This window comes from Aristolochia californica, unplaced genomic scaffold (genome assembly GCF_029961685.1).
Source record: "Aristolochia californica isolate CCGP_79_NKW_82.1479 unplaced genomic scaffold, dmAriCali1.0.hap1 SCAF_14, whole genome shotgun sequence".
Lineage (NCBI taxonomy): Eukaryota > Viridiplantae > Streptophyta > Magnoliopsida > Piperales > Aristolochiaceae > Aristolochia > Aristolochia californica.
This window is the reverse complement of record NW_027181815.1, coordinates 23253012-23325100: the sequence shown is the minus strand read 5'-3', so window position 1 is coordinate 23325100 and position 72089 is coordinate 23253012. Positions and strand designations below refer to the sequence as shown.

General features: G+C 38.2%; 2 protein-coding genes across 2 annotated transcripts; one reads left to right on the top strand and one right to left on the bottom strand.

The window, feature by feature from the left end:
• The first annotated feature begins 34004 nt into the window (after window positions 1-34004).
• On the top strand, window positions 34005-36083 carry LOC137950815 (11-beta-hydroxysteroid dehydrogenase B). Its single transcript, XM_068797443.1, has 6 exons — window positions 34005-34195; window positions 34325-34517; window positions 34626-34711; window positions 35314-35445; window positions 35531-35695; window positions 35799-36083. Exons 1-6 carry the CDS (start codon window positions 34013-34015, stop codon window positions 35988-35990), a joined length of 951 nt encoding a protein of 316 aa, XP_068653544.1. The 5' UTR covers window positions 34005-34012; the 3' UTR covers window positions 35991-36083.
• Window positions 36084-41432: 5349 nt separating this feature from the next.
• Window positions 41433-67241, bottom strand: LOC137950549 (proline--tRNA ligase, cytoplasmic-like). Its single transcript, XM_068797081.1, has 13 exons — window positions 67178-67241; window positions 67006-67088; window positions 66840-66932; window positions 59485-59601; window positions 57758-57945; window positions 57357-57423; window positions 54897-55019; window positions 54645-54797; window positions 54249-54533; window positions 53994-54137; window positions 53857-53934; window positions 44378-44471; window positions 41433-41771 (listed from the first exon to the last, which is right to left on the bottom strand). Exons 1-13 carry the CDS (start codon window positions 67239-67241, stop codon window positions 41707-41709), a joined length of 1554 nt encoding a protein of 517 aa, XP_068653182.1. The 3' UTR covers window positions 41433-41706.
• Between the last annotated feature and the right edge of the window lie 4848 nt (window positions 67242-72089).

Sequence of the window (72089 nt, the reverse complement as noted above, 5' to 3'; positions counted from 1 at the left end):
CCCGTACTCCCCCTTTCTGGTTGTCCTTGGGTCAAACATAAGAGTTACAAATTGTTTGATCCCGTAATGAACAGTATTCAGCTCCCTCCAATCACCTATAATAGTATCCAAAACTGAAGCACCTATATGCTGTCCAGGTGCCCAGAATTTAAATTTGTTCCCTTCAACAGTCATAAAAGTCATTCTCCACAGTAGACTCTCCACCATTGCCAGAAAAACCAAACTACTAAGCCTAAAATCACCGAATTCAGCAGTGGTTGTTGGCTGTCTGGCAGCAAACTATTCTGCACTGCCCTTAAGCTCCTTTGGGTTCCCAATGCACTGCAAACTTCCATCCACAATGCTCCCCAACCTATCACAAAGAACCTTTGCCTCTTCCATTGCATGTGTGGTGAGAATAATAGCCCGGCCTTGTTTGGCATGCTTGACAACATTCCATAAGTCATATCTTGAAGTTGGATCCATTCTAGTCCTAGGTTCATCCATGTAGACAACTTTAGGATCCCCGATCAGGGAAATGGCAATGCTATGCCGCCTCATCATGCCACCACTGTAGTTCCCAGCCAATTTGTCACCAACGCCTCCAAAAACCAGATTTACACTCTTCAACGATTCATCCACTGCCATATTGAGCAAAGTTGTTGTTCCGGCACCATTTGGACCAAGCATACCAAAGCACTCCCCTTGAGTTAAAGCAAAAGATAGCCCCTGAACTGCATATTTATCAGGGTTGCCATCCTTTCCTGGATAGAACTTTTTTAGATTGTCACAGATTATGGCAAGATCCTTTCTGGAGTTCATCAGTAACTGTTGCACCACCTCTCTCTCATGAGTAACATCAGGCGTCTCCATATCTATATTCACTGTTGAATCCCGTATCTCCAAACCTGTCCTCTGGATGGATGGAGGCCCTTCTTCCCAAAAAATTTCAAGAAAATTATAGGACGTTTTCGAATTCTACTGCCTAATGAAGCAACCTGGTCCAAATAATATGCAAAAGGAAGCAAGACTATCCATTCCACAAACATAATAATTAAAACTTCTTTTATCCCATTATCGACGTCACTCAGATCTCTCCAACTCAATCCAGAATTTCCAACAGAATTTCCAGTAGACAATTGATTCAGGGACAACAATTGAAAAGGAGAGGTAAAAGCCGATTCCAATATTTGTTTTCTCACTTTCAGTGCATAATGACAACCTTTCGTGCAAACAAAACTAAAAGCATCATTATACAACCAACCAAGCCTCTTCACTACCCCAAAAAAAAATTATATCTCCATTTCGTACCACGATGCTCCCTTCTCATATGCTGAACTCCCATTGAAATGAAACCTATCCACTAACAGTGCCCTAGCAGCAAATAGGGAACCCAAAAAATTAAGCCCCACATATTCAATTTGACAACTCACATATGCACAGGTATTGTGCTCATCCACAGAAAAACAAATTACCCGAATAAATTTCTTTAACCTTCCTGGAATTCCCAAAAAACTTCCATCTCAGAATTCATACACACAAGCCCGACTTCCATCAATTGGGTATTGTTTCTCTGCTTCACGGAACAGAGAACCTCCGTCCCCAATTTTCAAGCAGCATTGCAACTGCTCAGCCCCTTCACCCTCATGGAAAAATCGTTTATACATATCAATTAAGGGCATGTCAGCAACTTACCCAAAGATATGTTGTTGTGAGTTCCCCGTTGGACTGCCGAGAGTGAGATTGTGACTGAGAGTGAGAATCTGGAAGCCAAAGCCCACCGGATTTGTTTCTGTCAGTGCTGCCTCCTTTTTCAATGGCGAATAGCAGCCCTTTGTGGCTTCACTGCTTGTATATTTTCCGAGATAGTGGAGGGATGACCGAACTGATTCGCCGAGACAGAGTCGGATTGGGATTTTTCCATCTACTATTCTAGAAGACATTCTGCTGGCCATGAGGTGTGAATTTTTGAGGTCGAACCCAAATCCCCCATGACCACCGAGGTTGTGGCATAATACCCTTCCGATTTCCCCAAAGCTTGGTCTCCGTTGTCTGATTTCAGAAGTTTGGGGAGCTTTTTTGAGACAGAGAGCTCTCGGATTTCCTGTGTCTTCTTTTGGGAAGACGTATGGCGTCCAGTGGAAAAGGGTTTGATGTCGAACCCCATTCCAGATTTTCTGATGAAGGGTGTGTTGAATACCCTTCCGATTTCGAAATTTTTGAATCGCCAAATTTTTATGTCGCCACCACTGGAGATATAAAGGGCTCTCTGATTTCTTGCATCTCCTGCCCGTCTGAGACAACATCATGATCGACTGCTTCTCATTCAGTGCTTATTTTGTGCTCGGAGATTTGAGGTCATATGACCTTTTCTGTGGCAGCCAGTTGCTTCCTTGCGTAAATTTTTTTAATGAAAGTTGCACGCCATTCACATATTATTTCCACTTCATTGCGAATACCCCGTGCACGTTCTTCTGCCAATTCTCTGCGTAAGGCCATCCATTCTTCTAGGAATAATTTTCTGCACATGGCAGTCCATTCTTCTAGGGATAATTTTCTGCACATGGCAGTCCATTCTTCTAGGGAATGACTCATTGTGTTCCTGCTCTGATACCAATTGTTATGGTCCTGGATCTGACACATGGATTCGTAGGGAGAAAGAAACCTAGGTTTGTTAAGGAGAACGCACACCCTTGAGCTCGTTGAGGAGGAATCAAAACCTTGTTTAACCTAAAATCAATGCTTGTCTTTCTCATTACTCTTACCCCTTAAATAGGTTCACCCTTACAGGGTTTAAGATAAAATATTAAAAAAATACCCCTATACATGAAATATTACAAAAATACCCTTGTGGCCTAAAATTGAATAAAATAAAGTAAATTAAAGATAAATAGTTAAAATAATAATGTTATTGTGTGCATAACAGTTGGCATATTATCTCTCTAACATATCTCCTCACAAGGGAAAGTTGCAGACATTCTCACCAAATGAATCACTCTTCCTCTTCTCCTCCTAAAACCTTCTATCCACGTCACTTCTTCTTCTTCTCACCCTTTAATCCTCTTCTACTGTGATTATACATCATAGAATCCTAAATTTCAACATGGTATTAGAGTGGGCAATGATCTGAGATGTAAAAGGAGAAGAAGAAGAAGAAGAAGAAGAAGAAGAAGAAGAAAAAGATGGAGAATAAAGGGAGGAAGAAAAAGAAGAAGAAGAAGAAAAAGAAAAAGAAAAAGAAAAAAAAAGGATTTTCTCATTTTTCCTTAGGTCTTATTTCTCAATTTCAATATTTCATTGGATGCTTCACTCTCTTGCTAATTTTGCATATAGAAAAATATATACCTTGGGAAAGATATTTGATTCTAGTTTCCAACTCAAAAAAATCTTTGAAATCAGATTTTTCTAGAAAGATAAATCGACATTTGAAGCAGCAAAGGTAAAACAGCAGAAAATTTTCAAGCAATAGAGAAAGCTTAAACTTTCAAGCCATTTTATGTCATCAAGAACGAGAATTTATATGAAGAATTACATATCAAAAGAAACATATGTAAGTATATATCCTTACTTATTCAACCAATTCTCATTCTGAATTTTTTAGATGGAGATATCAATATCGGAAGAGCCAATGGTCATACTGGCCAAAGAAGAAAGAGTACTCAGTTCGGTCAGATTACAAAGTCCGAAATGTAACAGATTATTTATCTCAAAAGAAATATATTTTATGAATAGAGGTTATACTTAGATGAAAATTATTTAAGTCTAGTTTTAGAAAGATATAATTTCATGTCAATATGATCTATATTTAAGGAAATATTCACATTGGAAGAATCAAAGGTCATGTTGCTATACTGTTGCATGCGAAGATCCGGATTTAAGCCAATTTTTTTACTTAACTTTTTGAGTTGGTGTTATTGATCAACCATATCAGGAAAGTATCTCATGATGTAACATTAGGAAGTTTCTTTTTATTAACTAACAATATCTGGAAAGAATTTTTAGAAGAACGTCTTATATTAAGAAATTTTCCTTAATTTATTTGTCAAAGGTTGTCTTGCCTAAAGGTTTCATGAAAAAAAAAGCAAGGAAACATTTATTCTTCGATTGTTAAGTTGGCACCATTTGAAGGAGGAAACTACCTTCTTTAGAAGATTTTTCTAGCCACGAATTTTGTGAGATTTTGTTGGTATTTTTAAAGTTACAAAGAATTTGATTTGGTACCCTTGCCTAAAAAGTTAAGGCAAAAAAAGATTGGAATATTTGGCCTGACTTGAGTATGAGCTAGTAAAATTGTTGATACTAGCCTTCTTTTACTTGATCATACAAGAGGTGGATTAACACTTGAGCTTGCAAAATATTTGTTGACTTCAAGCTAGTATCATTGACATTATCTCCCAACTTGAGGGGGAGAATAGAAGGAGAAGTATGAAGGATGAGCACATTGGAGATTGTTTGATTTATTGCTTATTATACAACACTTGGTTCAACTTATTATTGATAGTCTATTACTCGGCTTGACTCACTCACCCACTATCAAAGCTACTTTACTCTATATTCTATCTGCTATCTATTACCGGATTGACTCTGCATGATTATTACCCTTGATTATTACCTCCAATTATCCTCAACTTATTACTTGGTGCATAGCTTCCTTATTCAAGGATGGACTTGCAGTAGATCATCGTATGTGTCTTTATTGTTATTAAGGACTTTTACTACCTACTAGTTATCCACTGCTAAATAACTGCCTATTTGATACGTGTTATTTAGGCCCAGGCCCATTTTAACTGATGCTACTGTGTCTCTCTAATAGAGACATTATTATTAAAGGACTTCTCAGTTGCTGATTATTGTCAGCATTGGTTATTCTGATGAAGAAGAAAGCACATGGTGACCCCAAAATATTATCTTCTGTTGGAAGATGGGCCCAAACCCAAATGACCAAGGTAGTCCCAAATATCCAAGTGTGTTGGAAGATGGGCGCAATCCCATAAGATATGGACCCACCATGATCACACAAGTTGGTGGGACCCACCAAGATCATGTGAGGTGGTATTATGATCCTTACACAATAAGAAGTCTTACAAAGCCATAATTATTATGGAAGGAAGTCTCATAGAAGAGTTTCAGCTTAAAGGTGTTTTAGTCATGTTAGTCTTCTATTTATATTGGGTTATTTAATTATACTAGGACTTATCTTTAAGTGTTAGAGTTTGGATGTAATTGGGACAAAGGTAGTTTAATTGTAGTTGGACTCTACTACTTTCCTTTATAATAAATAGAGGTTCATGTACTCTGATTATAAAATTCAATGAAGTATTTATCTTTTCCATAAATTCAACATGGTATCAGAGCAGGTTCTGTGAGTTGTCTCGGTCAATCCAAAAAGATAATGCGATCCTTTTCTTATCGATTATCCCTAACAGTTTAGGTTCGTATTTATCTTTTTTTCAATCCTTATACTTATTATTTGCTTTATTTTTTCACCTCTATACTGAGCTTTTCATATTGAAAATTATATATTGATGGAAAGATATTTGATTCTAATTCATAAGGAAAAATGATTTTTTCCAATTGGAGTTATCTATAAAGAGGAATCAATATTTGAAACAGTGAAGGTTAGATCTTGGAAGAGTCAATGGTCATGATGGCAAAAGGAGAATGAGTACTTAGTTCGGCTAGATTACAGAGACTGAAATCTTTCAGATTATATATCTCAATAGAAGTATATTTTATGAAGAGAAGTTATACTTTGATGAAAGGTATTTAAGTATATTTTCAGAAGGAGAAAGTTTCATATCAATTTGATCTATATTTAAGGGTATATTCGCATTGGAAATATTAAAGGTCATGTTGGTATCCTATGACATTGAAAAATCCGAATTTAAGCCAAATTATTTCATGTGTCCTTATTACTCTTAAGGACTTTCATTATTTACCAGTTATCTACTGCTATACTACTACAAATTTTGTACTTGTTATTTGGGCATTGGCCCATTTTCGTTGCTGCCATTGTGTCTCTTTTATTGAGATATTATTATGAAAGAAGAACTCCTCAGTTGCTATATAATGTCAGCATTGGTTATCCAGATGAAGATTTAAATAAAGAACATTATGGCCCCATCATGTTATCTTCTTTTGACTCCCATTATCATGTTATTGTTATTGTTATTGTTATTACTACATTTATGTTATTTGGTTCAAGTTGGGATCATTGCCATTACCTCCCAGCTTGAGGGGGAGAAGAAAAGGAGGAGTACAAGAAAGAGGTATTTTATTTTTTGTGCTAATTTTAATGTGACAAAAATATTCAAGAAAAGGGGGAGCACAAAGATGAATCTTTTGAATCTAAGAAGAAATTTTTACAGAAAAGAAAATTGAAGACCAAGAATCCTGAGTCGCAATAATAATTGTTGTAATTATTGGTCATACCTGACTCGGCTCGACTTGATTCTATTTCTTAGGCTGGATTTTTATTTTGAGGTATTCGCAACATATTCCTTGGTCAACATATTATTTGGTGTAGATACTCGCATCGGATTATTTCATGAGTCCTTCTACAAGGATTTTTATTATTTTTGGTTCGTGTTATATGGGCTCAGACCCATTTTAGCTGCAACTATTGTGTCTCTTTGGATGAGACATAATTATTAAAGAAGTGGTGGCCTCGACATCCTACCTTCCTGTTTACCCATTACCTATTGGTTATTTGACAACCTTATGCTTACCATCATTTATTTGACTCTCACATACATTTTTGGGTCAACCTTTTGTGTGTTGCTTCGGTTGGGAGTTTAAGTCCATACATATATACATATGGGTATTTTAAGTCCATTGAGACTTTTTTACATATATACCCGTGGTTTTTTATCGTCGTCTTGTGAATGACATGCATTACCCACTTATCACATTTGTGAGTCGGTGACCAGTTTGGGAGACCATGATGGAGGAGCTTATTACTACATATATGTTACCTCCCTTAATTGGCATTTAATACTCCTACCACTTGAAAGTTGTTGTCTTGTGGAGGGACACGGTGATGGAGGAATTTTACTACACTTCTGAGTGCTGCGTATAGACCTACTACCCGCGAAAGGTAGGAGTGCCACTACCTACGAATGACAGGAGTGTGCCCTACATCCAGCATGATTTATGACTGGAGTATGGAGCGATGTCATACGACCTGGAGTGATTTTACTCTCACTTATCTTATGTCAGTTGGGCCTCATGGAAGAGAGCACCAGCGTGAGGGGGAGTGTTGGAAAATATGGAGGACTGCCATTTTATACGAGAAGATCATATACATCATTTGCAACAAGCTTGGAGTTCATGCTGTTCGCTCGCCCCCAGCTTGAGGGGGAGCATTGGAAGATGGGCCCAAGCCCACATATCCAAATGTGTTCGAAGATGAGCCCAAGCCCATAAGATAAAGACCCCCCATGATCACGTGAGGTGGCATTATGAGTCTTACACAAGAAGTCTTATAGAGCCACAATTATTATGGAAGGAGGTCTCACATAAGAGTTTCAGCTTAAAGGTGTTTTAGTCATGTTAGTCTTCTATTTATATTGGGTTATTTAATTATGCTAAGACTTATCTTTAAGTGTTAGAGTTTGGGTGTAATTGGGACAAATGTAGTTTAATTGTAGTTGGACTCTACTACTTTCCTCGATTATAAATAGAGGTTCATGTACACGAATTATAAAAGTCAATGAAATTTTTCTCTTTTCTATAAAGTGAACATCCCCATGTGATTACCCTTTACCCCCTTTATTTGGTATTTTTACTCCTTCAATTTGAGAGTCAGTGCCCTGTGTTGGGACACTGTGATGGAGGAGATAATTATTATACTTCTGAGTAATGCCTATAGACCCACTACCTATAGAGGATAAGAGTGTGTCCAACATCTAGCGTGAGTCAAGTCTATTATTCACCCAAGAGGTGTTTTTATAGCTACCCTAAAAAAGTGGGTAGACTCTGTGCCCCACAATCGGGGGAGTGTTGGAAGATATGGTGGACTGCCATTTTATATGGGAAGATCCTATACACCATTTGCAGCAAGATGGACATTTAGGATGTTCTCTCACCCCCATCTTGAGGGAGAGTGTTGGAATATAGGCCCAACCTCACATGACTAAGGAAGGCCCACATGTCCAAGTGTGTGGAAGATGGGCTCGAGGCCACAAACTAAGGAGAAGGTCTATAGGCCCACAAAAGATGGTCAATAAAGAGTCATCTCATAAAGATGGCACTAATGTAATTAGTTTATGATTTATGTCTCTTATTTCACTCTTACTAAGGTGAAAGGTATTCTTGTAATATTACTACTTTTGATATCTACTAATACAACTTAAGGGGGAGGTTTTGCACAAGTCCATTACCTTATTCTTCCTCCTCTTTTCTTCAAATTTGTCACTTTTACTCTTATCCTCTTAAAACCTTCTCTCGACAACTCTTCTTTTTTTTTCTCACCTCTTAATCCTCTTCTACAGTGATTATACATAATGGAATCCGAAGTTTCAATAGGGATGTGACATTTTTTGAAGACCAATCTTTTTACTCCTCCAAGGATGTTCCTCTGGGTACTTCAATTCTTGTAGCCCCGAAACCTATTTTTCCCCGATACCTACTTCATTTTTCTCCTCGTATTTTTTATCAACCTTTTGATACTATGCTTATTGCTCTTCGTAAGGAACCTTGGAGTTGTACTAGGCCATCCACCTCTCACCCTATCTTTAACTTTGTTTCTCACCATCATTTGTCTCCTTCTTGTTGCCCATTTCTTGCTTCAATTTCTTCAACATCTATTCCTTAGTGATATCAGAAGGCTCTGGGACATTTTGGATGGAAGGCAGCGATGGAGGAGGAAATGACTGCCTTATATGAGAATCAAACTTGGACTGTGGTTTCACTTCCTCCTGGTAAGAAACCTATGGGTTGTAAATGGGCCTTTGCTATTAAAATTAATCGAGATGGTTTCATGGCTCGTCTCAAAGCTAGTGAAGGGGTACACTAAATGTTATGGAGTTAACTATGAGGAAACATTCTCCATTGTGGACAAGTTAAATTTGGTATGTATTCTATTATCACTTGCTGCTAATTCTTCTTGGTCAGTATATCAACTTGATGTGAAGAATGATTTCCACAATGGTGATATTAAGGATGAGGTTTATATGCATTAACTACTTGGATTTGTGGTTGAGGAGTCGGAATGCAAATTGAAAAAATCAATGTATAGTTTAAAACAATCTCCTCGTGCTTGATTTGAAAAGTTTACCCAAACGATGCTTTGGTTTGGGTTTAATCGATGTTCAGTAGTGTTGAATTTTGGACCCCATAATTGAAACCTCGAGCAAGATGAGATAGGGAGAAGAAAAAGAGCAAAGAGAGAGAGAGAGAGAGAGAGAGAGAGAGCTTTGTTAGAGAGGAGAGAAGAGAAAAGAGAGAAAAAGACTTTAGGCTAGAGTGAGATTCTTCCATGAGTCGAGAAGTGGAAAGCTTGATTGAACCCTTCAAACAAGACCCCTATTTATACTATTTCCATTACACTTTTAGGGAAAGTTCAGAGATAATTTAGGATCCCTAATATCCCTAATCATATCAATCATGATTATCCAAATCTACATACATCAAGGGAAGATAGGTTAATTACATTAATCAAGGAAGATTGTCAAATCTTCCAACTTATGTGATAAGGATTCTAGCTCGTGTGATGACTCATCATGCCACCTCACGTGGTGAGTCATCATGCTTGTTTGTGTGGTTTTGGTGGGTCCCACCTTGTAACACTACCCCTCAAGTTGGGGGTGAGAAAATATTGTAAATGCTCAGCTAGCTGCATATGGTGGACAAGATCTTATGAGTGATTGGTTTGGTGAGAATGTCTGCAACTTGCCCTTGTGAGAAGATATGTTTGAGAGATAATATGCCGGCTTGGAATTTCTCTCGTATGAAATGGTAATCTACCTCAATGTGTTTGTTCTCTCATGGAAGACCGGCTTTGAGGTGATATGTATTGCCGCTTGATTATTGCAATGTAGATCCATAAGGGATTCTTTATAGAATCCCAGTTCAGTGAGAAAGAATTTGATCCCTAGAAGCTCACTAATTGTGTGTGCCACTGTATTCTGCTTCTGCACTGAACCTTGCAACTATATTCTGCTTCTTGCTTCTCCATGTTACCAACTTTCCACCAACCATTGTACAATATCCCAAAGTAGATTTTCTGTCATTCGGAGATCTAGCCCAGTCTGCATGTGTGAACCCTTCTTTGTTGAAGTGACCATGGTTCTTATAGAGAAGCCCTCTTCTTAGAGCTCCTTTCAAATATCGCAATATTCTCTCTAGTGCTTGCAAGTGAGTAAGTTGTGATTTGTGCATGTATTGACTCACAACACTTACTACATATGATATATCCAGCCTTTTTACACAGAGATAAATGAGTTTCCCTCAAGTCTTTGATATTTTTCGATATCCAAATCTTCTCCAGTGCCTGTAGATAATTTTGCATTGGAATCCATAGGAGTTTCTACTGGTCTACACCCCATCATTCTTGTCTCCTCCAGTAGATTAAGGACATTCTTCCTTCAAGATAGTATAATCCCATGTTTGGACTGTAGTACTTCAATACCTAGAAAGTATAGTCCAAGATATTTTGTCTTGAATTCTTCACATATTTTTCCTTGGTTTCCTGAATGCCCTCGAGAACACTGCCACTTAAGACAATATCATCAACATATACGGCCAAAATCACTTTCCCTTTAGGTGTGTCTTTAAGAAACATGGAGCGATTTGTAAAATCCGGTCTGAATGAGTGTTTGGAAAAATTTATCAAACCACGCACGCAGAGACTCTTTCAAACCATAAAGGGAGTTCTTCAATAGACATACCAACTCCCCCTCAACCACAAATGTAGGTGGTTGTTGCATATAAATTTCTTCCTTTATATCCCTATTGAGAAAATTATTTTTCACATCAAGCTGATAAACTGGCCAGAAAGAATTAGCAACAAAAGATAGTAAAATATGTACCAAGTTCATTTTGACCACCTGAGAGAATGTTTTCTCGTAATCAATCCCATAACACTGCATATAGCCTTTGGCAACGAGGCAGGCCTTAAGGGGAGAAACTAACCCTTCCAGATTGTGTTTTACTGTAAAGACCCACTTACAGCCGACATATTTTTTTCCTGATGGAAAAGGAACTAAGCCCATGTCTGATTCTCATTGAGTACCTGCATTTCTTCGTCCTTTACCGCCTTCCTCCTGGATGTTTCAGAGCCTCCTAATAGAACTCCGGGACTGAGATGGAGGAGATAGACACAAGAAATTGACAACCTGAAGAGGATAAACGATGGTGAGACACAAAATTGGATATGGGGGTGAGAAGTAGAGGGCCTAGTGCAAGTTCTAGGTTCTTTTCTTAAGGCAATGGGTCGAGTATTATATTGTGGTCCAATTGGAATAAGAGAAGATGGACTTACCTCGGTGGGATCCACAAACTCCGCAGGAGTAGTGTCAGCCAACGCTTCAGGGGGTTGAACAGTTTTTGTAGCATGGGGTACAACTGGTCGAGGAGAGGCTGGTACAGAAGAGAGACCTGGAGGAGCATTGTTAGAGTAGTATGAAGAGTCTTCAAAAAAAGTTACATCCTTGGACACAAGTAACCTTTGGAGAGTGGGATTGTAGCAAATATAACCTTTCTGCATGCAAGAGTATCCTAAGAAGATACACTTGACAGATTTTGGATCAAGTTTACTATGTTGTGGGGAGGTAATATAAACAAAGCATGTACAACCGAAGACTTTCAAGGGAAGTGAAAAATGATCACTATGTGGAAACAATATGGAATATGGGGATTTATGACCAAGAATGGAAGAGGGTAACCTATTTATAAGAAAACATGCAGTAAGGATGACATGCAACCAATAAAAGTATGGGACTTTCATGGTATACAATAAGTTGTGAGAACCCTCAAGAAGGTGACAGTTCTTCCATTCTGCTCCACCATTCTGTTGGGAGGGTGTAGGCACAAGATGTTTGATGGATAATACCATTCTCTTAACAAAAATAGTCAAGATCTCTAGAAGTATATTCTTTGACATTATCAGACCTAAGTACTTTGATTTCTGACCAAATTGAGTGACAACCATAGCATGAAAGGATTTAAATATGGACAATATTTCAAATCGCTCTTTAAAAAGAATTAGCCATATTATATGAGTAAAATCATCAATAAAGGTAATAAAGTACTTGACTCATGAAATGTTTGAGACGCTCAAGGGTCCCCATACATCTGTTTGGATCAATGAAAAAGGAGCAACACTTTTAAGTTCTAGACGATGTGAGTATGTGGTCCTCTGTCCTCTGGTGTTTGCTCAGTTGACACACTTCACAATTTAAATTTGACTTGTCCTTAAAGGTAGGAAAAAGAAGATGAAGAGATTTTGTGGATGGATGTCCCAACCGATTGTGCCATAGACTTGTCTTAGTTTCCTTGGTTGAGATGGCATTTATTTGACGCACGTCCAGGTAGTAGAGCCCCCCTTGCTCATGGTCTCCACCAATCACCTGCTTTGTTATAAGATCCTAAAACACACACGAAGTGGGTGAGAAGGTAATTGAGAAATTGAATTGTTGTGTTAGCTGACTAGAAGATAAAAGATTCAAGGGAAAGGTAGAAACAAAAAGAATATCTATGAGCGGAAGTGTTGGTGTAAAAAAGGAAGATCATTTTCCGAGAACTTTAGTTTGGGAGCCATCAGCTATGGTAACAAATTTATTTGAGAGACAAGGAGAAACTAAGTGGAGTAGATTTTTGTTACCTGTGAGATGCGCAAAGGCCACTAAGTCAATTGTCCAGGATGAAGTGGCTGAAAGCATACCTGAAGCGGTGTTGCCAGTAGTTGAGGAGGAACTTGGAGGAGAGACCATCAGATTTTTCATTTTCAGGAATAAGTCATACTCATCATCCATAATGGTTTTCTATCCTGTTGGTGGGGTAGACTGGTTCTCCTTTGTATCACTTACTGAGCTTGATTGGCCTTACCCCAATCCGGTATGCCATGGATTTTAAAACATTGATCTATAGTATGGCCATATTTCCCACAATGGGTGCATTCCCTGTCGTCTGTTCAGACAAAACCATTCCTTCCACCTCTTCCTCATCCTCCTCTATAATTTCTTTCAGGGCCTCGGTTGCTGTCGGTTGATGTTCCCTTATGCCCGTAGTATATTGCAAATGAAACTTCAGTAAGAGAAGGAGAAGAAGAGTCTAAAATGCAAAATAATGTGGCACATACATCATCAAAGGTGGGAATAGCAGAAGCGCTAAGGAATTGATTTTTAGAAACTTTGAGATATGGCTCAATGTTTCCTAGGCAAATGGCAGTGGCTAAGGCTTCCTTTTGCTTGTCTTGGACAGAGACATCAGTGGAGGTAGGCTGATCTAGCTTCCATTCTTGAAGAAATCCTCTAAAATTAGCCAAATATTCATGGATATTTTCTCTTTGTTTAGTGTTGAACATTCTTTGGAGAATATCATATGGCCTGTGTAAGTTGTCGGAGCTAGAATACAACTTAGCACATGTCTCTCAAATTTGTTTGGAGGTGTCGAGATGAATAACATTGTTAGAGACAGGTTCTTCCATGCTATTGATGAGCCAACTTTAACCACTTAGTGTAAGTAACATCTTCTTCATCAATGGGTGGCCCAAGTTTAGTGAGTTGACCAAGTAGGTTCCTTGCTAGAAGGAACCGTCAAAATGGTGTGGACCAGCTCTAGAAATTTCATATCCCTCGCAAGGGTATGTTAGTAATCTTGAGAATATCATTTTTGTTATCCATGTATTCTTCAGCCATAAGAGGCAACTCAAGGCTAATAATGTACTCAATTTTGAAGTAGCCTAAGTAAGCGGCTTGGAGATTCAAGTGTAGCCAAGGTTAGTTCTGGTAGATGGGAGGAGAACCCGAGCTTATCGAGTATTTAGGCATGGAGGGAACCCTCTTAGGCCAGTCAACTTGCTGGCCAAAAATTTCTATAATTAATTCTCTAGTCCTCCATGTAGAGATTAGGAAAAATCAATCAATAAGCATGAGATCAAGTATGGTAAGGTAGCAATTCCTAATTAGATCTTTCCAAGATCATTCCAAAAATATATTTGACTCCAGAATAGGATAAACCAGTCTAGATTTAGTTCCTCATGAATTAGGCAAGATATGATTGATCAAAAATCAAACAAAATCAGGTCTAATCAAGAAGATATTGTGAGATCTTCAAAAACAATAATCTTTCTTCAAATGGATTGGCATCAACTAAATTTTCAAAGGACCACTACCTTTCTTATTTGTGCTTGATTAATTTTATTTAAAACACAATATTCTATTCGTGATTTTTAAAGAACAATCAGCCAACTCATGGCTCTCAAAAAATTCTCCAAAAAATCACAAAACCAAGTACAGTTCTTTAAACAACTCGGTTAATGGAGAAGCTTAGCATAGAAGTTAAGTAATTAGATTTTTGAAATTCAATGAATAAAAAAACCACTCATAATAGGCTAAACAACATTTTTATTCATCTATAAAATCTTGTTCCCACAAAATTAGAACTTTTTATGCAGAAAATGTCAACATAAATCAATTTTCAGCCAAAAACTTGCAAACAGACAAAACGGCTTTGGTAAAATTCTTCTACTACGAGATGCATAAAACTCCATAATTTCATAAGAAGAACATAGCAATAAGATCATCTTTGTACCATCTTCTAATTATCCAAAAACCAAGAGCATGTATAATAACAAGAATGAAAAACTTATCTCACAAGATTCAATCTTGCTTCACAAATAGCCTTCTATGAGTAGCTTTGATCATAACTTATTAGAGCATTCTTTTGACATGGGAATCCTAAATTTTAAGCTCTGATACCATGTTTAATTTAGGACCCCATGATTGAAACCTCAAGTAAGATGAGAAAGGGAGAAGAAAAAACAAAGAGAGAAAGAGCTCAGTTAGAGAGGAGAGAAGAGAAAAGAGAGGAAAAGACTTTAGGCTAGAGAGAGATTCTTCTACAAGTTGAGAAGTGGAGAGCTTGATTGAACCCTCAACCAAGACCCCTATTTACACTATTTCCATTACATATTTAGGGAAAGTTCAGAGATAAGTTAGGATCCCTAATATCCCTAATTACATCAATCATGATTATCCAAATCTACATAAATCAATTACATTAATCAAGGAAGAATGCCAAATCTTCCAACTCATGTGATAAGGATTCTAGCTTGTGTGATGACACATCATGCCAACTCGTGTGGTCATTGTGGGTCCCATCTTGTAACAAGTAGATCATTCAATATTTGTAAAGAATATCACAAAGGGAATCTTATTACTGGTAGTATACGTGGACGACATTGTTTTAACTGGTAGTGATACAAACAGTATGAGGGAAGTCAAACAGAAGATATGCAGTGAATTCAAAATAAAAGATCTTTGACTTCTCAAATATTTTCTCAGTATTGAAGTTTTCTAGTCCAAGCATGGTATTGTTCTATCTCAGAGGAAATATGTTTTTGATCTACTTGAGGATACATGAATGATGGGATGTCGACCAGCCGATACACCTATGTATGCTAATACAAAATTATGTGCAAGCTTTAGTGAAGATGTTGATGTGAAAAATATCAGAGAATGTCAAGAAAACTTATTTATCTCACTGTGACCAAACCAAACATTTCATGTGCAATAAGTGTGGTTAGTCAGTATATGCATAAACCACAACTTACTCACTAGCAAACTTTGGAGAGGATTCTCACATACTTAAAAATAGTTGTAGGTAAGGAAATCTTATATAAATGTCTTGGTCATTTCAACATTGAAGGCTTTGTTGATACAAATTGGGCAATATCACTTAATGATAGGAAATCCACCTTTGGTTATTGCACTTTAGTTGTAGGAAACTTTGTCACATGGAAGATTAAAAAATATAATGTTATTGCAAGGTCCAATGTTGAGGTAGAATACAGAGTTATGGTCCATGTGATAAGTGAACTTCTATGGATCAAATCTCTCCTAACATAATTAGGGTTCCACAAAGTGGCACCTGTGGAACTTCATTGTGCAACCAAAAAATCATTCACATTGCTTCCAATCTAGTCTTCCACAAAAGAACAAAGCATATTGAGGTAGATTGCCATTTCATACAAGAAAAAGTACAAGCAAGCATTATATCTCCTAGACATGTTTATCTCATAGGTAGGATGCAGATATCCTTACAAAGTCGAACACATCCAAAATTTAAACCACTATATGCACCAAGTTGGGTATCTATGACATTTTCTCTCCCCCAGCTTGAGGGAGGACTATTAGAAGATGTGATTTATTTATAGTGGCATTGATGTAAAAGATCTTTCTTTCTTGTCCCTTTTCCACCCTTCTTTGTGTAAGGGGCATTGATGTAATTGCTGCACTTTTACACTTATAAATAGAGGTTATGGCTGAGGATTAGGTATGTTTTTCACAACCCTAATCCTCTTTCCTTTTCTCATTCTCTCCTCTCACCAGCCGTCCTCTCACTCTTTCTTCTTCTATCTTCCCACTTCGTCTTCTTCTTCGGTTGTTCTTCTCCTATAGTGTTTTGTTCTTAACTAATCATCATGGGTTTCTAAAATCAACAATGAAAAATGTAACAAAGTCTCATTTGAAAAGGATAAATACATAGTAAAGAAAGAAAACAATGAACTAGTTCTAGAGGGACATAGAAAAAGAAACCTCTATGTTGTGAACATAGATGATTTACCCTCAACTAGTGTCATCTGTTTGGGTGAAAAAATCGATGAATCTTCATTATAATATAAGAGGCTATGACACATAGGAATAGATTCCTTAAACAAATTAACTAAGAATAACCTAGTGATAGAACTACCAGATAAAAAAATTGTAAGAGAGAAACCTTGTGATGTTTGCTAACTTGGAAAGCAACACAAAACTTCTTTCAAAACAAAGAACACAGTTTCAACTTTTGGACCTCTTCAACTAATCCACAAAGATTTATTTGGACCTACTCAAACCTTAAGCCTATATGCAAAACATCTTACCTTAGTGGTGGTAAGTGACTATTCTAGGTTCACATGGGTAAATTTCCTAGCACAAAAGGATGATGCTTTTCTAACCTTTGCAAAATTATGTGAAAACGTTAAAAGGAGCATGACTATAGCTTTGTCAAGATTATGGGTCACCATGGAGGAGAATTTGAAAATTCACATTTTGAGGAATATTGCCCAAAGCATGATATAGACCATACATTCTTAGCTTCTCAAACTCCTCAAAAAAATGGTGTTGTTCAGAGAAGAAATAGAATCTTAATTGAGATGGCAAGGGCTATGGTACATGCATACAATTTGCCACATAGATTTTGGGACGAAGTCATACATACCGCTTGCTATATCATAAACCGAGTAAGAATAAGGCCACTTCTCAACAAAACTCCATAAGAGTTGTATATGGGGACCCTTCCCAACATTACCTACTTCATAACCTTTGGATGCAACGTGTCCATATTAAAAGAACCAAAGGAAACATCAAGAAAGTTTGACTCTAGGACTGATATAGGAATTTTTTTGGGTTATTCATCTCATATAAATGCATAGAGAGTTTAAAACAAGACATCTATAAGAGTTGAGGAACTAGTACATAATGAGTTTGACGAATCTGATTTGCCAAATCCAACCCTGACTCCAATTTCTTATGACAAAGAGGGAAACCCCTTCAATTCATCCATGAGATCTCAACCTCAAGACCATAATCTTGAAGAAAACCCTAATGACTTTAATAACCAGGAAGATTCACCTATCGATTCAAAGAACTATAGGTTCATGGCTCATCACCCCCTAGAACAAATCATTGGTGACCTCAAGGGAAAATTGCAAGAAGAAGAGTAACTCACGAAACTAAGACAAATAGTGCCTCATTTCTCAAATAGAGCCCAAAAGCTTTGTCGAAGATGAAAAAGATGACTTTTGGATTATGGCAATTCTAGAAGAATTAAACCAATTTGAAAGAAACCAAATTTGGACTCTAGTACCTACACCCCAAAATCAGCAGGTCATAGGAACCACATGGGTTTTTATGAACAAAATCAATGAGGAAAATCAAGTAATGAGAAACAAAGGTAGGTTAGTTGCCAAAGGATATAACTAAAAGAAGGAATTGACTTCAAAGAGACTTATGCACATGTGGCAAGACTAGAGGCAATTAGAATCCTAGTAGCTTATGCTTGTCACATAAGTTCATTCTTAAATGGTACATTCAAGAGGAAGTCTATGTTGAATAATCCAAAGGATTTGAAGACATGAGCAAGCTTGACCATGTATACAAATTATATATAGCATTATATGGATTAAAAAAAACACTTATGCACAAGTGGCAAGACTAGATGCTTCTCAGATGATTCAACCCTAATAGTGACGCCCCCAAATATAAAGAGGAAACTAGGGTAACCACGATACAAGAGTAAAATCCCCAAACTGCCTTCAATGAAGTAGCAGGTAATATATTGTGGACTGGGCGGAGGCTCCGCGGGAGGCTTCCTGCTACCCTTCCAACCCCCACGGCGTTGGTTCTTCTACTTAGAACTACATACTCCCAAAACAGTTACGACCCAAATCCGGTCACATCCCAAAAGCATTTGAATATCAAATGTACCAAAGGCCTCAATTGGTCAGTCAGGAGGAACTTAACGGACCTTCATATGACACAATATTAAAAACTGGATAGACCCATGTTTGTCCAATAATAGGTTATCCACATGGATGACATGATAAATATAATCCAATATTTAATAATATAATGGATTTAGTTACTGATATCCACCACAGTTTCTTTATAAGAAATTATTGTGAAAGATACACTGCAGCGTATGTTGCTTTCCTATGCCTAGGAATAGAAAACGACGTAAATGAACAAGTAAAAATGCTCAAGAGAGGAATAAAAGCCCATATTGAGATACTAAAAGCAGGATATACTCAACCTATAGTAAATCACCTTATAGATCTAAAACATTTTGTGGATCATGAAATTGAACACTCTAGGATATTAGAACCTATCCGAGAGATGAAAACTAAGTTGGTTAATAACAAACCAAGTAGAAAAGAATTACAAGAAGTTATTTGAAACATAGTTGAAGTAAAAAAATCAACAAAGCGTTGATAAAGATCGTTTTACACGAGATATTTGCGCTTTAACTCAAAACAATGAACTAAGAGAACTTGTTATTCAACATACCTCTTCGTCATAACTTTATATCAATTGGAACATCTTCTTCAGATTTTGTTTCAAAAATTAGAAGAGACAGTGTCTCCAGTAAAATTCCTAAATGTGTGAATCAATTGGAAAAGAATGTACTTCTCTTCAAAATAGTGTTCATGTACATCATGAAACACAGGGAGAATACGAAGAACATCCTAACCTTATGCAAGATGGACAAAAGTGGACAATCAATATCCCAAGGATAACTGAAGTCTACAACAAAGACTGGATTGAATTCCAAAAACAATCCTTCGTTTTCCAAAAGAAACTATCTATAGAAATATAGGACACCGATTCTGGTACCTTCTCTAACAGATTATTAAGTGAATCTAACTTAGCCAAGCTAAAACGATTCAAATATGTCCATTATGGACTAGTTCTTATAGGATTACATCCCCTAATACGAATCAACCAAAATTTACCCTTCATTGCAGCTATAGTAGACAACTCAGTGAAGAATAATTTTTAAAAAGCCCTACTCGGAGGAGTTAGAGAAAACTTAGGTTTAGGCCCAGTCTCTTTTACAACCTGGCCCAACCTACAAATAGATTTAAACGACAACCATATCCAGGATATCTTGTCCCTGAAAAATCTAAACAAATAATTGGTTGAATAATGGCATTCAAGCAAGAAGAAGAAGAATAATGTGCATACTCGTATGCATAGTTGCATGAGGAATCAATACTGGAAAGGTTCCAGTTAAATATTCAAATAAAATTACAGAATTATCCAAAAATATTGGATATTCTAAAAACTTGACCATAGAAGAACTTGATCCAAAAGAGTTAACATGGCCAACAGAATAGGTAGTTCAACCTCTAGCACCCAGACACCTTCCTCTCTCCAGAAAAACCATTAAAGAGATTGAAGGAAAACTAGTGATTACCAACACTAGATTCAGCTTTTTCCTTGAATAGGACAGGCCCTCTACCTCTTCTAGTAGAGCCTCAACCAGTTCCCATTTTGAAAGAATAGCAAACCCAAGGCCCAATGCCTATGTTCCACTTTACATCGATGATGGCACATAGCCCATATAAAGCCTTACGCCCATCAATAGGAAACAGTGACTTAAAAAACATAGTCACCTATTCCAACCAAACTTTAGAGTCTTATGGAAAGACCCTTACTAGGTTAGAAATTGTTGAAAATTTACTGCAAAAATTAAACTTCCTCTATGATGAACATAAACATTGAGAGATAATAAAATGTCAAACTATTCTAGAAAATATTCTAGAAAAAATTGACCATGGAAACTGTCTTGTTTTCTTTAAAGAATTAACAGAACTAAAACAACGTTTAGAAAATCTAAACAAAGATAAAATGCAAGAACTTCTAATAGAAGTTTTAGCATTAAAAGAACATTTAGGTTCTTCTTCCAGTCCATCAAGGTATAAAACTCCTTTTACACCTTGGACATCAGAATGATCTATAGGTGGAAACTATTAGATCATCTAGAAGTTTGTAGAGCAGAACTAGTCCTCGCTCTACAACAAAGAGATAATCTTCAATGTGAAGATAATACAATTCCATCTCAAGTAATGTAACATTATTGGTGGATGAGACTAAATGATCGAGCTTAAAAAATGAGAAGCAAGATCAAAAGGATTAAAAGAAAGCTAAATGTCATAGCTTTATAAAATGAATGAGTTTTTTTATTTAATAGATATGGAAACTCCATTACCCTTAGGCCTACCTAACATTACTGGATGGCTTAAAAAACTAGTTTATATTGTACCATGCATAGCACTTAGAAGGAAAGATCCAAAACCATCAGCTTTTAGGATTGCTTCCAAAGCATCTTCATCCACTGATGATGAAGTTTACGTCGAATATAATACTTTCAGTCGACAGCCGATATATTATGTTCAAGAGGAAAAACCATCCTCTAGTAAACAAAAAGAGCAAAAAGACAATGAAACAGAAGCATGCGACTCTGACGAAGTTGCAATAGAAAATACCAACAACAAGGCACATGATCTAGGTAAAAGATTTTGGATGCTACACGGTGGCAAACCCAGCCAACATGAAGCAGAAACTTCAAGGGCACAAGACATCCTTATGGGAGACAAGTTTTGCAACAGAACAGCGGATAACTCCCTAGAAAGAGAAAATTACTCCCACTCCAAAATATCATTGGGAGGACAAAGGTATTCGACAAAATACACCAATGTCGACCTAGACAATGCTAACAAAGGACACCAGTCCATTGATAGTATAAACCCATATGGATTTTATCTCAACTTGGATTGCCCCAAAGATGGAGAAAAAATCTTTAAAAATGGAAAAAAAGTATAAGCAATACTGCCAATATGCATGAATTTTGGGATAAACATTCAGCATTTAACTTTTTTACCCATGTTTTACAGGGTAATGTAGCTCATTGGTGGGTAAACCTTCCCGAAGACCAAAAAATAGCTACATCAACATCTATAACCTCGATCCTCAAAGGATTAATGTCTAAGATATCAAAAAAAATTCTAGGAATACATCCTAGCCTAGAAGCTTACAACGAGACTACTAAACAAAGAAAACGTTTAGAAACTCTTCAAAACCTAAACAAGTTACAAATCTGTAACATTTGTTTTTAAGAGAAGTATTATTGCGAATTTTCAAGTTACTTCTATAAACTACAAAAAGAGGAACAAAAATCTTATCTACCCATCTTTTATTCAAAATTTCCAGAACCTTTTCCAACTGTTGCTGAAAAGGACTATATTGCAAAATATTGGCAAAACAACCCAAAGTTTCCAGGTTTAACCATGGATGTTTTCCTTCAAATGGATACTCTAGGTTTGTGCAAGACATGTTGGCAAACCTCTGTGAAGCGCAATGACTACAAAAGAAAAGTAGTAAAGCGTATAAACAAACATTATGTTGTTCTAACTAGAACAAAAATGTAGGAGCTTATGGTTGTAAAAACGACAACCAAAAGGAAAGAAAATATCCTAAGAAATTTCATAAGAAAAAATTTAGGATACAAAAAAGTTCAAAATCCAGGAATACTCCTAAAAAGAGATATTTTAGAAAAAGAATAAACTCTGGCCCCACCACATCCAATAAAGGGTCTAATGCATATTGCCCAAAATGAAAACCCCTGAGTAAATGCAAATGTTGGCTATGCTAGAAAGAAGAACTTTTCGCTCGTGATTGTCCTAATTATAAGAAAACGGCATTATAATACCTATATGGACTTGGCTGAAGAAAAATGATTGGAAATCATTCATGAAGATGCAATCCAGTCAGACGATGAAGTATATGAACTTCATCTCAAGACAGACTCTTCCACTTCAGAAAACTCAGAAAATATGTCAGACTCATCAAGGAATTTCTCTAAATGAGTATCTGCATAAATTCAGAACATGTAGCCTCTGGAAATTCTTATATCACAATCAAGCTTAAGCTTCCGAGATATATCAAATTCCATATACACGCTCTTGTAGATACTGGAAGTTCCTATTGTCTAGACAGAAAATTTTTTCTTCCAACCACTTTATGGAAAACAATTGAAACACCACTTCAAGTAACAGTTGGCTCAAGAGAAAAATATTTCCCTTCCTGCAACAGCAAAAAATATTCATCTTGACATCGGAGGTAAAAAATTTATGATCCCAAAACTAATAAGTTTAGGACCAAATATAAACTCAGGACCAAACTTACTCCTAGGAAATGAATAATTAATGTTCCACGCCCCTGTAGAACAAACTCCAAATTATTACAAACTTCGTTGTCGAACCAGACGCGAAATAGACAATTCTTCCTTATATGTATACGCAGTCAAACCCATTGAAGCTTTTTCCATTTCAGGCAATGGAGAAATCCTCCATCTAGTCTTCAAAAAATGTAGCAAGCGTGGCGATGAGGTCCCCCCCTAGAAGCTCTCCTCCTCACAGAATCCTACGATACAGAAGTTCAATAGCTTCTAGATTCCACTTGTTCTGAGAAACCCTTAGAATGGTGGAATAAACAAAAACCATATGCATACCTCGAACTTCTTGATCCTTCAAAAGAGATTCGAGAAAAACCTATGGTTTACACTTCATCTGATGTTGAATAATTCTCAACTCAGATAAATGACTTGCCTACCCAAGGTTTAATTCAGGCAAGTTATTCTCCACATACATCTTCTGCTTTCCTTGTTCGAAATCATGCAGAGATAAACGTGGAAAAGCTAGAATGGTCATTAACTATAAAAAAGTTAATGAAGCCACAAAAATGGATGGCTACGATCTTTCTAAAAAAGAAAGGTTAATAGCCGCAATACGGGGAAAACAATAGTTTTCCAAATTTGACTGCAAGTCAGGGTTTTGGCAAATTCATCTGACTGAACGAACTATTCCCCTTACTGCATTCAGTTGTCCTTATGGATACTATGAGTGGTTTGTAATGCCCTTTGGGTTAAAACAAGCTCCAAATATCTTTCAAAGAAGAATGGATGATATTCTCAAACCATTTTTTAAAATTCTGTTTAGTTTATGTTGACAATATTTTAGTTTTCTCAGACAACAAAGACCAACATAAAGAACAACTACTTAAGGTATTAAATGCTTTAAAAAATGTTGGGATAGCACTCAGCAAAAACAAATCGGAATTGTTTAGGACTAAGATAGATTTTTTAGGCTTAAACATATCCAAAGGAGAAATAATCCTTCAAAATCAAATTTTGGAAAAACTAGCAGCTTTTCCAAATGAAATTGAAGATGTGAAACAACTTCAACGTTTTTTTAGGGTGTCTAACTTATGTTGAACAATTTATTAAAATTTTGGCTGAAATTTGAAAACCCTTTCATCAGAAGTTAAAGAAAGATGTCAGATGGGAATGGATTCCCAATGATAGCTCTAAAGTTATTAAGATCAAACAGATGATAATGCATCTCCCAGCGTTAACTCTCCCTAATTCACAGGCAAAACCAATTTTAAAAACTGATGCTTCAGACCACACAAGGGCAGTGGTCCCAAAATGTAAAACCAATGATTCTGAAAGAGTATATAAATATACCTCAGGAACATTTACATCTACTAAAATAAATTATCATTCATATGAAAAGGAAATTTTAGCAGTAAAAAATGGGATAAAGAAATTTTACATTTATCTTGCCCCCAAAGAATTTCTAGTTAAAACTGACTGTAAGAATTTTGTCGGTTTTATGACAAGAAATTTAGAAGATTTACTTTGTCATGGTAGATTACTCTGCTAGCAACAATGGTTCTTTCAATTCTCTTTTACTATTGAACACATTAAAGGAGATAAAAATTATTTACTTGATACTCTTATTTGAGAATTTTCTTGTGTTTTAGACAGGTAAAAAAGATGGATCCCTTCAATAGCACTTTGACAGATTTAGTAGCAACAATAGTCACTCTTACGGTATTGCTCTCAACCCTGGAGTCTCTTTTTGACAACCCCCTAGTTCTTTCTGAAAGAGGAGAACTTTTAGAGAAATGTGCCCATTTTGGGTTAAACCGAGATGATTTACAGCTTAAGGTTAATCAGTTAACCAATGAGCTACAAGAACTCCAAAAAAGGCAAAGCCCACCAAGTGCTTCTGGGACTTCTACCAAATCCCCTTCACAGGAAAAGGAAGCATCAACGTCCGCTTCATAGCATACGGATGACTATAGTATTCTATTGAATACAAGTCTAATCGGAGTTTCTATCGATTATGCTATGCATAAAAAGGAAACCATAAATTCATCTTCAAGTGAGATTGAGGAATTAGGGACTTCTACCTACCAGTCTCAAGCTGGAAAGGAAGTCATAACAACTCCAGAACCTATGGAGATGGATAAGCCAAAGAAAGATACCTCTTTCAAGGCAAAGTTAGTTACCCCTTCTGAGTTCACTAGGTTGAAAAGCCTGGGTAAACCGGATAAATATGAGTTTAATGAGTATGATTTTCTTAAGAAAATCAAACCTAAAACTAACAGACATCATGTCTAAAAAACCCTCGCTACGCCCTCAAAAGGTGGACAATGCTCGTCCAAAAACTTCATCCGAACATATTGTTCAATTTCTTATATGGAATGAACAAATTGGACAACGGATGAATACTCCCTTTTTTACTATAAACTCTAGCAATCACTGGAATCAAGTGATACTAAGTCAAGAAGTTGACTCTAAATATGTATCCATGTTTTATACATATGGATTCATAGGGAAAATTTTGTTGCAAGCTACCAATTTATCAATGCTTGAGAGAATGCCAAAAGAAGTTATGGAGGCTTGCAAAAGCTTTATTACCATAACTAAATGCAACTGGATCCGACTTAAAATCGTTTCTTGTATTGTTGATATAATTGATGACATCAAGTTATTTCTGAGTATTGCGATTATCACACTTGAATCTATCAAAGAAGGTGATGCAAACGGATATGACCCCACTAACATTCCAAAAGCCAAGCCTTGCCCTGAGTCAGTATTGCAAACCAGACGTATACAAGGACTCAAAACTCTAGTCCAGTACATAAAACAACTAGTACATAAGAAGAAATGCTTTGTCTACAAAACCTTGGTCTCACTGACAATTGTAGCACGAAGCTATAAAGAGACTCCGGCAACAGTTTAGAAGAGTCTTGAAGAAATGCAGAAGAAATTACATAATGGTAATATCCCATTCAGCAAATTGACAAAAGAATTTTTTTGCAATATGGCCCAGAAGACCTTCCAGAAGAAGCACACATGTCAACTGTGCAAGAAAAAACTGGCTTCCGATGACAATATGTCAGAATGACGGCGACCGCTCTACCAAAAGATTCTTTTACGTTAACAAGATGACGTCAAAAGCTGAAAAGACCCATTTACCCCCACTTTCAATGCTAAAAGGTAATAATACGAGGGTAACAATGGAAAAAAATGCAAGTTACCCTTCATCCTTAAACCAGAACCTTTCTTTCAAAGTCAGAGGAGGAAAAATTTTTCTACTCTTGCCTATAAATTCAAAGCCTAGATGAAGTTCAAGGCATTCGAAGACAGACCCAAAAATCATCAAGCAAGTTGAAGACTGACAAAGCAAGGGGATTTCCGATAGCAACATGATTTTTTATAAAATCACGGTACATGAAAAATAGCCGTAATGGCTAAGTAGTAAAGATGGAGTCGACCAGTAACACGGTTGGTAACTTCGGGAGTTATGTAATTAGTGTTTATATTTTTTTGAACAATATATTAATTTTTAGCATAGATGTAATATTCAAATTTCTACACTATAAGTTTATGTTCAAATTCCGCATATAAATATATTTGATCTCCACAGTGTATTGATTATCTTATCCTTGTTTCATAATCTTAACAGTATCTGTTTAGAATAGTGTCACTTAAATAATATCAAAATAGTGCCAAATAGGACTGAAGTTAGGTTCTTAGTATTATTCGACTACGCTTTGAGGTAGAAAGCAAAACGGAGTTGTGCTTTACCCTACTGAAGCAACCACGGAGCCGCATCGGTTGACAATGGCTTGGGGACCTCTGAAAACCACGAGGTCACATGACGATTTAGTCCATGTGGTGGTAAGCCGACAGGAATAGGGTCAAAACCCGAATAGCATTAAGCATCAGCAGAAGTCATGTTGGGCCTTACTACAGTTTAGTTTAGGTCTCTATTCTAAAAGGTCTACTACAAAAGATTATTATAACATGATTAGTAGAATGAAAAAAATTGGTGTTTAGAGTTTCCAACTGAAGTTGCACATAACTTCAATTTCTCAATTGTAACAGTCTTTGTCAACATATCAACCGGATTCTAACTTCCTTGAATCTTCTCAAGTGCTAAGACTCCATCCTCCAGAGCCAATCTGATGAAGTGATAACGCACCTGCATGTGCTTTGTTTTGCCATGATAAACAAGATTCTTTACCAAATAAATAACACTTTGATTGTCACAATCCAACACATTCTTCCCAGAAAGACTGCAGCCATACCATCTCTTTGCTGGCTTTGGTCACGGCAACATATTCTGCCTCAGTAGTAAAAAGAGCAACTATCTTTTGTAACTTAGAGACCCAACTAATTGTTCTACCACCCAATGTGTATACATATCCAGCGGTACTCTTCCTGCCATCAATGTCTCCAGCCATGTCAGCATCTACATAACCCTGTAATCCCAAGTCTAATTTTTTGAAACATAAGACTGAGTTTGTAGCGCCTCCCAAATACCTGAGAATCCACTTCATTGATTCCCAATATTGTTTACCTGGATTTCTCATATATCTGCTCAAAACTCTCACTGCATGAGCTATGTATGTTCTAGTGCAGACCATGATATACATGAGACTGCCAATAGCACAAGCACAAGCATAAGGAACATTGGCCATGTAGGGTCGCTCCTACTCTGTAGAAGGTGATTGCTCCTTAGATAGCCTAAAGTGACTAGCCAAAGGAGTACTCACTAGTTTTGCATCATTCATGTTGAATCTGTTCAACACCTTCTTCACATATTCTTCTTGTGACAGTTTCAAGACATCAATGTTCCTAGTAATCCTCATCCAAGGATTTGTTTTCAAGCACCCAAATCCTTCATTGCAAACTTTTTGGACAACTCCTTTTTCAACTTATATATTTCCTGTTTGCAATCATCTTTTATCAACATGTCATCAACATATAGCAGTAGAAAGATGTAGGAATCATCAAGCTTCTTCACATAATAGCAATGATTCGCTTGGAAACCCTGTGGTTGTATCATGTAAATTTCTTCCTTCAACTACTCTAGGTGCAAATCTTCATTTTCAACTAGTCCAAGCATTGTTCTAATAGTAGTCAATTTCACTACTGGAGAGAAAATCTCAATATAGTCAATGCCTTCTTTTTGTTGAAAGCCCTTTACCACCAGTCTTGCCTTGTACCGCTTGCAGCTATCTTGTTCACCTTTTATTTGGTACACCCATTCGTTCTACAAGGCCTTCTTCTCTTTTGGTAACTCGGTCAATTGCCATGTCTGATTGGATAGCAGTAAATGCATCTCATCTGACATGACTATGTTATGGACTCCATAGCATCTAGAGTAACTAGTCGACGCAGAGGGTAGACTATGTAATTTGTAGCTTTATTTCATTAGCAGGTTTTGATGTAATTTCTTTGAAAACTGATGGCCTCTTGTTTGGCCTATGTTGACTAGAGTAACTAGTCAACGCAAAGCGTAGACTATGTAATTTGTAGCTTTATTTCATTAGCAGGTTTTGATGTAATTTCTTTGAAAACTGATGGCCTCTTGTTTGGCCTATGTTGGAGTCGTTTCCTAATTCTTTTATAGGGACGTCTGGTTAGGAAATGGATTAAGCATTGATCAAAATTAGTGTAGTGAGATCGGTTTCTCTCTCTGACGAGGTCCAAGGCCGATTTTCCTTTGAAGGCTCGTTCTACCCCAGCCATTGGGCATTCGAGGCATTCCAAATCTCTCTCAACCTCAGTATTCAATCTGGAAGCAAGAGAAGATCGCCAGGTGACTCGATCCATGGCAAGGGAACCTAACAGACCAACTCCCACTAGGTTGATTCATCATCTTGCACGGCTTCCTCATAACTCTTTGGTTCACCTTTATCAGTCAACAAAATATAACTTAGTGTAGGGGAGTACCTTTGTCGTGGTCTACTAGTTCTGGTAGATCTCCTAAGTTCAGTGACAGGAATGTCCTGATTTACTTCTGGGGGCATGTTTTCCTAGTCTTCCTGAGCAATATTCTCTATCTCAATAACTGGAAGATCTATCAACCAAATCACTTCAAACTTCTTGGCTTCATCACTTGTGCTCTTAGACTTTGTTCTCAACCTGTCTTTATGCATGGCACTTTCAGTGAAGATCACGTCTTTGCTCCTAATAACCTTACAACTTTGGTCATCCCATAACCGATAACCAAACTCGATAACACGATAGAAAATAAGAAAACATATCTTAGATTTAGCATCAAGTTTACTTCTAACATAAAAATCAATATGAATATAAGAAACAAAACCAAAAACTTTCAAGAAAGAAAGGTTTACCTCTTTGTCGCTCCAGACCTCTTCTGGCCTTTTGCAATCCAATGGTGTTGAGGGACCTCTATTGATCAAATAGGCAGCAGTGCTAATAGCCTCAGACCAAAAAATATTTAGCAATCCCGCATGTAATATCTTGCTCCTAGCACGCTCGCTCAAGGTTTTGTTCATCCTCTCAGCCACACCATTCTGTTGAGGTTTTCCAAGAATGGTCTTTTTCATCTTAATTCCATTATCAGCACAGTACCATTTGAAATCATCATCTATGTATTCTCCTCCATTTATCTAACTACAAGCACTTTACCTTCAAATCTGTCTCATTCTCAACCATTCATCTCCATCTCTTAAATGTATCAAAGACATCAGATTTATTTTTTCAAGAAATAAGCCCATACCTTTCTGTTTGCATCATCAAGAAATGTCATATAGTAGTTAGAACCACCAAGGGAAATAAAATTTGAAGAGCCCCCACACATCTGTGTGTACCAACTCCAATTTTGTTATTTTTTGTTCATTTCCAGCCTTAGAAAAGCTAACCTTTTTCTACTTACCAAAAATGCAGCCTTCACAAAACCTATTGTTTATAGTTTTCAACCCTAGTAGCTTCCCTTTGGACTAAAGCACTTTCATTCCCTTCTCACTCATGTGACCGACCCTATAATGCCACAAATCAGAATCACTAACAGAATCAACAACTGCAACCATGTCTCTACAACTGGAAGTGATGTACAAAGTTCCAGTTTTAACTTCTCGTGCAACAACCATGGCTCCCTTAGTTACTTTCCAAGTATTACCATTAAAAGTCACATTATGACCTTCATCATCAAGCTGCCCTACTGAGATCAGATTATGTATCAGTTTTGGGACATATCTCACCTTGTGAATTTTTCACACTGACCCGTTTGACACCCTCAAACTGACATTACCAATATCAACAATATCCAAAGGTTCTCCATCAATAAGATACACCTTCCCATGATTTGCAGCAACATAATTCTTTATGATCTCACGATGTGAGGTGGTGTGAAAAGAAGCTCCTGAATCTAACACCCAAGAGTCAATAGGGCTATCAACCAACAAGAATAAAGCACCTTGTACCTCTTCAGTCACCGTATTTGTAGCATCGTTTTTCTTTTCATCCATATTCGGTGTTTTGCAATTCTTCTTTATGTGACCAGACTTGCCACAATTCCAACATTCCACATTCCTTCCGAATTTGGACGTGCTTCTACCATTCCTCGACTTCCCTCTACCATTGCCCTTGTTGAAACTTCTCTCAAAGTTCCTACCCCAAGTATCGACATTTAGGGAAGAATTAGATGTCGACGATTCTCCGATGTCCTTTCTACAAACTTCCTCAGCAAGAATGGTATCCTAAACATCATTAAAGATCAATTTCCCATTGCCTACAGAGTTGTTGACCGCAACGTTCATAAGCTCCCAAAAATTTTGTAGAGTCGCCAAAAGAATTAAAGCACGAACCTCATCGACAAATTTAATCTGAAACGAGGTCAATTGATTGACAATCGTGCAAAACTCATTCAAATGCGTTTCCACTTATGTATTTTCTATCATCTTTAAATTGAAATTTTTTATGAGATGTACCTTATTATTTGCGGAGGGCTTCTCATACATGTCAAACAAAATCTTCATCATCCCCATTGTGGTTTTCATCGATGCCACGTTGAGAACAACATTCTTCGACAATGTTAACCGAACTACTCCCAACACATGTCTATCAAGGAGATTCTACTCATCATCTTTCATACCTTTTGGTTTCATATCCAAAAGTGGTGCATGCAGCTTTTTATTGTACAAATAATCTTTGATCTGCATCCTCCAGAACGTAAAATCCATACCATCGAACTTGTTGATTCCAAGTGCCTATCCTTCTCTGCCAGCCATTGCTCTCAATCATGAACCAAAGTTCTGATACCACTTGTTAGGAATTAGACGCCCTAATTCTAAACTAACAAGAGCAATAATAATAATTGCGAAAGAAAGGAAAATCAAACACGAGAACAAACAAAAAGATTTATACAAGTTAGCCTCAAGGTGAGATTACGTCCTATCCTCCACCATTGAAATAATACCACCATGAAGATGAAATAGTTTACGAAAGAGATCGCACACACTTACAGGTGTTGTTTTTCTCTAACCTCTCTCAGGCGCAACTAATGCTTCTCAGATGATCCAACCCTAATAGCGGTGCCCCCAAATATAAAGAGGAAACTAGGGCAACCGCGATACAAGGATAAAATTCCCAAACTGCCTTAATAAAATAGAAATTAATATATTGTGGACCGGGCGGGGGCTCCTCCCCCCTTCCAACCCCCACTGTGACCTTACTATGAAGGTCGATCCGCATACCTATTCATCGTAGAGCATTGATTGGCTCCACAACATAACAAGCTCATCGATCAAAAACCCTATAGAAGCATGATAGAATCCCTACTTTATCTATCAACCAATAGATTAGACATAATGTTCTTGGTATGCCTATGTGCTAGATTTCAATCTGACCCTAGAGAATCTCACTTAGTGTGTTGTGACAAGAATTTTCCTTTATCTACTTTGAACACCAAACTCAGGTCTTTGGTATTGAAACTCATCAACCATTGATCTAGTAGGTTACTCCAATGCCAATTTTTTTAAATCCAAATTTTATAGAAAGAGTATGAGTTGTAGCTGCCAATTACTTGAAAATATGTTTATCTCTTGGTTTTTCCAAAACACAACATTTGGTTGCATTATCTACCACCGAGGCTGAATACATAGCTTGTGAAATTTGTTTTGCTCATTTTATTTGGATGAAACAACAATTAGATGATTATGGCTTAGAGCAAAGTGAAATTTCAGTCCATTGTGATAATATGAGGACCATAAGTCTATGTAAGAATCTGAATCACCACTCTCGATCAAAACATATAGAAATAAGACATCACTTCACCAGAGAGTTGGTTCAAACCGAAGGGATTAGAATTGAATTTGTTCCTGCTGAAAATCAACTAGCGAACATTTTCACAAAGCCATTAGGATTTTATCGGTTTTCAAAGCTTCGAGGAGAACTAACCTTGACCAACCTACTTTATTTCGCTTAGGCTATTAAAATTGAGTTTAAAGGACACATCCCACAAAATTAGTGCCATAAGAGTGAAATAGAAATCAAAAGTTTCCCGTCTTTAGGTTTTCAATGACGAGGGAGGAGGAAAAGGAGCATGGGCTCAATTATAAATCAAGTCCTTTACTGATGAATTTGAATTTATTAGTAAAAGTAAATACCAATAAATATTTGAATCAAATTTGACAATTCTAGTCAAATTTTGGACTGAAACGAATCAATGGTTAAGATTAAGCCAAATATATGGAGTCACCTTCATAATCAAACTCTGGATGCTCAGATTGCTTTATGAAGCTCTACAATTCAATATGATGGCCTAGATGAAATGGATCCATTTCTTAAAGATTGACACAAAGTCATCATATGGGGTTGAAGGGGCAGAGGTGGCACCATAAAAAATCCCATAAGAAGACAAATCTCTTCTTCTCATGGGAGGAGAGTGTGTCATGACAAGAGTCTCTCTCTTGTGTGTAGAACTAGTGACAAAAAGATAGAGATGAAAAGGAAGAGAAAAAGGTGAGGTGGTCAAACCACCTCCATCACTCTTTAATTAAAGGACACCCCTTCAGCTTTGGGAGAACTAGGAAGAAGATTACCGGATAAAATGGAGAATTCATGAGATGAAACACTATATCTATGCCCATTCAATTAACACTCTGAGCCTCAAAAATCTTGCCTTAAGATAAATTTTACAGTGGAAGTAGCAACAAGAAACCATCTTGCAACTACTTTGTCACCCTTCTTTGACCCATCATACACAAACTCAAATTTCTTCATCAAGTACTAACCAGAGGCCAACCATAAAGTTGAAGCTAACTAACGAAGGGAAGTTCCAAGCCATGAATAAGATGGTCTAAGGTACTAATCATGTTGAAGAGTGGATATCGAATAAGAGGAGAAAATCTAGGGCTCGCTCCTTGGTAATTCATACTCTTATAATTTTCTTTTGTTACCGTACTTACGGTTGTGATTCTTCACAAACTTATCCATTTTGTATGTAAATACCAACAACTTTCGTTTTCATTGGTAAAAGACATTTTTTTGTCATTAATTTTTTTGTAGGCTCCATTCTTGTCCACCTTCCATTGGAGGAGAAGAACTTCTCCCTCAATCTCTCTTCTTTAAAAAAAAAAAAAAATGAATATGATAGGTTTTGTATGTTGTGCTAGATAGGGCTTCTATGTGCCATGCTAGTAGCTAGGGTTTATCTGTTCGAATTGGTGAGTTTACCAAGTATATGGAGAAGGTTGAAATTTTGTTTTTAGAAATTATTCTTAAAATCACTGTTTTTAAAGATCTTAAATCATACTAAATCTTGGCCAAAAATCCCCATATAAGGGTTAGTCCACTCATGACACACATCATCGTCTAACCTGTGTGTGAACCCTGTAATGAAATTGACGAGAACACCCTCAGCCAGCTCCTGCAAAACAACAAATCTCTTCCTCGGCTATATCTGTTCGTTTCCTCCCATACTCAGAACACTTTACCTCAATTTAGAGAAAACCTCCAGCTACGTGTCCCTCAGTCTCCTGCATTGCTCTTAGTTCAGAACGTTTCGCCATCTTTATCTTCTTCCCCTCACCTTTCCCATTTTCGCCGGCTCTCCTCCTCCTCCTCCTCTTCTTCGTTCTTGTTCTCAAACTCCGAACCCATGGGTCTGTTCAATTCTCTGCTGAATCTCGTAGTTCCGCCGGCGAGCATGGTCATGCTAGCCTTTGCATGGCCGACCCTCACCTTCCTCCATGTCTGCGAGTGGCTATTCCACACCCTCTACAGCGAAAACATGGAGGATAAAGTCGTGGTCATCACCGGAGCTTCCTCCGGGATCGGAGAGGTAATCTAACCTTCAGTGACTCATTTAGAACTCCATTTATTTAGTATACCGTCGTACAAATTTCTTTGAATTTTGACGAAGAAGCTCAATATAATCAAACGCCTGTCTGCAATATGGATATGACCACAGCAAATCGCATACGAATACGCACAACGAAGGGCCAACCTTGTTCTTGTGGCGAGAAGGGAGCACAGACTGCGGGCAATCGCTGAAAATGCGAGAAGAATAGGTGCAAAGCATGTCATGATCGTTGCCGCAGATGTTGTCAAGGAAGAAGAATGCCGGAGGTTCATCGCCAAGGCTGTAAACTTCTACGGCCATGGTAATTAATTCATACCAACTTCTCATCTCCAAATCATTGATCCGGCCAATGGTAAAATTAGAAAAATAAAGGTTTTACGATTGACCTGACTTCTTACTTACGTTTCAGTGGATCATCTGGTAAACACAGCAAGCTTGGGCCACACCTTCTCCCTGGCAGAGGCCACGGACACCTCTGTGTTTCCTCATACGATGGTAAGTTCTATTTGCCTTCTCATCATCTTTAGCTTCATTTTGACTTCATCAACATCAGATATTAAATGCCTATTTGGAACACAGAAAGTGAAGAAAAAAAAAAAGGTTTATTTTCTCTTGTTTGGATGCCCACGGAAAATGAGACAGAAATCAGAAGAGAAATATAGTCTTTCTTGTTAGGATACATGAGAAAAATGAAAAAAAAAAAAAAAGTAATATTTTAAATTTTTTATTATTAAAATTTTCTCTCAAATTTTTATTTCTTTTTTTTTCCCAAATTCCATCATTTTGTGAGAGAAATTTTATTAAATAAGAGAGTGATTTTCTCTCTTATTTCTTTTCTGACAATGATTCTCTACTGCCAAACAACAGAAAACAATTTTCTCTCTCATTTTCTTTTCTTTTCTTTTCTGTGGGTTTCGAACATGCCCTAAAGGTCCCATATGGCTTGTGATACGGAGATGCCACTCCATGTGATCGGTGTTGCCCACTCGATATGTAATTAGCTTAGATTTTTAACAGTTCCGTTACAAGGACTGTTGATTTTAACTCTTCTCTTCAGGACTGTATAAACAAACCAGGTTCACTTTTTAATGTAACAGGACATCAACTTCTGGGGGAATGTTTACCCTACATATGTTGCTCTTCCTTACCTGAGGCAGAGTCATGGCCGGATTGTTGTGAATGCATCACTAGAGAGCTGGCTACCCATGCCAAGAATGAGCTTGTATGCTGTCAGTATCCATTAATATTTTACTATTATTATTTTTGTTCTTCAATTCGAAATGATGTTCAGTTAAACCCCTAGTTTTTCCTCAGGCAGCAAAGGCTGCTGTGTTTAATTTCTACGAAACGTTGCGGTATGAGCTCGGGGACGACGTGGGAATCACTGTAGCAACGCATGGGTGCACTGGGAGCGAGATGACCAGAGGCAGGTTCATGCTGGAGGAAGGAACAGAGATGCAATGGAAGGAAGAGAGAGATGTCTGTGTCCTCTCAGTGTTATTATTCTATTTATTAATCGTCTTCAACCTAGCTACCTGACATAAGTCTGACTACAGAAAACAAAACAATGGCGTGATTCCAGGTGCCTGTGAGTGGAAGACAAGTGGAGGAGTCCGCGAGGATGATCGTCTCTGCCGCTTGCAGGGGAGACCCATACGCCAAGTTCCCGAGCTGGCACGATGTCTTCCTGCTTTACAGGGTCTTCGTTCCCGACGTTCTAAGCTGGACATTTCGGCTCCTTCTAAGCACTCAGAGCGCCAGAAAGAGATCCTAGGTCGGCACTGGTAGGCCCCTGCTGGAGACCTCCTCTCCTGGGAGGCTTCCGGCAGGTCCTCTTTCCCTCCAACCCATGGCTAGTCAGCACCAACCGAAGCACGAATGATCTGATATTTTCTGTTCATCATGTCGGAACATCTGTAAGAAAAAATATTGATGAATCGCCATAGCTAGATGCTTGATTATCTATCACACAGAGCTTAGAATAAATAATCTCTGAGTCGTAGAGACATTTTCATGGTATGATTTTCTGTAAGATTTTCTAACGTGTTTCAGTTTCTAAGTTATTTGGATGATCATAATCTGAAGTTGGGTCCAAGGTTCATCCCACAATGATTAGTCAATTTAAAAAATATATTTTTCAACTAATAAACTCAAGATTTTTATACTCATTAATTCACGTGAACTAGTTCTTAATACTCCCCCTCACGTGTAGACTCCCTTTTATGGTTCTACTGTCAGAGTGGTTCCGTCCACTCTTGTTAGAGTTTGTGGTCTGAGTTAGGTACTTGGCTTTCCGCACCTTAAACGGCTAGTCTTTTCGGGTTGTATTGGCTACGTATCTGACTCAAAACTTCGTAGTTAAGCTAGCCTGGGCGAGAGTAATTCTAGGATGGGTGACCTCTTGGGAAGTACTCTTGCTTAGGAATTTGACATGGTATCAGAGCTAGGCACGCCACGACCCGTGTTCGTATCCCGTGAGAAACGGCTCCAGAATGGGCGGGGTGGGTGTTTGAGTGGTTTCATCCACTCTTGTTAGAGTTTGTGGTCTGAATTAGATACTTGGCTTTTCGCACCTTAAACGGCTAGTCTTTTCGGGTTGTATTGGCTACGTATCTGACTCAGACTTCGTAGTTAAGCGAGCCTGAGCGAGAGTAATTCTAGGATGGTGACCTCTTGGGAAGTACTATTGCTTCAAGTGGATAATTTGCGTAGAGGTCTACATATGAGTACCTATTCTGATACCATGTGAATTTGGATCCAAGGCTCATTCCAAAATGATTAACCAACTTAGGAAACCTCTTTTCCTTGTGCTTAGTTTTGTGTCCAAGAGACTACCTTGGTAAACAACAATCGTTCTAGAGGTATGTTCATGTCTCTAAAATATGATGGCAAGGGCAACTATGAACATTAGGGATTGCAAATGATAATGTTATTTGTGTTTCAAGACTAGTTAGACCTAGTGGAGAACGATTATAAAGAGCTAGAGAAAAACATACCACAAACTCTAGAAGAGCAAAAGAATTTGAAAGCAACAAAAAAGAAGGATATGAAGGCCTAGTATTGGATAATGTAGGTGCTAGAGAAGAACATCTTGCACAAGATACATAGGATAAAAATGTCTGAGGCTTATGATGTGCTTGATGAGATCTATGGGGCATAGATAATAATGAAAAAGGTAAAGTTACAATCTTAACAACTTCAATTAGAGACCATGAGAAGGTCTAATTTGGAAAGTGTCTCTTAATATTTTGATAGGCTTACAATATTAGTCAACTAAATGGTTGACAATGGTGATACCTCACTAATACCCAATTAGTGGAGAAGGCTCTCAGAACCATGAGCAAGAAATTTCAACCAAAGGTTAGTGCCAAGTTAAACTAAAAGTAGATAAAAATTGGTAGCAAGATTAACAAATTTATTCACCTTTCCCCTCTAGATTTGTTCCTCACAGGACCTAACAAGTGGAATCAGAGCAAGTGTACTCTAACAATCTAGTTCCAAGTTAAGTATTAAAGATCCTGAGTGAGGTTTAGACCAATTTCACATTAACCCTTATTTCTTTAGGATTGTCAGCTGATGATAACACGACTTTTAGAGAGTCATGGTCCCTTTGCCCCTCTAATCTTTGACGGGACACGACATAAAATGTGGGATTATAGAATGAAAGTTTTCATTCGGTCTGGGAGTAGATATGAGAAAATCTATTTGTAATGGGGTTCCTTTGCCCAGCTCATAAGGTAAATAGAAAACTTAGCCCCAAATATATGACTGATGGGAATGATAAAGACATTTCTAAAGTAAATGGCAATGTAATGGCCAAGGATAATGGAAACATACTTAAAATAAGGAAACAATGAGTGGATAGGCTGAAATGAAGGATGTCCCAATATATTGTGCTAATGTAGAGTTTTTTCTTGTGAACTTGTTATGGTAGTAACTATTGGTGTATCCAAATAATAAAGGTTTCCCTATTCATGACTTCCACCAATCACATGTTTCGTCTGCAGATCTTGAAACATACATTGAGTAGGATATAAGGTTATAAAACAATTAAACTTTTTTGTTAGCTGACTAACAAACATTAAATTCAATGGAAATTGTTGACCATAATGTTAAAGTCTTAGGCAAGAGTCCTTCCCAGGAGGTCACCGATCCTAGAATTACTCTTGCCCAAGCTCGCTTAACTTCGGAGTTCTGAGTCAGATACCTAGCTAATACAACCCGAAAAAGACTAGCCGTTTAAGGTGCGGAAAGTCAAGTACCTAACTCAGACTTCAAACTCTAACAAGAGTGGACGGAACCACTCTGACACATAAAAGACATCATTTAGGTGAAGAAATGGTGTAGAGTAAGTGGATCTCATTCGTTGTGCCTTTGTTTGTGAACCATCGGCTATAAACAGAGACTTATCTTTTGGACAAGGAGATAAAGAACTCATGAGATTAACATTACTATCAAATGCTCAAAGGCCCCAAAGTATATGATCCAAGGAGATGGAGGAGAATAAGTAACGAAAAATATACCTGTATACTAATTTCAGCTGAAGCAAGGGTGGATGTTGTATTGGAGGTAGCACGAACATAACCTTAAGTTTTTGAAGTAACTCAAACTCCTCATTTGTGATGGCCTCTTTGCCTCAAGAGGACTCAACATGTCTTTCAAGTTTGGATGTAATTATGGTTGAAGTTTGATTAGCAATGATCCACTTTGATTTTCAATGTATTTTCCAACAACTATCAACCAGATGATTGAGCCCTTCGATACACATCCAATTCTGATTTTCTGCCTTTCTGCTTTTCTGGAGCATTTACCATTTTGCCACCTCTTCCTCTACCACCCCTAGTATTTCTTCCATGATCCCTATGACTTGTATTTCCTCCCCTACATGGGGGGTAAATGGCTAATGATTTATCTATAGGTGTGGCTACGAATGCATCTAGATACGAAGCATTATAGCACAAATCAAATAAGAGCAATGCAACAGAGCTAAGAATTTGTCTTAGTCACGTCAAAATAGGATTTCCAATTTATAAGGCATATGGAAGCCACAAATGCTTCGTTTTGTTTCTCTTGAACGGCAATGTCAATAGAGTATGTCTACACAAATTTCCACTCTTGCATGAGTCCTTTGAGTCTAGCAAAATAATTATCCACATTTTCCCCTTGTGTGGTAATATAAATCATCTAAAAAACATCATATAACTTTTGTAGACTATCAGCAGTAGAATATAGTTATGCACAAGTATCCCAAACAAGTTTTATTGTTTCAAGGTACACCACATTATTTTCTACAACCTCTTCCATACTATTTCTTAGCTAGCTAATGATAACGATATCCTCTGTAAGCTTTTTTTTTATGTAAAAAATCTTCTTCATCAATAGTAGGAGTTGTATTAACTAGATAATCAAATAAGTCTTAGGTAAGAAGAAACCGTGTAACAGATCGGGACCAACTCAAGTAATTGGACAATCCCCCTTAAGAGGGATAATGGTAATCTTGACTTTTACTAAACATGTTTGAAAAGTTCTCTTCAGCCATAGGTGAATCTTGTAACAAATCCACAATATGTAATGTCCAGTTTAAAAAGGTAATTAAACATGCTTAAATCTATATCTCACAAACCAAGTGACTAAGAGGAAAAAACAACCAATGAAGTGTATACAATATCAAGGTTTGAAGCAAATAAATGGTTGTGTTCTTATTCAAGAACACTTAAAAAGAAGCACGATATCTCGAAGCTCAAACCTGTTGTCTGAGTGAGGTTCCTCTCAAGCTAAAACTCTATCTTGAAGTAATCCTATCCAAGAAGTTTTTCTAACCATATTACTTATGTAGTAGCAATGATATAAATGATCCTTTATTTTTGTCCTTTTTTTCCTCCCTTCTTAGGATAGACGATCTTAATGTAATTCTTGATATATCAATTATTACAGTCTAACCTCTTAGTCTTCAAATATTCATTTCTTCACTTGTAGGTATTTCTTGAAGATGACTTGACAACCAGTTAAACTTGGGGTTTTGCATTGAGTTTTGTCGATTCTTTGTATTGACCTTTATCTTTATGTATTTTGAAGGAATTGTATGTAAAATAATTAATTATAAATATTAACATATCTATCTATAATTAATTATCAAAATATAGATGGAAATCAATTAGGTCAACATTTGGTTACCTCTTATTCTTCAAAATACAACCTAGTTTACTGACACTAAGAGACATAAAAGAAACACCACCGTGTCTTTGCTGAACAAGCAGATATACAGAACTGCAGATTTCAGAAACTTGGGCTACCAATGCCAGCTGAACGGATTTCGTTTTCTTTAACTCAAAGATGCCAAGAGAGGAAACAAGAAACGAATTGGTCAAAGCAATGAATCCTAAGACTACACAAAGCCAGGAAACCAGAATTTGGTGACGAGAAGCCGAGTTAGAGAGTCCTACTGACTTCAGATAGCCAAATAGAGACCTGTTCACTTCAGCTGCTGCTGGAAATGGTTGAATATACCCAGACAAAGGGCCGAACCACTTCATGGAGTCGCAAGAAAAGGAGACATAATAAGAATAGGAATTGCTGGCTACTACCAGGTAAGACAGCACTGCACGTTCTCTACTGAAAAAAGAATTCCTGTCAAATTCAGGTGATCAACTCCTGTGTCGAATAGAAGATATGGTGATTGGGTTGGAGTAAGTTTCTGGATATATCATTCGAGGCAAGGTAGACAGAGAGCATTCGATGCAAACCTAGAAAACAAAATCAAGAGAAACTAGTTTGATGCAAGGATCAAGTTGACTCGACAATGGGAGAGACAAAGGAAGAGACAAGGCAGCAGACGCAGAATGAAGAAGATGAGGTGAGTCTCCATACTACAAGTCTACAAGTGACCCAACACTAGCATTTTCAGTAGGGGGTGAAAGAGTAGAGACAGCAACACTAGAAGGTGAAGGATCTAATGTGGGAGCAACCAGACTTTTCTAACACAGAAAGAAAGAGGAATCAGAGTATGTGGAACCAGCACTACTGAAAGATTTATCAAGTAAAACATGAGTAGGAAGACAATAAAGAACAGGAACAGCACTATTGAAAGCCTCAACCGAAAAAAAAAGGTAGAAAGGGAATTCTCGAGCAACATTGCAAATCCAGTAATTATAACAATGATTCATGGAGCTATGCAATTTGTTAATATAGTTTAAAAGCTACTAGGAACTTAAAATGATTTCATTACAACATAGTAAAGAAAACAAATGGTGAACCAAATTTAAGAGAAAATTATGAAAATCTGAATTCAGTCTAACTTGATGTTCTATTTTCTGGTGAAAAAAAAAAAAGAAGTATACAAGACACTGCACCGATCTAATTTTGTGGATCCTTGTCTGTTACTAGGTGATAGTGCGATCCACGAAACCTGCAAGATACTTGTATTCATCAATCAAAATCGTTGACTTTGTGACAGACAGAGAATCCATAATGGAGCAACGAAACTGGAATTCTTAGTAACTTCGACCCCAATACGTCCATTTCTTAGCAGGTTTTCCTGAAGCAAAGCAAAGAGTTCCTGCATAGATGTAATGGACACAGAAAGATCGCCAGAATGAGGCACCAGAATGAATCTCCTAATTCAAAAGAACACGTTTTATTTCCTCGAGCATGAATCTTTTCCATTTTCTAATGACTAGAATTGGCATATGGATTAGGTCTATGAACTAAACAACTAGCACTCCAGCGGCTTGGTAAAACTATTCAAAATCAGCAAGGATGGAAAATAAAACAAGTAAAAACACCATGAAATGACTGTATTCCATGAAATGTCAAATGGCTTAAAAATTTTAAAAGTAAACAATCAGCAAGTATCAGCTTTTGGTATACATATAGCTGTCATTTTCCTAAAAACCAGTAGATGAGTTAAATAAAAGGATGCATATAACCCTGTTTGAACATTTGAATTTTCTAATATCAATGGCCGACTGAAGATTAACAAGGCATATGTACAGAATCTGGACTAGACTGACAACATCCAATTGCACATAATTCCATTTCCACATCAACACACCTAGTCATCAGCTTCAATGCAGAAAATGCAGATGATTATTGCATTCTATCCTCTGTGTCAACAAATTCTTCGTATACTCATATTTCTGTTGTTCTAAGCTACTCTGAGAAATGGGTAAAAAGGGTCCACGTCCTAGACATCAAAGCTGTTAAGGCCCTCTTGAGGAATTACATATGTTTCGTAGGTTCACTAGCTTCATTGTTTGTTTAACTTATCAAAATGACAGGCAACCAAAACAGGTAAAAAATTCATGGGAAAGATTGCCCTGCCAGTTGTTTAAAAAAAAGCAAAAAATCGGTTACCTAAGGAAGAGAAACGGATTAGGGATTATAAATAACAGCATAAAAGGTTTAAAATACAGAAAGTAGATCTTTCAGTGAGCAAAGTAAGATAGCTAGTTTTACTTAAAGACAACTATAGTAGATAGGGGGGAAAAAAGCATTTTTCAAAGAAAAATAAGAGCCAAAGACACTCCAGTTGCCTGAAAAACTATGAGCTTGGCTAGAAATTAGTGAAGATTGTTATGCAATATGATTTGGAAGCAACATAGAATTGTGAATCCTCAATTAAATAAATATGCACTCATTTAGTTGAATAGTCCAGGTTCATTCTTTGGTAGCAGAGCATGGTGCCAACATGTCACACTAAGTTTTGGCCTAATTTTGGACATCAAGAAGCATAAAACTTTGCTGCTTAAATCAAACTTATCATAGGGGCAATCTACATCGATGTAACATGTGACTTATTATCAATACTGAGGAAATAATAGAAGTACTAAATAACTAGTTGCTGCTTCACTGTCCTGTACAGTGGGAGTAATAATCACTCATGGCATTTCCTGGGTAATGCCTCCTAGGTTTCTGGGCTGACAGAAGCGTGCAATTGTGCCCATTCTCTGCCTGCAAAAAAAGTGGCATTGAGGCTTACAGGACTAGCAATTTTACAGACCTATAAATTGAAATATAGAGTTTTAGGCAGTAGCAGCTTCTCAAGCCTCAGCTGATAGGTTAAGTAAATAGGCTAATAACTTCAGGAGAGGGAAGAAAGTTGACTCCCTGAAGCTACACTTTACTATGGTGGTAAGTTTTGGTCATTTGTGGATAAAAGCGAAAGTAAACACCCACCCAAAAGTTTTTTACCACTTCCTATAGAAACTATGTTGAGTGAGAATAATCCCACATTCAAAAATGTTATTCAGTTATAAAGTTGAACAATAGCCTCATAGTGAATAGTCATTTTGGGATGGAACAGCTCAATCAACAGTAATACCAGAGCAAGATCTCTGCTTGGGACTAGGCCCAGTTTGTGCTCCGTGTGTGCTCCATCTGTGTTATCCATGTCTCAGACCCATTGTGTAAACCATAAACTTGAGGAAGATTGTTGAGTGGGAATAGTCCCACATTGATAAGTGTTAAAAAGTGTTATTAGATTAAAAAGCTGAGCAATAGGCCTCCTTAATGATTAATCATTTTGGGACAGAACTGGACTAAATCTAACAAACTATAAGATTGTAGTTTCAATAGTAGCTCCAACGGCAATTTGGGTGCCTTAGGATGTGGTAGAACTTTCATAATAGTGAGGGTAAAAAAGATCTAGTTTCTTCCCCTTAAGCTAGACATAATTCAAGCAAAGGCCACGTCATTGTCAAGGGCTTAATTTTAACACAGCTACCTCCTTCCTTATACAGGTAAAAGGAGACTTACAATGTGATACACATAATAGCTTAGCTATTTGTGCCTTGGAAGGTCCAAAAATGTATTTCATGAAAATAGATATTTCAGACAAAATTCTGACTAGTCAGTTCATTCTGACACAACTTTTTGGCTAATGGGCAATTTATTGACGAAGTTCTTCGCTTTCATTTTACTTGGGTTGAAAGAATGCGCATTTATGCTAAAAGATGCACATTTATACTTGTTTTTATCTTCTGTGACTTATTGTACTATCTCCTTTCCAATGAGTTGCAGTCACTCTTGGGAGTGAGAGGAACCCCAATCTTTTTTCTGTCAGATGTAACTTAATCTTCAATCAAAAAAAGAAAATAAAGAAACCAATTAAGGAAAAACCAAAAAAAAACAAACAAAGCAAACTTGAGTTATGAAGTCAGGTACCTTCAGGAAGGTCTGACTGATCAAATGGGGTACACAGTGTCTTAGCTGCACCCATTTCACCTTTTGTTCGTGCTTTAACGTCCTTTTCAACTTCCTACAAGAATATTATTAAGAAACAGGAAACAACAAATTTTAAGCATAGAATAGTAAAAAGAGGACAAAATGTAAGAATCATCAACTTTGGAAATTAAAACTCCCAAAAAGGTCAAATAAAGAGAAAAAGAACAGAAAAAAAAATCACCAGATACCAATACTTAGAACCATGAAACTGCATATTATCGAAAAAAAAATGAAAAAGCTGGATAGAAACTCTGAACTTTAAAACTTTAGTTAAGCATAAATTTATTTAACAAGTCATGCCAAGAGACCAAGGTTCAGTATGACAGAAGCAAGATAGAGCTCCAGGGCCCATACATAAACATTTTTCTTAAGTGAGGTGTATAAACTATTAAAGAAAGCGAAGAGTACAAACAAACCTAGCTAGGAGGGTCTTCCTCCACAACAAGGAGTTGGAATGAAATACATGTCTTAGACTAGAAGTCTGCCAAATGATTGGCAGAGCGAGGAATGTGCTTCCAATTACTATTTAACGAAGAAATTAAATTACAGATTTCTGAATAAATATCCCAATGACGCCATGGAGGTCTGATAGATTTTGCACACCAGTCAATGACAGTCTTTGAGTCCCCTTCGATGCAGATGAGCCGGCTAATAAATACTTTAATTCTGTTCAGCAATCCAAAGAGTTCTGCTGTTGTGGAGTCGGAGACTCCAAGTGGCCCCGCGAAGGAGAAAAGGAGATAACCGTTTGCATCATGAATAACTCCTCCATAGCCCACAAGACCAGGGTAGCCAATAGCACTCCCATCAAAATTTAGGCTTGAAATGGCCGTTGGTGGGGAGGGGGGTGCAGATAGCCATGATGGGGGGACAAGAAGGCTGAGACAGCCCAATAACCAGTTGCCAATTTCCTCTGAGATTGGAACTACTGGAATTTCTGAATTCTTTTCAGGTTAGGAGCCAGATAGTTACTTGGCCCGTAATGTTATCAATCAAAATTTCAGTGAGGGAAGATTTAAATTCGAATTTTCTCTTGTTTCTTTTTTTCCGTAATCCCCATATATATGCCCAATGCAACATGAGAGAAGCATCTTTCCAAGCCTTGGGAGACTAGCACCAATGATTGAGAGGATAGTGGATGAGAAATTTTGTGCAGCACAATACTAGAACCTGATTTTATTTAAAAGGTTGGTCCAGATAGTATGGGCATAATGGCAATGGCAGGATAAAAGTATGTGATTGGCTGTTTCTGAGGCATTTTGGCTAAAAGAACAATAAGGATCCAAGACGGACGTTCCTCGCCGAAGTAAAGAGTCTTGAGGTGAGGATTTAAGTTCTGTAGACGTTCCAAATAAAAATTCTGCGCAAGGCGGGGCAAGGAGGTTCCAAGCGGAGGCCGCAGGGTGATTAGACTGATTTGAAATGGGGTTACTAAGGAAATTGTAGGTTGAAGTAGTTGAGAAGGTACATTTTCTACAAGGTGTCCAAATCAATGTATCAGGGTTAATTCTGGGCTTGGCTGTGGAAATGCTCGAGAGGAGATTAGATGCCAGAATGGCTTCAGAATCTGAGAGATCTCTTCTGAGGTTCAAATTCCAGCCCCTTGTTTTAGGCCAAAGATCTGAGATAGAGACATCAAAATTTCTTGCCAGGATTGAAATAGACTCATAGCTAATGACGACACTGGATTGGTCAGTCCACCAATCGGAACAAAATTTTGTGGAGGTCCCATTGCCAACGTAGCACTTTTTTTTTGAAAAAAATGTATATATTAACAGAGAAAATTACGAAGGAGATAGGAGCAAATCCCTAACAACAAGAGATTGAAGGGTTGCTCCCATCTTGGCAAGCACATTTGCTGCCGCATTTGCAGATCTCGAAATGTGAACTAACCAATTACCACCTTTGAGTCTCCTTCAATGTGAAGAGGTCCACTACGATTGTCTCTGAAAATGCGAAGCCCATTGAGGAGGCCTCAGCCAACGTTGAGTCAACAATGCTAACGGGCCAACATACGAAAAGCGCTAGATTTCAAAGGGATCCGAGATAACTCCCCAAAACCAGCAATCCTAGATTGCCAAGAGAGGAACTGTCAAAATTCAACTTTAGGAAACCACGCTCTGAGGGGGGGAGGGGGGGTTAGCAGTCCATTCTTGCATAACTAGGGCCCTAGATGCAAACCTCATTTTTGACATTGTGCTCCAGTTGTTGCAGATAGAGGAACCCACATAGGAGGAGAAAGGCTTCTTGGTAAGAAGCCACGCTGAGATTTGACCCAAAACACGCTTGGCTACTCTATCCGCGGAATCACATTTAGCATCAACTCACCTGCGATTGCACTCATTATGAAGCCAGTGCAAGCAGAGCCCATAATCTTTCCAAGTCTAGGTAAGGGGGTACCAATGAGCGACTTACTAAAAAAGATCAGATCTACCGACATACAGAATTTAAGTCCTGTCTTACTGAGGATTTAAGTCCACACATTCCACAAGAAGGAGTATTAAAGCAAGGTGTGACTGGCTGTCTCAACCTCTGAGTTGCAGAAGGGGCAGAGAGGATCAATAGCAAGGTGGCCTCTTCTTCTGAGCACATCGGTTGTGAGTATTTTTCCATGTAAGGCACTCCATATGAAAAAAATTATCTTTGGCGGAGCACAAAGACACCATGCAAAGAAAATCTCATGATCACTTGATTTAGATGTCAACCATTGATAAGTTTGTGAGCGGAGGATACTGTGAAGATTCCACTTTTGTCTGGCCACCACATCAGCTTGTCGACTTCTGAAGGCCTCAGTCTTAAAGAGTGTAGAGATTCCATCAATCTGCAAGCCACCAATGCCTCAGTATGAGAAAGACCCCGTCTGGGATGTAGGCTCAATCCATCCCCCTCAAAAGCTTCGGCAACTAATATCTCCCTTCGTAAAGATAAGAGAAAAAGATTCTTGAATGAAGACTCAAGGGGTTCCAATCCAGTCCACCAATCCTCCCAAAATTTTAAGGTTCTACCGTATTCATTTCCTTTGATTTCCGAATCCCCAAACCTCCCATCTGTTTAAGCAGGTAAACCTCCTCCCATTTGACCAAATGATATTTAAAGTTATCCCTCGATCCTCTCTAAAGAAATCTTCTTTTTAACTTATCCATGACATTGCATATGGAGGCAGAACAAGGCATAAAAGACAAAGTATAATTCGGCATGTCTGCAATACAAGACTTTAGGAGAATGAGTCTTCCTACTTTGCTGAGAAAACGGTCATTCCAGGATGCCAAACAAGTCTCAATCTTTTCCACCACAAGGTTCCAAAGACTTTGGTTTATGCCACCATTGAAGAGGGGAAGGCCAAGGTAAGTGAACGGGATGCTAGATGTTTTACATCCAAAGAGATTTGCCATCTCATCTAGTAGCTTAGAACTTACATGGAAACCCATGAGGGAAGTTTTCCCCTAGTTAACTTCCTGCCCCAAGGTTAGTTCAAATAGACCCAAGACTACTTTGATCCTTCAGGCGCCATCCATGTTACCAATCCCAAAAATGATTGTATCATCCGTGTACTGTAGAATGGGGATATTGAAAGCCTGTTGGTGGCTAGTAGGAGGGAGCCACCCAAGATTCACAGACGAGTAAAACATTGAGGAGAGAAGTTTCGCTATAATATTGAAGAGAAACGGAGAGAGCGGGTCTCCCTGCCTGATTCCCTTAATCCCTTTGAAATACCTGCAAACCGAGCCATTGAGGATGAGAGAATAAGAGGCCGAACCCACGCAACTCCTGATCCAAAATCTCCATTTTGCACTGAAACCCATTTTCTCCATTAGCTCATCAAGGAGTACCCAATTTACTCGATCGAAAGCCTTTTCTAGGTCAAGCTTGAGGGCAATTCTTGGATCCTTGCTACGACTGAAATGATCGATAAGCTCATGAGCTGCCATAGTGGAGTCTAGGATTTCTCTCCCCTTTAGGAATGCACCTTGCCCACTGTGAATGACCATCGGGAGCAAGGCCTTTAGCCGATGTGCCAGAATTCTTGCAATGATTTTATATGCACTTGTTACTAGACTAATAGGCCGAAAGTCTTCTGGTTTCTCAACGCTGAACTTCTTCAGGACCAAGGTAATGAAAGACATGCCGATGCTGCGAAAAGTGATATCATTCATGAAAAAACCATGTATCATATCAGAGATGTCCTCCTTGAGCCTTGGCCAGAACCTTTTTAGAAAATCTCCATTAAAACCATCTGGACCTGGAGCCCTATCACATTCCATACCAAGTACAACCCGCTCAATTTCTCCAGCTGAGAAAGGGGACTCTAATAGGGAAGCGGATACATGGGAGAGTCAGGAGAAGCTTATGTATTGAACTTTTAGCCTATTTGTACATCCCTCCGAATATAGATCTGTGAAAAACTGAATCAACACATTAGTAATCGAGGTCTGACACGACGTTACCTCATTATCAATACATAATGAGGTAATTCAGTTGGATCTCCTTCTTGCCGATGCAACGACAAGGAAAAACTTTGTGTTGTCATCACCTTCCTTCGACCATTTAAATTTGCCTCTTTGCTTCCATCAAATTTTCTCTTGATGTAAAATAGTATTAAGTTCAGAATTCAAAGAATTTCAGGAAGTGAACTCAGCAGGTGATAAATACCTTTGTTCCTCCACCAGGTCTAGATCCAATGTAGCACTTAACAGCTTTCTTGAAGTCTAGGAGTAGCAAGACTATTTTTTTCCAGGCTGGGGACAAACGGTAGTGTCTTCCCCCCTCAATCCACCAACCTAAATGCTTGTTGGCTTTGGCAGATGCTAAAGCTTTCCAAATTAGATCAAGGAAAAGAAGGAAAAGATTGAATTTCCAGATTCATTTTAGGAGAAGAGCAGAATTTGTAGTGGCAGTATCTCAGATACCCAGTCTACCAAGGAAATTTGGTTTGCAGACCTCTTCCCGTTTTACCAAGCGATACTTTTTTTCACCATTTAGACCTCCCCATAGAAATCTTCTTTTGTTGAGCTCAATTCTGTCTCTAATAGAGGTGGGGCACCAGAACATAGACATAAAGTAACCAGGTATTCCATGAAGGCAGGATTTTATGAGAACCAACTTACCAGCTTTAGAGAGGAATTTTCCTCTCCATGAAGCCAAGCGACCCTCCAGGTGCTCAATAACAAGGTGCCAAGAGCACTTGGAGGGTAATCTAGGGGATGCATGGAGTCATCTCAGTTTTAAATCCCAGGTAGCTGGCCATGGAGTTCAATAGGTGGGTTCAATGTTAAAACCAGTAATAGATGACTTTGACCAACTGACTTTCTGACCGGATGAGATTTCAAATAGATTGAGCAAGGCTTTAATATGATGAATTTGTTTCAAAGAGCCTTCACAGAAGAAGATGGTGTCATCCACATATTGTAGGAGGGCGATGTCCTGAGCAGGATCTAGGGATATGGGGCTGAGCCATCCCGACCTTTTAGCTAGTCGAACCGTGGCCGACAAATGTTCGCCAATAAGGGTGAAGATGAAAGGTGACAGCGGGTCTCCCTGCCTGATTCCCCTAGTTCCATTGAAGTACCCATAGGGCCCACCATTGACAAGAACAGAATAAGATGCGGTAGAAATGCAATTTCTCATCTAAAATCTCCACCAAGTGCCGAAACCCATTTCACCAAAAGGTGGTCGATCAGCTTCCAATTAACCCGGTCAAAGGCTTTTTCGAAATCAAGTTTGAGAACAACTCTTGGTTGAATTGATTTTGTGAAAGAGTCAAGTAATTTGTGGGTTGCCATTGCTGAGTCCAAGATATTGCAGCCTCAGATAAAGGCACTTTGGCATGGGTTAATAACACGGGGAGGATGGCTCTCAGGCGATTGGACAGAATTCGGCCTAAGATTTTGTATGCATTGGTGGTAATACTGATAGGTCTGAAATCTTGGGGGAGGGCTGAATTGGCTTTTTTGGAATTAGGGCAATGAAGGAAGCCCCGATGGATTTGTGGGTGTTGCCAACTTGATGGAAGTCATTGACAAAGGCGTGGACATCATTCCTGATTGTCCCCCAAGATTTGTGAAAAAAATCACCATTGAACCCGTCTAGGCCGGGGGCTCGGTCCTTTGGTAGGCCAAGAGCAGCCGCATCACTCCAAAGAGAAAGGTCGCTCTAGTAATTCAGCTTCTGAGGCAGAGATACGCTTAAACTCGAGCTAATGTAGAACAGGACGATTGAATGACTCCTCTGTATAAAGATCTGAAAAAAACTTCACAAGAACATTAGCAATGGAGATGCTATCCGTGATCTCCTCGTCTTCATTGTGAAGAGATGCTATCCGTGATCTCCTCGTCTTCATTGCGAAGAGAGGAGATACGATCAGCTCTCCTACTGGCTGAGGCAACGGCATGGAAGAATTTGGTATTTCCATCCCCGTCGGTCAGCCAGGCGAATCTAGCCCGCTATTTCCAGTGAGTAATTTCTTTCTTTAGAAGATTTGAAAGATCAAAACTTAAATGATTTTGGAGTAGAAGTTTAAGGGACGAGAGTGAACTTTGCTCTTCAAGGAGATCAAGCTCAGAAATGTGGCGCCGGACAGAATCTTTCCCAGATGCAGCAGCAACACGAAGGCTTCAAGCCCATGAGCGAATATTTATCTTTAGGGCTTTGAGCTTGAGAGGAAAGGACGATCCTGGATTCAGCTTCTGAGGCAGAGATACGCTTAAACTCGAGCTAATGTAGAATAGGACAGTTGAATGACTCCTCTATATAAAGATCTGAAAAAAACTTCACAAGAACATTAGCAATGGAGATGTTATCCATGATCTCCTCGTCTTCATTGCGAAGAGAAGAGATACGATCAGCTCTCCTACTGGCTGAGACAACGGCATGGAAGAATTTGGTATTTCCATCCCCGTCGGTCAGCCAGGCGAATCTAACCCGCTATTCCCAGTGAGTAATTTCATTCTTTAGAGGATTTGAAAGATCAAAATTTAAATGATTTCGGAGTAGAAGTTTAAGGGATGAGAGTGACCTTTGCTCTTCAAGGAGATCAAGCTCAGAAATGTAGCGCCGGATAGAATCTTTCCCAGATGCAGCAGCAACATAGAGGCTTCAAGTCCATGAGCGAATATTTATCTTTAGGGCTTTGAGCTTGAGAGGAAAGGACCACCCTGGATTTGGGTGGTGGTTAAGACCTTGCCACCAGTCTTTCAGTTGGGGAACAAAAGACTCATGAAGAAGCCAGGAGTTTTCGAAGCGGAAAGGAGAGTGCCCCCTAGCTATGGGGTGAGTGTTGATTTGTATTGGCCAGTGGTCAGAGCTAACTTTGTTGAGGACTTGACCCAAAGTGTTGGGAAAGAGATGAAGCCAATCATTATTCGCCAGAAATCGGTCTAACTTGGATAGGATGGGGGGGTTTTGTCCGTTGGACCAATTGAGTTTTTTTTCCGAACAAGGGGATTTCAAGAAGTTCAAGACTGGAGATGAAATCCGAGAAGGCTCTCATAGTGAAGGAAATTCTTTTGGAGGGGGGGTTTTTTTCGGAGCATCGGAAGGTGGCGATGAAGTCCCCGGCGAGCAGCCAGGGCAAATCCCATGATTGAATTTGTTGGAGTAGCTCATCCCAAATGCGGCTCGATCGCCGTGAAGTGTTGGACCATATATGCCGGCAAGGGCCCAATGCGTTCCCAGGGTCCTATCACGAAACCGGATACAAAGAGAGATGACGGCAGATTTTGTGGAAATAGCTTCAACTGAGTTAGGGTTTCAAATGACAAGAATGCCACCGGAGTGGCCAACTGCATCTATTGTTGCCCATTCAGGGTCCGAGCTATACCAAAGACTCCAAGCAACAAATATATCAAAATTTTGCAACTTAGTTTCAGTGAGGATTACAATGTTAGGTTTACAGTCAAAAATAGTTGCCTTGATGTCGTCGGGCTTGGAGCGCAAGCTGATTCCCCTGACGTTCCAAGAGAAAACTATCATGGTGGGGGGATGTTGAGAATATCCTCTTCCGAATAGCAGAAGAGGCCATGATAGTATTTGGAGAACTCCCATTTTAGCTCCATCATTTTCTCCATCTCATGTGGAGAGAATTTGTCCGCATGGACCAGGAGATGTTTCATATTTTTGGCCCGCTCCCTGCAAGAGATTACAAGGCACCTGTCCAGCCATTGGGGTCGAGGAGGAGAGGTTTTGAGCTAGGCAAGATTGTTCTGGGGCAAGGTCCTTTTCCTTATTTTTCTTCTTTTTTCTGGAGTAAGTGAATGAAAAGGAGGGTGGTTTTTTGGACGTTCTGCGGGAGTAGGTGAGGGGAAAGGGAGTGACGGAGGATCTGTTGCAGGACTCCCATATCGAAGGCCACCAGAGGTTCGTTCGAAGTGGCATTCATTGAAGCCAAGGGGGTTGGACAAAGGATGGTGGGGTATGGCATGTGGTAGGGACATAGTTGGTTGTTTGGAGGGGTGTTGTGCCATTTTATAAGCTTTGGATTTTCTAGGGAAGGGGTTGAGAGTTCTCGGGAGCTATCAAATAGGCTATCATATTAGGGTTCACAATTTAAGGGCGACGGCTTAGAGGTGGCAGGGGGTTGAAAAGACATAGGATTTGATGATGTGGGTTTTCCGAAGATCTCAAGTTTAGAAGCATTTTTTAGGGGGATTGAAAAGAAAGTTCTAGTAGATCTGGATCGAGAGGGATGGGCGGGGATTTGATGGATTGGGGTTGTCAGCAGGGTTGAGTTGATGTTGGTTTTTTTTTAGGATTTTATTTTGGGGGTTGATAGGGATAGATGATTCTTGGGGAATGGACTTGTTGTGCTTGAAGGGAAAGGTATCGGTTAGAGCAGAAATTTCGCTTTCCGAGGGAGTTGTGGCAAAAACAGGGGGGTTATGATCCCTCGGGATCAGATTGCTGATGGGTGACAAGGGGGCAGGGGGATAAAAAGTGATTTTTTGGACTGGGTGATGGGATGGACGGAGGGGTGAGTATCTGGTTTTTTCTGGATTGGTGTCAGTGAGGAGACGGGTGGGATGAGTCTGGGTGGGATGAGGCTGGGTGGGATGAGGTTGGTCGGGATGAGTTGTGGGGCGGTGAACTCAAGGTAGGAAAGGGCAGAGAAAATCACAAGGGGGGGATGAGCTGTCAGGCGCTGGGCCCATACATAAACATGCTGCATACATAACTACAAATATTTTTTCTAGGCATCTCATTTCCATAATTAAATGCAGTGATAAGACCTAGAGCATACTGGTTAGTAAATAACCAGTGCCAGGAATTTAGGTTACAACCTAATAAAATTGAATCTCCTTGTTAAATAAGAAAAAACTGACAGATCATTGACCACTAACCTTGGGTATTTGTTCCCAAAGGTTTTAACAAAAATATAGTTAGTAATCTAAACTCAAGCACAAATGACAAATAGCCATAAGATGTACCTCCTCATCACACCAAGGAGCAAGAATCAGTTTCTTCTTATTCAGTGCTGTCATAAATTCATCCCACGTCCTTACGAACTCAATGCAAGCAGTTTCTTCTTATTCAGTGCTGTCATAAATTCATCCCACGTCCTTACGAACTCAATGCAAGCATCTCTCTTCTGCTTTGCAGCATCAAACATACTTTGCTGAATACTAGATAAGATATTTGCTACCTCACCAACCAAATTACTCATTGATATGTCCATTTTAGCACCATTATCACGCCGAACAACACGCACCTGGAAAAAATGTCCTACAGTTACTGTTTCCTGAGCATCAGTGAGTAACTCATCCACAGAGGATAACAGAGTACAATCATGTAAGCCAAAACTTACATATGTTGTTTATACCTGATTATTTGCCAAGTCCTTTGGACCAATTTCAATTCTTAAAGGAACACCTTTCATTTCCCAGTGAGAATACTTCCAGCCAGGTGAGTAGTTTTCTCTTAAGTCCTCTTCAACATGGAATCCGGCTTCACTGAGTATCTTCACAGTTGCTGAGCAGGCATCAAATATACCTTGTGTATTAGCATCCTTGTAAGGTACTGGAATGACGATAACTTGAACAGACGCTACTTTAGGTGGAAGGACCAAGCCTTTATCATCTCCATGAACCATTACCATGACCCCTATCTGAAGAAGGGGAGAAACTTACACTAATCAGGCAGTTAGCTATCATGAGAATAACTTGTTCATTCTCCAACAAAATAAAAATATAAATAAAATCATAAAGAAAAAAATTACAGTGCGAGTACTGTAGGCCCACGAATTCTGCCACACCATACGCTTTTCTCCCTTTTCATCCTCAAAGTTGATTTCAAACATCTTTGCAAAGTTTTGACCAAGACAATGAGAGGTAGCCCCTTGTATACCACGACCTGTGTTTGGAATAAACGCCTGGCAAACACGATGAGAACATTCAGCAATTGATGACAAGCACCCAAAAAGTAAGCAAGTTTTTAAATCTATATATATATATATATAAAATATGGATACCTCAACGCTTGTGGTATATAGTCCACCAGCAAACTTCTCAAGTTCACTTTTCTTCCCCTTTATAACAGGAACTGCAAGGTAATCTTCATATATCCTTCGATAAAGTTCCAAGATTTGAAGAACCTGTAAAATGATTCACAGACAATCATATATTCCAAATAGATAGGAGTCACTGAAACATAAAAATACCAGCATACAACAGAATTTTTGCCCTTCTAGTTTTGGGTACCTACTGCACTCCAGTCTCCTCCTAAACAGCTGTAATGTCTCTTGTACAAATGAGACTACTGGGCCACTTCTAGAACCTCTTTGCCAATCACTAAACACCCTCCCCCCCCCCCCCCCCCCCCCCCCCCCCCCACTTCAAAGTGTACCCAAAAAGGAAATAAAAGCTGTGATTTCTCCAAAAAATAACAAATTAGGGACCTGAGATTTTCCTTCATTTTTTTTCGAAAGAGCATGTAAGGGACCATCTAATGTTGTCTATTGGGATCAATGTCCCATCCCCTAGCCATCAATAGCAGAGAAAAAATCATAATTTGACATGATATATGGCATCCCACTAGGTGATGAACTTGAAAACAATTGAATTTCACTATCTTCAAAATTGAGATACTTAAGCCAGAAGACTTAAAAAGGTATCACCGCACATAATCAATGATTCTCAGAGTGCATTACTGAAGGAAGGCAGATTCTTGACTTGGCTTTCATTGCTTATGAATTAATTGATTACCAAAAAAAAGAAAAAACAGAAGAAGTGTTGGAAATCAAATAGGATTTGGAGGAGGTATTCGATGGAGACAGCAGAGATTCTCTTGATTTTATGTTAGAAAGGATAGTTTTTGGTCCTAAATGGAGGAAATGGATGCAGTCTTGTGTCTCCTGTCTCACTTTCTCCCTTCTCCTAAATGGGACAATAGAAGGCTTTTTAAAAAGGTCCAAGGGTCTTAGACAGGGTGACCCTGTCTCACCCTTCCTGTTCACATCATAAGCGAAGCATTATTTTTCAGCAGGCACAACAGAAGATATCAGTCTTCAGATTTGATGGCTCTGAGCTCAAAATCCCCATTCTACTGTTTGCTGATGACACTGTTGTGTTCAATGATGGGTCGTTTGACCAAGTCTAGAGTTTGAAGATCATAATTACACTAAAGAGGCTTCAGGCCAAAAGGTTAACCAGGAGAAAACTGGTTTCTCCTGGATCAACATTGATAGTAATAAGATGAAAAGCATTGCCAAAATCCTAGGAAGCAAAGCCTTGGTATTTCCTTCAAGTTATCTGGGGCTTCGTTTCTTTCGTGGACATCCCAATGAGACCCTTTGGAGTCCAGTAATCAAGAGATTTGACAGAAGACTTGCACTTGGAAGAGCTGCCTTCTCTCCTGGCTTGGGAAAGCAACTTTAATCAAATCCAGAAACGGGGTCAAAGCAAATGAATGAAGCCTTTTCAGTGAAATGGTTGTAGCGCTTTCCAATGGCAAACTTCTCACTTTTCAGAAAAGTTATGAATGCTAAATATGGCTTTCATAATCTTTGGCTATCCGCTGAAATCCCGGCTTCTAGATTTTCAAGTGTCTCGAAATCAATCACTAGATACGCAAGAAACTTTGCACCTTTCATTAGGTTTCACATAAGATCAGACTAAAAGCAAATTTACGGACAGATGTTTGGCTTGGCAATTGAGCAAACAAAGATCAATTTCCAAAGCTTTACAACCTATCACTAAACAAAGAAGCCAAAACTCAGGAGATGAAGCAAGGGGTTAGAAGTCAATTGCAGGGCACTTCCAGTTCAGGTGACCTCTAAGTTGACAACGTCACATATTTGATTAGAAGCTGGACTCATATTTTTACTGCCGGAATTGAAGTTATTAGAGGTCATGAGGGCATGGTTCTCCTTGCTTTTTCAGGGTTAAATGGCAGGAAAGACTCAGCTACACCAGAGATGGAAGGACTCCAAGGCTTATAATTTATACATGCTGAATTTCTCTGCACCATTGGTGGTTGAAAGTGATCATGACATCATTATAGTGCGGACGAATGGCTCATCAGATACCCCATGGCATTTCAGACACTTGTTTCATATTAGCTCACATCTAGAAACCTCAGATGCTCTAGCTAAATATGGTGAATCTAGAGCTTCTATTGTAACTGGGAGTTCTCTTCCATTGTAGACTGGCTCCCTTTTATTGTAATCTCTTATTCTTTTGAATCAAAAGGACATACACCATTTCAAAAAAAAATCAAGATCCTTTAGTAGCGACGCTATCATCGTTTTTTCTGTCCTGCTGTATTTTCATAACTCCATGACTAAGAAATAAAACCATCATTCTTTCTGGAAAAGTCTTAATTTATTTTTTTAATCTCAAGTCCAAAAATTATGTACTCCTTACAAATGCTTCAAACTTTAGGAAGACTAAAAAATTAAGTTTTGATTTTGGAAAAACTTTATTCGTTTTACCTCTTCATCCGCTTCTTCCTTAGATGCAAAAGCTGTATGGCCCTCTAGCCAAAGAAACTCACGGCTCCTGCAATAAAGGCATGTCTTTTTAATGGTTGTTTACAATGGTTGTTTACAATATCAAAACTAAAGACTGTTAGAATTTACCTCAAAAGTGCATTACATGAACCTTAAATTTTCTACATGACTTTATACAAGCAAGGCAACAGTTAACAACAGAGAGAAAGTCACTTACATAATTTATGTGAAAGGGTGTGCCATATTTCAGACACATACATGTTTGATCTTTCCATCCACATTTTCTCCATATGGTTGAAGGTACTAAGTGAAAAGGAACATTTTTTAATAACATCAAATTTTCATTAACAGACGTGTTTTGCTAAGGTATAAAGCAGATTTACCTGATAAAAGGAGTAGGATGACTGAATTCCCAGTGTACAACATTGCACCACTGATTGAGCTTCAAAGGCAAATCTCGATGGCCCCTTATCCACTTAGAGTAATAAGGATACATCACAGTCTCGCTTGTTGGACGAATTGCAATAGGGACTTCCAAATCTGTACTGCCAGATTTCGTAACCCAAGCAACCTAAAAATCCCATTCAAACAAGCTGAGTAATGAAAACATAGAAGCCACATAAAATAAGGCAAACTAAAAACATGTAACACTTAACAAACATTCGCAGTTGTAATTCTTTTTTTTTTAAGAAATGATAATTTTATAAAGCAAAGAGAACATACGAACAAACTAGGGAGGCACACCCCTTACAACAAGGGAATGGAGGGAGTCTCCCTGCTTAGCAAAGGCATCAGCCACAAAATTAGCAGATTTGGGAACATGGGACCAAATACAAGAAATATGGGGGAGAATGTTCACAATAAAATAAAAAACATCCCAATGCCGCCATGGCAGGGTAGATGTAGGATATGTAGAAAACATACCAATGCCGCAGTTGTAAATCTTTTTTTTTTTTCGAAATAGTGTTGAGTTATATTAAAAAGCTGCAAAGAGCATAATTACAAGGTGGGGGACCGTCCCATACAATGAGATATTGTAGGGAGGTTCCAAGTTTAGCTAATCTATCAGCCGAGGAATTGGTTGATCTAGGAATATGATTCCATGTACAAGAAATGGTAGATATAATGTCGAAAATAGAAGAAAGGGTGAGCCAATGACACCAAGGGGGAGAGGCCGAGCTAGAGCACCAACTGATAACAACTCTGGAGTCCCCTTCAATGAGCAATTTTCCTCGCAGACGGTCCTTGAAAATTTTTACTCCATGGAAAAGAGCAATCACTTCATCGGTGTTGGAGTCCACAATACCAACTGGCCCCACATAGGATAGAATGGTCTCTCCTTTATTACTTCTGAAAACTCCCCCCACACCCGCCACAATTGTAATTCTTAATAGAAATAAATGTAGGATGCAACACATTACTAGTACTTGGAGGCCAAAAGGAAAACCTTTGACATAATTTGCTTCATCTAAACTATAACCCCCCCACCCCGCCACCCTCCTCTCTTTTCCAATCACCAAAACCATAAATGAGCTACAATTTTATGGTAGTTCTCAGAAGAATCCAGGAAAGAAACCATCCTTCCAAACAGAATCTCATTTTCTCCAGGACAGCTAAGTTGTCTCGCTTCTACAAGATTGGATAGATTCAATTTCTCTGAATTGCTTACTTCATGGTGGGATGGAATAGTCGTTTGGTGGTGACCACAGGATCTTTGCATCCTCCCACACTATTTAACTACATTTCTATACTTTAAAGCTGTACATCTCTTGTAAGTTTTTGCTTTCCAATGCAAATATATCTAAATTCTACATTAAAGAAGCACACCCAGACAGCACCAGATAACATAAAGAATGCTTCCATCTCTCTCAGAATGAAAAAAGAGTAAAGACATTTAATTTCATAACTTGACTTCTAAGCAAGATTTATCAACAACATTTTATGCATATACTAGTAGATACACTGGACTCGAAAAAACTTTTGTTCTTTGAGGGGTTTATATATCAGAAATCCACGCTTAGGTTAAATAATATGGTGAAAACCTTAAGACTTTCCATAAATGGAAAGCATTAAATTATACTGTAATCTTAAACTTGTCTAAAAACCTCACCTCTGGAGGAAACCCCTCTATGTGATCTTTCTCTCTTTGAAGAACACCCGGTGAAACAAATACAGGGAAATAGCAATTTTTTATTTTCATCTTCTTTATCTCTGGGTCAAAGAAATCCTGTGATTCAGCATCAATAAGAAATCACAAATCAAAAACCTTCTCAGACATGCACATGCAAGAAACTTGAATATCAATGCAAATGTTCTTTAACTACTCAAATCTCTATATCTGAACTTTAAACTAAAAGAAAAAAGGTAGAACATCATAACAAATAGTCTTAATAATAAGAAGCAAAAACATATTTGAAAGAATATAAAAAGAAGAAAGAAATTGACTTAAGCAAGCTTGATAACACATGCATAGTGAACTATTAATTGGTGAAATTAATCCTTCTAACAGTTTAAAAACAATAGAATTAAAGTTTAGATAAGAGCTCATTGACCAGATCAAGCGAGATTCCACCCACTGGTATAACCAAGCTATTCAAGTATGAGAGTCTATCCCAGCCATTGCATCAAGATTTCTCTGGAAGATTATTAGTAAACTTAAAGCACACAATGCTTAAGGCACTCAGATTCATGTTAAGTGTTAATTTCATGATTTTTGGTCAGAATGGGTGAATTGGAAATAGCAATCAAGTCGCATCGATCACAAACATTAATTACTGTGTTCAACAGCTTAGGAACCTTAACCTTTCATAGCATTGCTATGATCTACAGCTTAGGAATTTAACCATTTATAGAATTGATGTGTTCTACAGCTTAGCAATTTAATCATTTTATAGATTGCTGTGTTCTACAGCTTAAACTTCAACCATTTACATAATTCTACTCCCTCTTCTTCAATTTTCCAGCCATGTTCCCCTTTTTCCTCTCTTGTTTCTTTTATATTTAACTTTCAAAAGTTGTCCAATAAAAAATAAGAAATGCACCAAGGGAGAGAAGCCTCAAGCCTCATTGTGGAAAAGGAGAGAACATCTAGGGTGAAATGAGGAGAGAAAGCTCATTTCCATTGTTTGGAAACAGAGAATCCTGCAAAATATCTATATATATATATATATGAAATTGGAGACAAAATGAGTGTCTCTCTTCGTTATAGCATTTTCTCTCTTAAAAGTATGGAAGTCAAAGAGAAACAAAAAAAAAGTGAAAGTGAAAAAGGAGAGAAAATTCTATCAGGTTCCTCTCTTTCTATCTCTTCTTGTTTCTTCCTCTACCCCTTTCATTCCTTCCGTATTTTCTCTCTCCCTGCCACCAGCTGGCTTAGAGGCAGCCACTTCCACCAGTGGCTATGTTGCGCACAGTTGACAGAGGCTCTCCCCCGTCGGAGCTGAAAGAATAGGGAAGGAAAGGGCTGGCGCCCTCACTTCTGTTTCCATTTTTGTGCCTCTCCCTATCTTCACCAAAACCAAACACCAATTTTTTTAAAGAAAAATGACTTACACTTATTTTTTTCTTATTCTATATTTTTTTATTTTGTTTTTTTTAGAAAGAATGAATTTTTTTTCCTCATACATTCATGATTAATGTTTATTTTAAAAAAAAATCCCTATTGTTATAATATAAAGATAAATGAGATAATGGCTTTATAGTAAACATAATGAAGTAAATGGCATTAACATCCAAATTTGAATTGAAAGATTTCTTTTTTTGAAGAAGGTAAAAATTTTATTTCAAAACAAAGATAAGGGAACAAAACCTTAGACAGTGCCCTCCTTACAACGAGAGATTGGAGGTACACCCCCCTTTTTAGTTAAGGAGTCAGCCACATAGTTGGCTGACCAAAATACATTACTCCAAACACACTGAAATTCAAAAACAATGTCCATGATCTGGTGATAAGCCTGTTAGTCTTTCCAACAAGGAGGGTTTGCCTTGGAGCACCAGCCAATGACTAAATTAGAGTCCCCTTTAATCAATAGAGAACTACCAATAGAGCTCTTGAAAATTATGAGACCTTGATGAAGACTAAGAAGCTTTGCAGTACTGGAGTCCGCACTGCTGATTGGGCCCAAGCAGGAAGCAATAATGACTCTCGCACGAGACCAATGCCCGCAGGTCCCAAATTCCCAAAAGGCACTACCACCAAAATTTAGTTTGATAACATTGTGGTGAGAGTAGACCATTCAAGATCCTTAACAATCCAAGGCAATGGACATTTGAGCAATCATCCTCCAATTTCCTCTGATGATTCCCTGTTTAGAGTTTGAAATTCATCCTGGGTACTAACCCAAGCGAGAATGGTACTAGTAATAGTCTCAATAACCTTCTCAAAGCTGCTACAGTTATTGCTAAAGTGCCTGTTATTCCTCTCAAGCGATGTGAGATGTGAGCTAGCCAAGCCGAAAGAAGAGATTTGCTCAACTTTGGAAAGCTGGTTCCTGAGCTCCATGAGATGAAATCAGGGAGGCTACAAGGAAGACAACATTGGATTCCCAGTCTACTTGAACTGAATGACGTAACTTACTTTCTTCTAATTTTACTTTTTCTAAACTCAGACATTCATGACAAATGGTAATTTTAAATTTTCTTTTCCTATTACTATAACTTTTAGGGACTTTAAGGATATTACCCAACTTTTTAAACATAATTAGGCAAATAACCAACTTTTTAACTTATTTGCAAAAACACCCAACTTTGACCGGTCAACTGCACATGTGCACAATCAAAAGTGACAAGTAGTCTTTGACCGATTACGTGGTGCCATGTCATCATGACACATCAGCACTCGATGAGTCGAACAACACGTCAACGGACACGACATCTTCAAGACACGTCATCACCCATGTAGGATGCCATGTCATTAAATAGAAAAAATATTTGAAATCTTAGAAAAAATATAAAGAAAAATTATTTTAGAGTTTAAAAATTAAATTTATCGGTACACTTTTTATTACCTTATATTTAAAATAATAAAAATAAAATAAGTATACTCATTAATTAAAAAAATTTACTCTTACCGATTTAACAGCTTTTATTATCGATTTAAAATATTCATTACTTCAAAAAATATTATAAAAATTATTTTAGGATTTAAAAATAAAATTTATCGATACACTTTTTATTACCTTATATTCATAATAATAAAATATAAAATAGGTAAGAGTAAGATTTTTTAATTTAATTAATACACTAGTTTAATATTTTGTTATTGTAAATATAAGGTAATAAAATGTGTACTGATAAATAAGATTTTTAAACTCTAAAATAATTTTTATACTATTTTTTCAATTAATAAATATTTTAAATAGATAATAAAAGGTGTTAAATAGGTAAGAGTAAGATTTTTTAATTATTTAATATAATTTTTAAAAAATAATTATTTCAAATATAAGGTAATAAAAAGTGCACTGATAAATTTGATTTTTAAACTCTAAAATCATTTTTTTGAATAATTTTTTCAATTAATAAATATTTTAAATCGATAATTAAAGATGTTAAATAGGTAAGAGTAAGATTTTTAATTAATTAGTATACTTATTTTATTTTTATTATTTTAAAAATAAGGTAATTAAAAGTGTACTGATAAATTTGATTCTTAAACTTTAAAATAATCTTTTCAAATATTTTTCAATTAACAAAAATTTTAAATCAATAATAAAAGGTGTTAAATAGGTAAGAGTAAGATTTTTTAATTAATTAGTATACATATTTTATTTTTTATTATTTTAAATATAAGGTAATAAAAAGTGTACCGATAAATTTGATTTTTAAACTCTAAAATAATTTTTTAAATATTTTTTCAATTAATAAATATTTTAAATCGATAATAAAAGGTGTTAAATAGGTAAGAGTAAGATTTTTTAATTAATTAGTATACTTATTTTATTTTTTATTATTTTAAATGTAAGGAAATAAAAAAGTGTACTGATAAATTTGATTTTTAAACTCTAAAATAAAAAATTTCAAATACTTTTTCTAATGTTTCAAATATTTTTATTTAATGACATGGCAGATGATGTGACATCCTACTTGGGTGATTATGTGTCTTGGAGATGACGTGTCATTCAACTCATCGAGTGCTGATGTGTCATGATGATGTCACACCACGTAATCGGTCAAAGCCTATGTGTCACTTTTGACTATACACATGTGCAGTTGACCGGTTAAAGTAGGGTACTTTTGCAAATAAGTTAAAAAGTTGGTTATTTGTCTAATTATGTTTAAAAAGTTTGGTAATATCCTAAAAATCCCTAATTTTTATTGATACACGAGATATGACATTAATGTAAATGTCATTCTTGTAAAAGAAGCAATTTTTCTTATAGAAAAAAAAAGGTGGGTGGAGCCAAGGTTAAGTGGAGTTTAGTCCAACCTCCTTTCCCCCTAATAGTTTTTTTTGAAATGGTGATGATTTTATTACGAAGAAAAGCAAAAAAATGCATCAAGGGAGGCCTCCCCTATCAACAAGAAATTGCAGGGAGGGACCCAATTTAGCACACAAATCAGCAGCCGAATCGGTTGATCTAAGAACATGGGACCAAGTACAAGAGGTAATGGAAACAATGTCCATAATATCAAGAAACAACTGCCAATGATGCCATGAGGAGAAGGAGGCGGTGGAGCACCAGCCCATAACGACTTTGGAGTCACCCTCCACGATAAGTGGACCTCTGAATCAATCTTGGTCGACGCGAAGCTCGTGGAGGAGGCCAGAGAGCTCACCAATGGTTGAGTCCATAACACCGAGAGGACCAGAGCTAGCCAAACATGGGTTCCCAAAAGCGTTGCCGTCAAAGTTGAGCTTATAATAACTGGTGGGGGGAGGCTTATAAATATCTACTCGGCGGGGCACAAAGGGAATGGACATCTGAGCAATAATCTTTCAGTTCAGCAGCAGAGCGCGAGGCTCGATTAAACCATCTGGAATTTCTTTCAGTCCAAAGGCACCAAGGAATGTAAGTGACGCAAGCAGCTAACAAAAGTTTATCGAGGCTGGGGAGACGAGTGCCATATGAGAATCGGCACATGGTGCTCAGGTCAGGAGGGATACAAGAACTAAAGCCCATGTTGTCAATCATAGAGGTCTTGGCCTTCTAGGCAATAGCACAGTGGAAAAGAAGGTGATTGATGGTCTCGACTTCCACCCCCAGAGGGAGCATAGAGGGTCAGAAGCAGTGTTTCGACGTCTAATAAGATTGTCAGCAGTGAGAATCTTGTTGCGGTAGGCACTCCAGAGGAAAATTTTAACCTTTGGAGGAGACAAGAGAAGCAGCCTAGTGAGGGGTGGGAGGTTGTGTCCAACCCATAAGATGACAATAGGCCGAGGAGACAGCAGTCGGTCAATCACCAAAGAACTAATCTTAACACTACCAAGTCCATCAATCATATCACAAGCAAATATGTCCTCCACATCAGTACGGCCTTGTCTCAAACGGAGATCCCAACAGTAGTTCTCCCACGCATCAGAGACCAAGAGGTCACGACAAGAGGTGATCTTAAAGAGAATTGGGTGGGAAGAGGCAAGAGGACCATCACCCGACCACCAATCCATCCAAAAGTGAAGGTTGGAGCCATCCCCAAGGAAGAACCGAATAGCATCACGGAAAATGGCAAACAGATGAAACATGGCCTTCCAAATAGGAGAGAGGTGGCGTATGCTGCCATCGGTGATCCATCTATCGCAAAGAAGTTAAAGCTTAGAGGCCACCATAGGCTTCTAGGAGGCTCCTGAGGAGGAGTTGAGTTTCCAGAACAATTTGAGGAGCAAGGCCTGACCCATTTCCTTGGTGTGTCTGATCCCAAGACCGCCCAAGGACTTCGGCATACAAACATCATCCCAACTAACAAGGTGGTAACGGAACTCGGTTCCAGTGCCACACCATAGAAAGTGACTCTTGATCATGTCAATGCAACAGATGATGGAGGTGGGGCATGGCAGGAAAGAGAGAAAATAGTTTGGGATACCTGCAAGGCACGAATTGAGGAGAGTTAGTCTGCCCACCTTAGAGAGTATCCTACCCTTCCAATTGGATAGTCTCCGCTCAATGATCGGGGCCCATAATCCCATCCTGGGCGACAGTCAGTAAAAGGAAGACCAAGGTAGTGAGAAGGGGTAACTGCAACCGAGCTACCCAGAGTGTCTACCATGTGCTGAAGTAGGGAAGGCTCAATATAGTAGCCCATGATGGTGGTCTTCCCCCAGTTAACCTTCTGACCAGAAGTGATCTCAAATAGGCCAAGAACGGCATTAATGTTGCAGATCTAATCAAGCGTACCAACACCGAAACAGAGTGTCGTCCGCAAACTAGAGCAAGAGAATATCAAAGCAACTCTGGTCAAAAACGGCCTCAAGCCAATCGATATTACGAGCAGAATAGAACATAGATGACAGGTACTCAGCAATAATGTTCAAGAGTAGTGGGGAGAGAGGGACTCCTTTACAAATGCCACGAGAACCCTGGAAGAAACCGCAAACCGTGCCATTCAGGAGCAGAGAGTAAGAAGTCGAGGAGATGCAACTGTGAATCCAAAATCTCCATTTGTCTCTGAAGCCCATGCGTTGCATAATGTCATCCAGAAGGGACCAACGCACCTGATCAAAGGCCTTCTCGAGATCGAGCTTGAGAACAAACCTCAGTAGGCCCAGCTTGACAAAGTGGTCAATAATCTCGTGAGCAGCCATAGCTGAATCGAGGATGTCCTGGCCTCTAATGAAAGCACTCTGACCCTTGTGGATGATGGTGGAAGAATAACCTTGAGTCGACGAGCCAGGATACGAGCAATGATTTTATACGGACTTGAGACAAGGTTGATCAGCTTTATGTCATGAGGACGCTCAACGCTAGCTTTCTTAGGTACCAGGGCAATAAGAGAGACCTCAGGGGGTCGTGATGTCTATTAGACTCGCCGGATTTCTCTGTGTCATCGGAATCAAGGTGAAGCTTCAAGGGGTCTCGAACCAGTACCTTTCCTGTCGCAGGGTACTATAGCCTATAGGAGGGGAGGAAAATCGCCTCTCCGTCCACGGGAACGGCATCGAGGCTGGTCTTCCCGATTGGAAGGAGTTTCCAATCAGGAATAGTGGTTCCTTCCCTCACTCCGACGTCGCTGGGGTCTCTTTCCTCAGCCTGGTTTTTCTCGGTGAAGTGCTCACTTGCAGCTCGACAACACTTCCTCTCATGTCAAAGTCCTCTTCCGCTCCTTGCGTCTCTCCCGATCTCCTCTCTCTTGCTCGATCGATGTTTTTTTTTTATTTTTCTCTCTTGCTCACTTGTCTCTCTCATCACTTCCTCATTTTCGTGTATTGCATATCCTTTTGCCTCTAATATTAATGGTCATAATAATAGTAATATGAAAGTATACAACATAAATGAATTTAGTACAAGAGGGATGAAGCAAAAATCATTTACTCACATGTAAAAACTCCCAAATAGCAGTGCTCCAAGGCCTTAGAATGTAACAACCCGAAATATCATAATATTCAATCATTTCAGCATTCACAACAACCTGTAAGAGTAAAGAATGAGATTAAGCCAAAAAAAAATCACTATTTCAAGACATAAATTACAACAAAAGATACCTCAGAATACCATTCTCCAAAATTTTCATCTTTCTTGTTTGTCAGACCAAGGCCACTCTCTTTTTTTACCTCCTTCCTCTTGCCTGCAACATGAAGAGGAAGCCAGTCTTAAGAAAAACCGAATAAACTCAAAGACAAACCATCCAAATGAGACAAGAAGAAATAATCATACCACTTCTAAGTTTTTTCTCACATATTTTCAAGGCCTTCAATGAATCAGCACCAACATGAGCCATATCTGTGCTATAAGCCAGACTTGATGAGGATCAATGGGATTTTACAAGACAAAGCAAGAAAAGGGAAAATAAGGTGCAACACAAACACAATACAGTCCAACTCAAGGCCAGTCATCAGAGAAGGCAAAATAAGTTTACTTTCTGCATCATTTTCTTTTTGAACTGTTGATTGGATTTATTGCATTAAAGCTTGAGAGAGAAATTGCAGAGGGAACTCAAGCTAGAAGGACAATTGGAGAGTTACCAACCACAAGGGACTAGAGAGGAACTCCTTGGTAAAAAAAAGAAAAAAAAAAGAAAGAAAGAAATTTTCGTACCTTTTTTCTCAGAGAAAAAAATTAACAAACAAAGAGTTAACAATAATTTTGCAAGTGTTTTGAAGAGAAATAGAAATAAATACAACGCAAACCTGAAAACAACAGGTAATACGAGCTATGAAAATGGAAACAAAAAGGAGGTGAAAAAAAAAAAGCAGGTAGCTTCAATTGTGCAAAGAGATGTAAGGAAAATCATGTCATATTTAATGGAAAACAAGAAATTAAATCATAGAGAACCGTAATCCAAGAAAGGATAGAAAGTGAAAATAATCACAACAATATTATGGTAAAAGCACAAGCAAAGTTAACCTAGTTGAAATATAAATCAGAAAATGAAAATAGTAAAACAAAATAATTACTTAAAAACCTACTTTTCTTTCATTATGCAGCTTGAAGAAAAGTAAAAAGAATTGTCCATAAGTGTGTCTTAGGTGGGCTTGTCAAATTTTCTAAAAAAAAAAAAAATTGTAACTGCAAAGAAAAGTAACCAAGAAAGAATTATAGGACTTACACAAATTGCAGACTACAAACTGAGAGCCCCTTTATTGGCTAATTGGCAGAATACTTAACAATTGACAGAAAATTTTATTGCCTACAGTTGGCGTACTGCTTTTTGACCCATCTCAAGAAAATTGGCAGATTTCCAATGGTAGAAGAAAGCCCAACATTTTTTTACTGATTACACTTTTCAACAGTATTATCAAACATATACTTATCTCTTCTCTAGCAATCTTGTAAGAACCAGATAGATCATTGAACCACAGCCATGGCAGGTTGAGGTTCAACCAGGGTTAGTACTGGTAGAAACAGTAGCACACAAGTATTTAGAACAAACATTTTTTATGTTCTTATAGAAAATTTGTTACACGCATCTTTTTTTATGTTATTATACAAGATGTTGTGGAGCCACGGAGGAAAGGATGGTTACATCCAACCAGCAGCTCCTTGGTTTTCAACATTCCGGTGCTATAATATGCAGACGACACTTTGATTTTTGGAGCTGGAACGTTGGATAACATAAAAAAAAGTGAAGGCAGTTTTGGGGCTCTTTGAAATCTGCTCAGGTCAGAAAGTCAATTGGAGGAAAACTTCTTTGATTGGGTTCAATATCAACCCAAACTATCTCTCAGAAATGGCGGAGGTACTTGGTTGCAGAATCTCATCCACCCCTTGCACTTACCTTGGCCTTCCTCTATTCACTAGTCGTATTTGCAAAGATCTTTGGAACCCAGTCATAGAGAAGATGAAAATACGGCTTGCATCATGGAAGGGTCGTTTGCTTAGCAAGGCAGGAAGGTTGACTCTTTTGAAATCATGTATCGTTGGTATTCCAAACCACTATCTTTCCTTCATGCCTTACCCTGCCTCTGTTTGTCAGCAGCTTGATAAAATGAAGAAGCGTTTTCTTTGGAGAGGGAACAGCCCTGATTTCAAGTACTATTTGGTCAACTGGGAGGAAGTTTGCCTCCCGAAGAATTTTGGAAGTCTTGGAATCCGGCTTTCCAAAGACATGAATCAAGCCTTGCTCCTTAAATGGATTTGGAAACTCAATTCAGCTGCTCCAAACCTCTGGAAAAATATGGTGTTTTCAAAGCTCGGCATCTCCTCAAAGTAGTGGACAGATGGGGGAAACAGAAAGAATTTATCTCCTATTTGGCGGTCGCTCTATATCTTAACTCCTACTTTCTCTGCAGCAATCCGATTCTATGTAGGAGATGGCCATCATATCAGATTCTGGGAAGATTGGTGGTTGCGTGAAATGCCTCTTCAAAACACTTTTCCGAGACTCTTCAGAATTTCAACATTGAGGAATAGTACCATTGCTGAAGTTGCTAATAATGGGGGATGGAACATTCAGTCTCGTCGTGGCCTATCTGAGTCAAAAAGTCTTGAAGCCAGTCGACTGTTGGACGCTCTGTAGCCAACCAGATTCCAAGCTAACAATTCAGATAAATTGATGTGGTGGACAGATAAAAGTGGTTCTTTCTTTGTCTCCTCTGCTTATCTTCCTATTCGAGGAGAGATCACTCGGGACCCCAAGCATACAGTAGAATTCACTTGGCGTCTTAGTGCCCCCCCAAAAGTAAAATTATTCATGTGGAGTGCTTGCTGTAATAAGATTCCCTCTACTGACAACCTCATAATTCATGGCCACCTCGGAGTTGACCCCTTATGCTCTTTCTGCCATGCAGAGGAAGAAACTGTTAGCCACCTGCTTCTTTTGTGCCCTTTCTCTTGGGGGATTTGGACGTCGATTCTTAGCAAAATTGGTCTCCAACTCTGCTTCCCTGAGGACTTGACAGCCACCTGTCGTATGCTCGTTGGGACCCCTATCCCCGGTCTTGGGAAATTGATGATCTCTGCTTTATCCGCATTCATCCCCTGGGGACTTTGGCTGTAGCGTCTAAGTGTACTTTTTGAGGACGTTCCATAAACTGACTCACTACACTTATTGCAAAAGAAATGTCAGGTCTAGTAACTGTTGCATAAATTAACTTTCTCACTAACCTTCGATATTGTGTTCTGTTATTTAATTCATCACTCTACTCAACATAGAGATCATGTCTCACTTCCATTGGGGTATCAGCTGGTTTGGCTCCCAACAAATCATACTCTTGAAGCATATTTGTGACATACTTATGTTGTGTCATCACAACGCCTTCTTACTTTTCACCACTTCAATGCCTAGAAAGTATTTCAATGGTCTCAAATCTTTAGTTTGAAAATGCGTAGACAAATGAGATTTTTTTTTTTTAAATGACAGACAAATGAGATTTGGTATCCTCTATACCAAAAATATCACTTTTAGATAATATAATATCATCTATATAAACCAAAAGCACCACAATTCAAGAGGACCACTTCATCACAAACAAGGAGTGATCACAATGACTCCTCAAGAACCCCATAGATACCACAACCTAGCTGAATTTTTCAAACCAAGCACGTGGACTCTGCTTCAGCCCATAAATCGCCTTAAGTTTGCATACATTATGCGTCTCCCCTTGAGCAACTTATCCTAGAGGTTGCTTCATATATACCTCTTCTTCCATATCACCATTTAAGAAGGCCTTTTTGATGTCCAGTTGACGTAGGGACCACCCCTCATTCACTACAAATGAGAGAAAAATACGAACAGATGACAAACAAGCAACAGGTGAAAAGGTTTCAAACATATCAATACCAAAAGTTTGAGTATACCCCTTTCGCAACCAACTGAGCTTTATACCGCTCAATAGAACCGTTTGCATTATACTTGATAGTATAAACCCAGTGGCGGCCAACAACTTTGGCCACAAATGGTAGATCACATAGTTGCCAAGTGTCCCGATCTATCAAAGCATCCATTTTAACATCCATAGCTTGCTTCCAATGAGGAGACGAGAAGGCCTCCTACATTGAAGAAGGGATAGTGCAAATAGAAATGGACAAAGCAAAATTTTTATAGGAGTCAGATAAAGAACAAAAAGACACATACTGAGATAACAGATATCGCGTACCTTTACCTTTCCTGACACCCTTCCTGAATGCAATAGGAAGATGTAGATCATTACCTCTAGGATCTTGCGACAAAGTAGAGTCATGGTTCGATGAGAGAGTCGGTGGTGATACTTCTTTCTGGCGTTTATATACCTAGAATGGTTTCTCAATAGTGACAGTTTGTAACGGTCCAAAGGGCTCATCAACTAGTACAGGGATAACTGGTGCCAATTCAAGTGAGACAACAGGATAAGAAGGTAAAGACACATATGAAAAGAATGGTACATCCTCAAAAAAAGTAACATCAACAGATACAAATATTTTTCTGTGGACGGGCAAAAATATTTGTACCCCTTCTATGTGCGAGAGTACCCCAAAAATACACACTTAACTGCTCAGGGAGACAACTTATCCTTGGAAAACCCAAATACATGAGCAAAGAAGATACATTCAAACACGTGGGGAGAAATAGCATATAATGGTACAGACGACAAAAGAACCTGCACAAGAATTTTTCCTTCTAACAAAGATGAAAACATCCTATTAACCAAGAAACAGGATGTAAGAACAGCATCACCCCAATGAGGCTTGGGCACATGCATATGTATAATCATTGTTCTAGCTACCTCCAGTAAATGGTGATTCTTACGTTCAGCTACACCTTGAAAGGTAAAGACACATGATGTTTGATGAATAATTCTTTGTTCTTGACAAAAGACTTGGAATTTATGACTCGTGAACTCGAGGCCATTATCAGTACGCAAGATATGTAACAAAGAAGTAAACTGATTTTTATTTCATTAAAGAAAAGCTTGAATACATCAAAAGCTTCAGATTTTTCCCTAAGAAGGTAAATCCAAATACACTTACTAAAATCATAAAGAAAATAAAATACCTATGACCAAACTAACTAGTCATTGGACAAGGACCCCAGATGTCTGAGTGTACAATCTCAAATAGATAGCTTGTTTTATGAGACAAGACTGGAAACGAATTTATGTGATGTTTGCCCTGTTGACACGACCAGCACTGAAAACAACAACTAGACAAA

Excerpts from the sequence above, each read along its gene's own strand:
- LOC137950815 (XM_068797443.1), top strand. The coding sequence starts at position 34,013 with ATGGGTCTGTTCAATTCTCTGCTGAATCTCGTAGTTCCGCCGGCGAGC. Across the intron at positions 34,518-34,625 it reads TGTAAACTTCTACGGCCATG|TGGATCATCTGGTAAACACA; the intron begins GTAATTAATTCA and ends CTTACGTTTCAG. Across the intron at positions 35,696-35,798 it reads AATGGAAGGAAGAGAGAGAT|GTGCCTGTGAGTGGAAGACA; the intron begins GTCTGTGTCCTC and ends GCGTGATTCCAG.
- LOC137950549 (XM_068797081.1), bottom strand. The coding sequence starts at position 67,241 with ATGGCTCATGTTGGTGCTGATTCATTGAAGGCCTTGAAAATATGTGAG. Across the intron at positions 54,534-54,644 it reads GGGCCTACAGTACTCGCACT|ATAGGGGTCATGGTAATGGT; the intron begins GTAATTTTTTTC and ends CCCCTTCTTCAG. Across the intron at positions 41,772-44,377 it reads TCAGTCAGACCTTCCTGAAG|GAACTCTTTGCTTTGCTTCA; the intron begins GTACCTGACTTC and ends ACATCTATGCAG.